Source organism: Aphelocoma coerulescens, unplaced genomic scaffold, assembly GCF_041296385.1.
Source record: "Aphelocoma coerulescens isolate FSJ_1873_10779 unplaced genomic scaffold, UR_Acoe_1.0 HiC_scaffold_77, whole genome shotgun sequence".
Taxonomy (NCBI): Eukaryota; Metazoa; Chordata; class Aves; order Passeriformes; family Corvidae; genus Aphelocoma; species Aphelocoma coerulescens.
The window spans coordinates 14302-83316 of NW_027184063.1; positions in this window are offsets into that span (position 1 = coordinate 14302).

Sequence of the window (69015 nt, forward strand, 5' to 3'; positions counted from 1 at the left end):
GTGCCGGAGTGGGATCCTAGCAGCACCTGTGGAAGCCGGGAGAGAGGAGCCCACCTGGAGCAGGTTCGTGCAGGATTAATCATCCCGTGGCTTCCCACCAGGGTCCTGTTGCTTCCAAAAGGCCCCACAGTGTCACTGTGGCCCCTCGGTTCCACCAGGTTCCATAGCGTCACTGTGGTGCCCAGGGTTCCGTCAGCTTCGCCAGCATCCCCACGGTCTGCAGAGCTCCCCGAGCTTCTGTGGTGTCACAGTGGAGGCAGGGTTGCATCAGGTTCCATAGCATCAGCACGGTCTCCAGGGCTCCCAGAGGTTCTGTGGTGTCACAGTGGAGGCAGGGTTGCATCAGGTTCCATAGCATCACCACAGTCTCCAGGGCTCCCTGAGCTTCTGTGGTGTCACAGTGGAGGCAGGGTTGCATCAGGTTCCATAGCATCAGCACGGTCTCCAGGGCTCCCAGAGGTTCTGTGGTGTCACAGAGGAGGCAGGGTTGCATCAGGTTCCATAGCATCAGCACGGTCTCCAGGGCTCCCCTGAGCTTCTGTGGTGGTGTCACAGAGGAGCCAGGCTTCCTTGTAGTTCCCCAGCATCACAAAGGCTCTCCTGGGAGCCACGGGTCACAAAGCACCGTGGGCTCTGTGCAGCCCCGCTGTGTCACAATGGCCGCTGGCTTCCACGAGCCCCCGCAGTGTCCCAGTGGGCCCCGTGGCTTTAGGAGTGGGTGGCTGGGAGTTGGTGCCAGCGGCTGGGGGAGCAGCAGCAGGGACTGTGTGTGGACAGTGCCATGGCCACTTGTGTGGCCACTGGTGTCTCTGTGCCAGGCACAGCCGTGGTGTGTAACACCGGCTCTGGGTCCTTTGGCTGTGCAGGTGGCAGTCACGGCCTGGAGCAGGGCTGCTCCCGGGGGACAGCCTGGGGCAGGAGGCTGCTGGAGATTCATTCCCCACACTCCTTGTCATGAGGTGCTCGGAGTGATTGGAAAGGCTGTTGGCAGCAGGCAGTTCTCTGGGTTCAAGCTGTGGAGCTGTCAGCGGGAATGCAAAGGCCAAGCTGGTGAGCCTTTTGTCCTGGTGCCTTTAGTGTGTGAGCAGTCCCTGGTGCCGTTGTCTTTGGATCCTGAGTGTGGGAGAGGCAAGGCTTAGGATGGTGCGTAGAGCTGAGAAGGAAAGTGCCGAGAGCAGCGTGTGTGCTGCTGCTTTGAGGGGTGCAGTTGAAGTTGTAGGCAGCAAGAGCTTTCTCAGCTGGCCCTTTTGTGAGCTCTGCTTTTGCCAGATGACTTCCATCTTACCCTCTTACCATCTTAGCCTCTCATTTTTGCATATCCCAAACCCCCTTCCAAACATCCAGCAGCTGCTTGTAAAGAAGAAGTCCTAGAACAAAAAGCCAGTGCTGCCTTTCATAGCCCCTTTGCTGTCTATGAAGTAGAGGAAAGAAGCTAGTGAGACGCACTTTCTTTCTCAACTCCATAGAGCGCATCCTTCTCTCAAGGTGGCAGAGTCCTTGGCGGAAGTGAAGCATCTGCAGCTGCAGTTCAGACTGAGAGATGTGCCAGGACAGGAAACATTTGCTGACCTTCCCTGTTCCCTGTGCAACATGATTCTCGCATCCCAGTCACTTTCACACACCTTCGGTACCCCTGAGTCCAAGCAGCTAAAGCTCACAGAGACAGAAGTGTCAGGAAGGAAAACATTCAAAAAGACCCCCTTCTCTTATCAGCATATAAATTGTGCACAACAGGCTGCGGCACCGAACCTTCCTTCTCAGATAGACATGCCATCACACTTTTCACTCTTGCAGCTCGGTTGAAAAGCTCCACCAGCTGCTCCTGCAATAGCAAAAGGTTCTAGAAGTGAAAGCCAGTTTGGGGCTGCACCTTCTCCTTGCCGCATGTAAGCCACACCAAACTCCCTGATGCACTCTGTCCTCCCCTTCTCAAAGGAGTAGACGGTGGCATCAGGACACACCTGTGTCCCAGCAGCTGGGTGCCCAGCCGGGAGCAGGAGCATGGCTGGGGCTGCTCCCAAAGTTGCCCCGCCCCAATGCCAGAGCCAGACATATGCTGAGGGGGGGCTGGATCAGGCTTTATTGTCCAGCTGCATGCCAGGAGTGAGCACAAAATCTACCTGCATTCTCTGAAGCATGCCATCCTGGAGCAGAGCCATTGCCAAAGGAAGCCGTGAGCCCGTGCCAAGCCAGTGCCGGAGTGGGATCCTAGCAGCACCTGTGGAAGCCGGGAGAGAGGAGCCCACCTGGAGCAGGTTCGTGCAGGATTAATCATCCCGTGGCTTCCCACCAGGGTCCTGTTGCTTCCAAAAGGCCCCACAGTGTCACTGTGGCCCCTCGGTTCCACCAGGTTCCATAGCGTCACTGTGGTGCCCAGGGTTCCGTCAGCTTCGCCAGCATCCCCACAGTCTCCAGGGCTCCCCGAGCTTCTGTGGTGTCACAGTGGAGGCAGGGTTGCATCAGGTTCCATAGCATCAGCACGGTCTCCAGGGCTCCCAGAGCTTCTGTGGTGTCACAGAGGAGGCAGGGTTGCATCAGGTTCCATAGCATCAGCACGGTCTCCAGGGCTCCCAGAGGTTCTGTGGTGTCACAGAGGAGGCAGGGTTGCATCAGGTTCCATAGCATCACCACGGTCTCCAGGGCTCCAAGAGCTTCTGTGGTGTCACAGAGGAGGCAGGGTTGCATCAGGTTCCATAGCATCACCACGGTCTCCAGGGCTCCCCTGAGCTTCTGTGGTGGTGTCACAGAGGAGCCAGGCTTCCTTGTAGTTCCCCAGCATCACAAAGGCTCTCCTGGGAGCCACGGGTCACAAAGCACCGTGGGCTCTGTGCAGCCCCGCTGTGTCACAATGGCCGTTGGCTTCCACGAGCCCCCGCAGTGTCCCAGTGGGCCCCGTGGCTTTAGGAGTGGGTGGCTGGGAGTTGGTGCCAGCGGCTGGGGGAGCAGCAGCAGGGACTGTGTGTGGACAGTCATGGCCACTTGTGTGGCCACTGGTGTCTCTGTGCCAGGCACAGCCGTGGTGTGTAACACCGGCTCCGGGTCCTTTGGCTGTGCAGGTGGCAGTCACGGCCTGGAGCAGGGCTGCTCCCGGGGGACAGCCTGGGGCAGGAGGCTGCTGGAGATTCATTCCCCACACTCCTTGTCATGAGGTGCTCAGAGTGATTGGAAAGGCTGTTGGCAGCAGGCAGTTCTCTGGGTTCAAGCTGTGGAGCTGTCAGCGGGAATGCAAAGGCCAAGCTGGTGAGCCTTTTGTCCTGGTGCCTTTAGTGTGTGAGCAGTCCCTGGTGCCGTTGTCTTTGGATCCTGAGTGTGGGAGAGGCAAGGCTTAGGATGGTGCGTAGAGCTGAGAAGGAAAGTGCCGAGAGCAGCGTGTGTGCTGCTGCTTTGAGGGGTGCAGTTGAAGTTGTAGGCAGCAAGAGCTTTCTCAGCTGGCCCTTTTGTGAGCTCTGCTTTTGCCAGATGACTTCCATCTTACCCTCTTACCATCTTAGCCTCTCATTTTTGCATATCCCAAACCCCCTTCCAAACATCCAGCAGCTGCTTGTAAAGAAGAAGTCCTAGAACAAAAAGCCAGTGCTGCCTTTCATAGCCCCTTTGCTGTCTATGAAGTAGAGGAAAGAAGCTAGTGAGACGCACTTTCTTTCTCAACTCCATAGAGCGCATCCTTCTCTCAAGGTGGCAGAGTCCTTGGCGGAAGTGAAGCATCTGCAGCTGCAGTTCAGACTGAGAGATGTGCCAGGACAGGAAACATTTGCTGACCTTCCCTGTTCCCTGTGCAACATGATTCTCGCATCCCAGTCACTTTCACATACCTTCGGTATCCCTGAGTCCAAGCAGCTAAAGCTCACAGAGACAGAAGTGTCAGGAAGGAAAACGTTGCAAAAGCACCCCCTTCTCTTATCAGCATATAAATTGTGCACAACAGGCTGCGGCACCGAACCTTCCTTCTCAGATAGACATGCCATCACACTTTTCACTCTTGCAGCTCGGTTGAAAAGCTCCAGCAGCTGCTCCCGCAATAGCAAAAGGTTCTAGAAGTGAAAGCCAGTTTGGGGCTGCACCTTCTCCTTGCCGCATGTAAGCCACACCAAACTCCCTGATGCACTCTGTCCTCCCCTTCTCAAAGGAGTAGACGGTGGCATCAGGACACACCTGTGTCCCAGCAGCTGGGTGCCCAGCCGGGAGCAGGAGCAGGGCTGGGGCTGCTCCCAAAGTTGCCCCGCCCCAATGCCAGAGCCGGACATATGCTGAGGGGGGGCTGGATCAGGCTTTATTGTCCAGCTGCATGCCAGGAGTGAGCACAAAATCTACCTGCATTCTCTGCAGCATGCCATCCTGGAGCAGAGCCATTGCCAAAGGAAGCCGTGAGCCCGTGCCAAGCCAGTGCCGGAGTGGGATCCTAGCAGCACCTGTGGAAGCCGGGAGAGAGGAGCCCACCTGGAGCAGGTTCGTGCAGGATTAATCATCCCGTGGCTTCCCACCAGGGTCCTGTTGCTTCCAAAAGGCCCCACAGTGTCACTGTGGCCCCTCGGTTCCACCAGGTTCCATAGCGTCACTGTGGTGCCCAGGGTTCCGTCAGCTTCGCCAGCATCCCCACGGTCTGCAGAGCTCCCCGAGCTTCTGTGGTGTCACAGTGGAGGCAGGGTTGCATCAGGTTCCATAGCATCAGCACGGTCTCCAGGGCTCCCAGAGGTTCTGTGGTGTCACAGTGGAGGCAGGGTTGCATCAGGTTCCATAGCATCACCACAGTCTCCAGGGCTCCCTGAGCTTCTGTGGTGTCACAGTGGAGGCAGGGTTGCATCAGGTTCCATAGCATCAGCACGGTCTCCAGGGCTCCCAGAGGTTCTGTGGTGTCACAGAGGAGGCAGGGTTGCATCAGGTTCCATAGCATCAGCACGGTCTCCAGGGCTCCCCTGAGCTTCTGTGGTGGTGTCACAGAGGAGCCAGGCTTCCTTGTAGTTCCCCAGCATCACAAAGGCTCTCCTGGGAGCCACGGGTCACAAAGCACCGTGGGCTCTGTGCAGCCCCGCTGTGTCACAATGGCCGCTGGCTTCCACGAGCCCCCGCAGTGTCCCAGTGGGCCCCGTGGCTTTAGGAGTGGGTGGCTGGGAGTTGGTGCCAGCGGCTGGGGGAGCAGCAGCAGGGACTGTGTGTGGACAGTGCCATGGCCACTTGTGTGGCCACTGGTGTCTCTGTGCCAGGCACAGCCGTGGTGTGTAACACCGGCTCTGGGTCCTTTGGCTGTGCAGGTGGCAGTCACGGCCTGGAGCAGGGCTGCTCCCGGGGGACAGCCTGGGGCAGGAGGCTGCTGGAGATTCATTCCCCACACTCCTTGTCATGAGGTGCTCGGAGTGATTGGAAAGGCTGTTGGCAGCAGGCAGTTCTCTGGGTTCAAGCTGTGGAGCTGTCAGCGGGAATGCAAAGGCCAAGCTGGTGAGCCTTTTGTCCTGGTGCCTTTAGTGTGTGAGCAGTCCCTGGTGCCGTTGTCTTTGGATCCTGAGTGTGGGAGAGGCAAGGCTTAGGATGGTGCGTAGAGCTGAGAAGGAAAGTGCCGAGAGCAGCGTGTGTGCTGCTGCTTTGAGGGGTGCAGTTGAAGTTGTAGGCAGCAAGAGCTTTCTCAGCTGGCCCTTTTGTGAGCTCTGCTTTTGCCAGATGACTTCCATCTTACCCTCTTACCATCTTAGCCTCTCATTTTTGCATATCCCAAACCCCCTTCCAAACATCCAGCAGCTGCTTGTAAAGAAGAAGTCCTAGAACAAAAAGCCAGTGCTGCCTTTCATAGCCCCTTTGCTGTCTATGAAGTAGAGGAAAGAAGCTAGTGAGACGCACTTTCTTTCTCAACTCCATAGAGCGCATCCTTCTCTCAAGGTGGCAGAGTCCTTGGCGGAAGTGAAGCATCTGCAGCTGCAGTTCAGACTGAGAGATGTGCCAGGACAGGAAACATTTGCTGACCTTCCCTGTTCCCTGTGCAACATGATTCTCGCATCCCAGTCACTTTCACACACCTTCGGTACCCCTGAGTCCAAGCAGCTAAAGCTCACAGAGACAGAAGTGTCAGGAAGGAAAACATTCAAAAAGACCCCCTTCTCTTATCAGCATATAAATTGTGCACAACAGGCTGCGGCACCGAACCTTCCTTCTCAGATAGACATGCCATCACACTTTTCACTCTTGCAGCTCGGTTGAAAAGCTCCACCAGCTGCTCCTGCAATAGCAAAAGGTTCTAGAAGTGAAAGCCAGTTTGGGGCTGCACCTTCTCCTTGCCGCATGTAAGCCACACCAAACTCCCTGATGCACTCTGTCCTCCCCTTCTCAAAGGAGTAGACGGTGGCATCAGGACACACCTGTGTCCCAGCAGCTGGGTGCCCAGCCGGGAGCAGGAGCATGGCTGGGGCTGCTCCCAAAGTTGCCCCGCCCCAATGCCAGAGCCAGACATATGCTGAGGGGGGGCTGGATCAGGCTTTATTGTCCAGCTGCATGCCAGGAGTGAGCACAAAATCTACCTGCATTCTCTGAAGCATGCCATCCTGGAGCAGAGCCATTGCCAAAGGAAGCCGTGAGCCCGTGCCAAGCCAGTGCCGGAGTGGGATCCTAGCAGCACCTGTGGAAGCCGGGAGAGAGGAGCCCACCTGGAGCAGGTTCGTGCAGGATTAATCATCCCGTGGCTTCCCACCAGGGTCCTGTTGCTTCCAAAAGGCCCCACAGTGTCACTGTGGCCCCTCGGTTCCACCAGGTTCCATAGCGTCACTGTGGTGCCCAGGGTTCCGTCAGCTTCGCCAGCATCCCCACAGTCTCCAGGGCTCCCCGAGCTTCTGTGGTGTCACAGTGGAGGCAGGGTTGCATCAGGTTCCATAGCATCAGCACGGTCTCCAGGGCTCCCAGAGGTTCTGTGGTGTCACAGAGGAGGCAGGGTTGCATCAGGTTCCATAGCATCAGCACGGTCTCCAGGGCTCCCAGAGGTTCTGTGGTGTCACAGAGGAGGCAGGGTTGCATCAGGTTCCATAGCATCACCACGGTCTCCAGGGCTCCAAGAGGTTCTGTGGTGTCACAGAGGAGGCAGGGTTGCATCAGGTTCCATAGCATCAGCACGGTCTCCAGGGCTCCCCTGAGCTTCTGTGGTGGTGTCACAGAGGAGCCAGGCTTCCTTGTAGTTCCCCAGCATCACAAAGGCTCTCCTGGGAGCCACGGGTCACAAAGCACCGTGGGCTCTGTGCAGCCCCGCTGTGTCACAATGGCCGTTGGCTTCCACGAGCCCCCGCAGTGTCCCAGTGGGCCCCGTGGCTTTAGGAGTGGGTGGCTGGGAGTTGGTGCCAGCGGCTGGGGGAGCAGCAGCAGGGACTGTGTGTGGACAGTCATGGCCACTTGTGTGGCCACTGGTGTCTCTGTGCCAGGCACAGCCGTGGTGTGTAACACCGGCTCCGGGTCCTTTGGCTGTGCAGGTGGCAGTCACGGCCTGGAGCAGGGCTGCTCCCGGGGGACAGCCTGGGGCAGGAGGCTGCTGGAGATTCATTCCCCACACTCCTTGTCATGAGGTGCTCAGAGTGATTGGAAAGGCTGTTGGCAGCAGGCAGTTCTCTGGGTTCAAGCTGTGGAGCTGTCAGCGGGAATGCAAAGGCCAAGCTGGTGAGCCTTTTGTCCTGGTGCCTTTAGTGTGTGAGCAGTCCCTGGTGCCGTTGTCTTTGGATCCTGAGTGTGGGAGAGGCAAGGCTTAGGATGGTGCGTAGAGCTGAGAAGGAAAGTGCCGAGAGCAGCGTGTGTGCTGCTGCTTTGAGGGGTGCAGTTGAAGTTGTAGGCAGCAAGAGCTTTCTCAGCTGGCCCTTTTGTGAGCTCTGCTTTTGCCAGATGACTTCCATCTTACCCTCTTACCATCTTAGCCTCTCATTTTTGCATATCCCAAACCCCCTTCCAAACATCCAGCAGCTGCTTGTAAAGAAGAAGTCCTAGAACAAAAAGCCAGTGCTGCCTTTCATAGCCCCTTTGCTGTCTATGAAGTAGAGGAAAGAAGCTAGTGAGACGCACTTTCTTTCTCAACTCCATAGAGCGCATCCTTCTCTCAAGGTGGCAGAGTCCTTGGCGGAAGTGAAGCATCTGCAGCTGCAGTTCAGACTGAGAGATGTGCCAGGACAGGAAACATTTGCTGACCTTCCCTGTTCCCTGTGCAACATGATTCTCGCATCCCAGTCACTTTCACATACCTTCGGTATCCCTGAGTCCAAGCAGCTAAAGCTCACAGAGACAGAAGTGTCAGGAAGGAAAACGTTGCAAAAGCACCCCCTTCTCTTATCAGCATATAAATTGTGCACAACAGGCTGCGGCACCGAACCTTCCTTCTCAGATAGACATGCCATCACACTTTTCACTCTTGCAGCTCGGTTGAAAAGCTCCAGCAGCTGCTCCCGCAATAGCAAAAGGTTCTAGAAGTGAAAGCCAGTTTGGGGCTGCACCTTCTCCTTGCCGCATGTAAGCCACACCAAACTCCCTGATGCACTCTGTCCTCCCCTTCTCAAAGGAGTAGACGGTGGCATCAGGACACACCTGTGTCCCAGCAGCTGGGTGCCCAGCCGGGAGCAGGAGCAGGGCTGGGGCTGCTCCCAAAGTTGCCCCGCCCCAATGCCAGAGCCGGACATATGCTGAGGGGGGGCTGGATCAGGCTTTATTGTCCAGCTGCATGCCAGGAGTGAGCACAAAATCTACCTGCATTCTCTGCAGCATGCCATCCTGGAGCAGAGCCATTGCCAAAGGAAGCCGTGAGCCCGTGCCAAGCCAGTGCCGGAGTGGGATCCTAGCAGCACCTGTGGAAGCCGGGAGAGAGGAGCCCACCTGGAGCAGGTTCGTGCAGGATTAATCATCCCGTGGCTTCCCACCAGGGTCCTGTTGCTTCCAAAAGGCCCCACAGTGTCACTGTGGCCCCTCGGTTCCACCAGGTTCCATAGCGTCACTGTGGTGCCCAGGGTTCCGTCAGCTTCGCCAGCATCCCCACGGTCTGCAGAGCTCCCCGAGCTTCTGTGGTGTCACAGTGGAGGCAGGGTTGCATCAGGTTCCATAGCATCAGCACGGTCTCCAGGGCTCCCAGAGGTTCTGTGGTGTCACAGTGGAGGCAGGGTTGCATCAGGTTCCATAGCATCACCACAGTCTCCAGGGCTCCCTGAGCTTCTGTGGTGTCACAGTGGAGGCAGGGTTGCATCAGGTTCCATAGCATCAGCACGGTCTCCAGGGCTCCCAGAGGTTCTGTGGTGTCACAGAGGAGGCAGGGTTGCATCAGGTTCCATAGCATCAGCACGGTCTCCAGGGCTCCCCTGAGCTTCTGTGGTGGTGTCACAGAGGAGCCAGGCTTCCTTGTAGTTCCCCAGCATCACAAAGGCTCTCCTGGGAGCCACGGGTCACAAAGCACCGTGGGCTCTGTGCAGCCCCGCTGTGTCACAATGGCCGCTGGCTTCCACGAGCCCCCGCAGTGTCCCAGTGGGCCCCGTGGCTTTAGGAGTGGGTGGCTGGGAGTTGGTGCCAGCGGCTGGGGGAGCAGCAGCAGGGACTGTGTGTGGACAGTGCCATGGCCACTTGTGTGGCCACTGGTGTCTCTGTGCCAGGCACAGCCGTGGTGTGTAACACCGGCTCTGGGTCCTTTGGCTGTGCAGGTGGCAGTCACGGCCTGGAGCAGGGCTGCTCCCGGGGGACAGCCTGGGGCAGGAGGCTGCTGGAGATTCATTCCCCACACTCCTTGTCATGAGGTGCTCGGAGTGATTGGAAAGGCTGTTGGCAGCAGGCAGTTCTCTGGGTTCAAGCTGTGGAGCTGTCAGCGGGAATGCAAAGGCCAAGCTGGTGAGCCTTTTGTCCTGGTGCCTTTAGTGTGTGAGCAGTCCCTGGTGCCGTTGTCTTTGGATCCTGAGTGTGGGAGAGGCAAGGCTTAGGATGGTGCGTAGAGCTGAGAAGGAAAGTGCCGAGAGCAGCGTGTGTGCTGCTGCTTTGAGGGGTGCAGTTGAAGTTGTAGGCAGCAAGAGCTTTCTCAGCTGGCCCTTTTGTGAGCTCTGCTTTTGCCAGATGACTTCCATCTTACCCTCTTACCATCTTAGCCTCTCATTTTTGCATATCCCAAACCCCCTTCCAAACATCCAGCAGCTGCTTGTAAAGAAGAAGTCCTAGAACAAAAAGCCAGTGCTGCCTTTCATAGCCCCTTTGCTGTCTATGAAGTAGAGGAAAGAAGCTAGTGAGACGCACTTTCTTTCTCAACTCCATAGAGCGCATCCTTCTCTCAAGGTGGCAGAGTCCTTGGCGGAAGTGAAGCATCTGCAGCTGCAGTTCAGACTGAGAGATGTGCCAGGACAGGAAACATTTGCTGACCTTCCCTGTTCCCTGTGCAACATGATTCTCGCATCCCAGTCACTTTCACATACCTTCGGTATCCCTGAGTCCAAGCAGCTAAAGCTCACAGAGACAGAAGTGTCAGGAAGGAAAACGTTGCAAAAGCACCCCCTTCTCTTATCAGCATATAAATTGTGCACAACAGGCTGCGGCACCGAACCTTCCTTCTCAGATAGACATGCCATCACACTTTTCACTCTTGCAGCTCGGTTGAAAAGCTCCAGCAGCTGCTCCCGCAATAGCAAAAGGTTCTAGAAGTGAAAGCCAGTTTGGGGCTGCACCTTCTCCTTGCCGCATGTAAGCCACACCAAACTCCCTGATGCACTCTGTCCTCCCCTTCTCAAAGGAGTAGACGGTGGCATCAGGACACACCTGTGTCCCAGCAGCTGGGTGCCCAGCCGGGAGCAGGAGCAGGGCTGGGGCTGCTCCCAAAGTTGCCCCGCCCCAATGCCAGAGCCGGACATATGCTGAGGGGGGGCTGGATCAGGCTTTATTGTCCAGCTGCATGCCAGGAGTGAGCACAAAATCTACCTGCATTCTCTGCAGCATGCCATCCTGGAGCAGAGCCATTGCCAAAGGAAGCCGTGAGCCCGTGCCAAGCCAGTGCCGGAGTGGGATCCTAGCAGCACCTGTGGAAGCCGGGAGAGAGGAGCCCACCTGGAGCAGGTTCGTGCAGGATTAATCATCCCGTGGCTTCCCACCAGGGTCCTGTTGCTTCCAAAAGGCCCCACAGTGTCACTGTGGCCCCTCGGTTCCACCAGGTTCCATAGCGTCACTGTGGTGCCCAGGGTTCCGTCAGCTTCGCCAGCATCCCCACGGTCTGCAGAGCTCCCCGAGCTTCTGTGGTGTCACAGTGGAGGCAGGGTTGCATCAGGTTCCATAGCATCAGCACGGTCTCCAGGGCTCCCAGAGGTTCTGTGGTGTCACAGTGGAGGCAGGGTTGCATCAGGTTCCATAGCATCACCACAGTCTCCAGGGCTCCCTGAGCTTCTGTGGTGTCACAGTGGAGGCAGGGTTGCATCAGGTTCCATAGCATCAGCACGGTCTCCAGGGCTCCCAGAGGTTCTGTGGTGTCACAGAGGAGGCAGGGTTGCATCAGGTTCCATAGCATCAGCACGGTCTCCAGGGCTCCCCTGAGCTTCTGTGGTGGTGTCACAGAGGAGCCAGGCTTCCTTGTAGTTCCCCAGCATCACAAAGGCTCTCCTGGGAGCCACGGGTCACAAAGCACCGTGGGCTCTGTGCAGCCCCGCTGTGTCACAATGGCCGCTGGCTTCCACGAGCCCCCGCAGTGTCCCAGTGGGCCCCGTGGCTTTAGGAGTGGGTGGCTGGGAGTTGGTGCCAGCGGCTGGGGGAGCAGCAGCAGGGACTGTGTGTGGACAGTGCCATGGCCACTTGTGTGGCCACTGGTGTCTCTGTGCCAGGCACAGCCGTGGTGTGTAACACCGGCTCTGGGTCCTTTGGCTGTGCAGGTGGCAGTCACGGCCTGGAGCAGGGCTGCTCCCGGGGGACAGCCTGGGGCAGGAGGCTGCTGGAGATTCATTCCCCACACTCCTTGTCATGAGGTGCTCGGAGTGATTGGAAAGGCTGTTGGCAGCAGGCAGTTCTCTGGGTTCAAGCTGTGGAGCTGTCAGCGGGAATGCAAAGGCCAAGCTGGTGAGCCTTTTGTCCTGGTGCCTTTAGTGTGTGAGCAGTCCCTGGTGCCGTTGTCTTTGGATCCTGAGTGTGGGAGAGGCAAGGCTTAGGATGGTGCGTAGAGCTGAGAAGGAAAGTGCCGAGAGCAGCGTGTGTGCTGCTGCTTTGAGGGGTGCAGTTGAAGTTGTAGGCAGCAAGAGCTTTCTCAGCTGGCCCTTTTGTGAGCTCTGCTTTTGCCAGATGACTTCCATCTTACCCTCTTACCATCTTAGCCTCTCATTTTTGCATATCCCAAACCCCCTTCCAAACATCCAGCAGCTGCTTGTAAAGAAGAAGTCCTAGAACAAAAAGCCAGTGCTGCCTTTCATAGCCCCTTTGCTGTCTATGAAGTAGAGGAAAGAAGCTAGTGAGACGCACTTTCTTTCTCAACTCCATAGAGCGCATCCTTCTCTCAAGGTGGCAGAGTCCTTGGCGGAAGTGAAGCATCTGCAGCTGCAGTTCAGACTGAGAGATGTGCCAGGACAGGAAACATTTGCTGACCTTCCCTGTTCCCTGTGCAACATGATTCTCGCATCCCAGTCACTTTCACATACCTTCGGTATCCCTGAGTCCAAGCAGCTAAAGCTCACAGAGACAGAAGTGTCAGGAAGGAAAACGTTCCAAAAGCACCCCCTTCTCTTATCAGCATATAAATTGTGCACAACAGGCTGCGGCACCGAACCTTCCTTCTCAGATAGACATGCCATCACACTTTTCACTCTTGCAGCTCGGTTGAAAAGCTCCAGCAGCTGCTCCCGCAATAGCAAAAGGTTCTAGAAGTGAAAGCCAGTTTGGGGCTGCACCTTCTCCTTGCCGCATGTAAGCCACACCAAACTCCCTGATGCACTCTGTCCTCCCCTTCTCAAAGGAGTAGACGGTGGCATCAGGACACACCTGTGTCCCAGCAGCTGGGTGCCCAGCCGGGAGCAGGAGCAGGGCTGGGGCTGCTCCCAAAGTTGCCCCGCCCCAATGCCAGAGCCGGACATATGCTGAGGGGGGGGCTGGATCAGGCTTTATTGTCCAGCTGCATGCCAGGAGTGAGCACAAAATCTACCTGCATTCTCTGCAGCATGCCATCCTGGAGCAGAGCCATTGCCAAAGGAAGCCGTGAGCCCGTGCCAAGCCAGTGCCGGAGTGGGATCCTAGCAGCACCTGTGGAAGCCGGGAGAGAGGAGCCCACCTGGAGCAGGTTCGTGCAGGATTAATCATCCCGTGGCTTCCCACCAGGGTCCTGTTGCTTCCAAAAGGCCCCACAGTGTCACTGTGGCCCCTCGGTTCCACCAGGTTCCATAGCGTCACTGTGGTGCCCAGGGTTCCGTCAGCTTCGCCAGCATCCCCACGGTCTGCAGAGCTCCCCGAGCTTCTGTGGTGTCACAGTGGAGGCAGGGTTGCATCAGGTTCCATAGCATCAGCACGGTCTCCAGGGCTCCCTGAGCTTCTGTGGTGTCACAGTGGAGGCAGGGTTGCATCAGGTTCCATAGCATCACCACAGTCTCCAGGGCTCCAAGAGCTTCTGTGGTGTCACAGAGGAGGCAGGGTTGCATCAGGTTCCATAGCATCAGCACGGTCTCCAGGGCTCCCAGAGGTTCTGTGGTGTCACAGAGGAGGCAGGGTTGCATCAGGTTCCATAGCATCAGCACGGTCTCCAGGGCTCCCCTGAGCTTCTGTGGTGGTGTCACAGAGGAGCCAGGCTTCCTTGTAGTTCCCCAGCATCACAAAGGCTCTCCTGGGAGCCACGGGTCACAAAGCACCGTGGGCTCTGTGCAGCCCCGCTGTGTCACAATGGCCGTTGGCTTCCACGAGCCCCCGCAGTGTCCCAGTGGGCCCCGTGGCTTTAGGAGTGGGTGGCTGGGAGTTGGTGCCAGCGGCTGGGGGAGCAGCAGCAGGGACTGTGTGTGGACAGTCATGGCCACTTGTGTGGCCACTGGTGTCTCTGTGCCAGGCACAGCCGTGGTGTGTAACACCGGCTCCGGGTCCTTTGGCTGTGCAGGTGGCAGTCACGGCCTGGAGCAGGGCTGCTCCCGGGGGACAGCCTGGGGCAGGAGGCTGCTGGAGATTCATTCCCCACACTCCTTGTCATGAGGTGCTCAGAGTGATTGGAAAGGCTGTTGGCAGCAGGCAGTTCTCTGGGTTCAAGCTGTGGAGCTGTCAGCGGGAATGCAAAGGCCAAGCTGGTGAGCCTTTTGTCCTGGTGCCTTTAGTGTGTGAGCAGTCCCTGGTGCCGTTGTCTTTGGATCCTGAGTGTGGGAGAGGCAAGGCTTAGGATGGTGCGTAGAGCTGAGAAGGAAAGTGCCGAGAGCAGCGTGTGTGCTGCTGCTTTGAGGGGTGCAGTTGAAGTTGTAGGCAGCAAGAGCTTTCTCAGCTGGCCCTTTTGTGAGCTCTGCTTTTGCCAGATGACTTCCATCTTACCCTCTTACCATCTTAGCCTCTCATTTTTGCATATCCCAAACCCCCTTCCAAACATCCAGCAGCTGCTTGTAAAGAAGAAGTCCTAGAACAAAAAGCCAGTGCTGCCTTTCATAGCCCCTTTGCTGTCTATGAAGTAGAGGAAAGAAGCTAGTGAGACGCACTTTCTTTCTCAACTCCATAGAGCGCATCCTTCTCTCAAGGTGGCAGAGTCCTTGGCGGAAGTGAAGCATCTGCAGCTGCAGTTCAGACTGAGAGATGTGCCAGGACAGGAAACATTTGCTGACCTTCCCTGTTCCCTGTGCAACATGATTCTCGCATCCCAGTCACTTTCACATACCTTCGGTATCCCTGAGTCCAAGCAGCTAAAGCTCACAGAGACAGAAGTGTCAGGAAGGAAAACGTTGCAAAAGCACCCCCTTCTCTTATCAGCATATAAATTGTGCACAACAGGCTGCGGCACCGAACCTTCCTTCTCAGATAGACATGCCATCACACTTTTCACTCTTGCAGCTCGGTTGAAAAGCTCCAGCAGCTGCTCCCGCAATAGCAAAAGGTTCTAGAAGTGAAAGCCAGTTTGGGGCTGCACCTTCTCCTTGCCGCATGTAAGCCACACCAAACTCCCTGATGCACTCTGTCCTCCCCTTCTCAAAGGAGTAGACGGTGGCATCAGGACACACCTGTGTCCCAGCAGCTGGGTGCCCAGCCGGGAGCAGGAGCAGGGCTGGGGCTGCTCCCAAAGTTGCCCCGCCCCAATGCCAGAGCCGGACATATGCTGAGGGGGGGCTGGATCAGGCTTTATTGTCCAGCTGCATGCCAGGAGTGAGCACAAAATCTACCTGCATTCTCTGCAGCATGCCATCCTGGAGCAGAGCCATTGCCAAAGGAAGCCGTGAGCCCGTGCCAAGCCAGTGCCGGAGTGGGATCCTAGCAGCACCTGTGGAAGCCGGGAGAGAGGAGCCCACCTGGAGCAGGTTCGTGCAGGATTAATCATCCCGTGGCTTCCCACCAGGGTCCTGTTGCTTCCAAAAGGCCCCACAGTGTCACTGTGGCCCCTCGGTTCCACCAGGTTCCATAGCGTCACTGTGGTGCCCAGGGTTCCGTCAGCTTCGCCAGCATCCCCACGGTCTGCAGAGCTCCCCGAGCTTCTGTGGTGTCACAGTGGAGGCAGGGTTGCATCAGGTTCCATAGCATCAGCACGGTCTCCAGGGCTCCCAGAGGTTCTGTGGTGTCACAGTGGAGGCAGGGTTGCATCAGGTTCCATAGCATCACCACAGTCTCCAGGGCTCCCTGAGCTTCTGTGGTGTCACAGTGGAGGCAGGGTTGCATCAGGTTCCATAGCATCAGCACGGTCTCCAGGGCTCCCAGAGGTTCTGTGGTGTCACAGAGGAGGCAGGGTTGCATCAGGTTCCATAGCATCAGCACGGTCTCCAGGGCTCCCCTGAGCTTCTGTGGTGGTGTCACAGAGGAGCCAGGCTTCCTTGTAGTTCCCCAGCATCACAAAGGCTCTCCTGGGAGCCACGGGTCACAAAGCACCGTGGGCTCTGTGCAGCCCCGCTGTGTCACAATGGCCGCTGGCTTCCACGAGCCCCCGCAGTGTCCCAGTGGGCCCCGTGGCTTTAGGAGTGGGTGGCTGGGAGTTGGTGCCAGCGGCTGGGGGAGCAGCAGCAGGGACTGTGTGTGGACAGTGCCATGGCCACTTGTGTGGCCACTGGTGTCTCTGTGCCAGGCACAGCCGTGGTGTGTAACACCGGCTCTGGGTCCTTTGGCTGTGCAGGTGGCAGTCACGGCCTGGAGCAGGGCTGCTCCCGGGGGACAGCCTGGGGCAGGAGGCTGCTGGAGATTCATTCCCCACACTCCTTGTCATGAGGTGCTCGGAGTGATTGGAAAGGCTGTTGGCAGCAGGCAGTTCTCTGGGTTCAAGCTGTGGAGCTGTCAGCGGGAATGCAAAGGCCAAGCTGGTGAGCCTTTTGTCCTGGTGCCTTTAGTGTGTGAGCAGTCCCTGGTGCCGTTGTCTTTGGATCCTGAGTGTGGGAGAGGCAAGGCTTAGGATGGTGCGTAGAGCTGAGAAGGAAAGTGCCGAGAGCAGCGTGTGTGCTGCTGCTTTGAGGGGTGCAGTTGAAGTTGTAGGCAGCAAGAGCTTTCTCAGCTGGCCCTTTTGTGAGCTCTGCTTTTGCCAGATGACTTCCATCTTACCCTCTTACCATCTTAGCCTCTCATTTTTGCATATCCCAAACCCCCTTCCAAACATCCAGCAGCTGCTTGTAAAGAAGAAGTCCTAGAACAAAAAGCCAGTGCTGCCTTTCATAGCCCCTTTGCTGTCTATGAAGTAGAGGAAAGAAGCTAGTGAGACGCACTTTCTTTCTCAACTCCATAGAGCGCATCCTTCTCTCAAGGTGGCAGAGTCCTTGGCGGAAGTGAAGCATCTGCAGCTGCAGTTCAGACTGAGAGATGTGCCAGGACAGGAAACATTTGCTGACCTTCCCTGTTCCCTGTGCAACATGATTCTCGCATCCCAGTCACTTTCACATACCTTCGGTATCCCTGAGTCCAAGCAGCTAAAGCTCACAGAGACAGAAGTGTCAGGAAGGAAAACGTTCCAAAAGCACCCCCTTCTCTTATCAGCATATAAATTGTGCACAACAGGCTGCGGCACCGAACCTTCCTTCTCAGATAGACATGCCATCACACTTTTCACTCTTGCAGCTCGGTTGAAAAGCTCCAGCAGCTGCTCCCGCAATAGCAAAAGGTTCTAGAAGTGAAAGCCAGTTTGGGGCTGCACCTTCTCCTTGCCGCATGTAAGCCACACCAAACTCCCTGATGCACTCTGTCCTCCCCTTCTCAAAGGAGTAGACGGTGGCATCAGGACACACCTGTGTCCCAGCAGCTGGGTGCCCAGCCGGGAGCAGGAGCAGGGCTGGGGCTGCTCCCAAAGTTGCCCCGCCCCAATGCCAGAGCCGGACATATGCTGAGGGGGGGCTGGATCAGGCTTTATTGTCCAGCTGCATGCCAGGAGTGAGCACAAAATCTACCTGCATTCTCTGCAGCATGCCATCCTGGAGCAGAGCCATTGCCAAAGGAAGCCGTGAGCCCGTGCCAAGCCAGTGCCGGAGTGGGATCCTAGCAGCACCTGTGGAAGCCGGGAGAGAGGAGCCCACCTGGAGCAGGTTCGTGCAGGATTAATCATCCCGTGGCTTCCCACCAGGGTCCTGTTGCTTCCAAAAGGCCCCACAGTGTCACTGTGGCCCCTCGGTTCCACCAGGTTCCATAGCGTCACTGTGGTGCCCAGGGTTCCGTCAGCTTCGCCAGCATCCCCACGGTCTGCAGAGCTCCCCGAGCTTCTGTGGTGTCACAGTGGAGGCAGGGTTGCATCAGGTTCCATAGCATCAGCACGGTCTCCAGGGCTCCCAGAGGTTCTGTGGTGTCACAGTGGAGGCAGGGTTGCATCAGGTTCCATAGCATCACCACAGTCTCCAGGGCTCCCTGAGCTTCTGTGGTGTCACAGTGGAGGCAGGGTTGCATCAGGTTCCATAGCATCAGCACGGTCTCCAGGGCTCCCAGAGGTTCTGTGGTGTCACAGAGGAGGCAGGGTTGCATCAGGTTCCATAGCATCAGCACGGTCTCCAGGGCTCCCCTGAGCTTCTGTGGTGGTGTCACAGAGGAGCCAGGCTTCCTTGTAGTTCCCCAGCATCACAAAGGCTCTCCTGGGAGCCACGGGTCACAAAGCACCGTGGGCTCTGTGCAGCCCCGCTGTGTCACAATGGCCGCTGGCTTCCACGAGCCCCCGCAGTGTCCCAGTGGGCCCCGTGGCTTTAGGAGTGGGTGGCTGGGAGTTGGTGCCAGCGGCTGGGGGAGCAGCAGCAGGGACTGTGTGTGGACAGTGCCATGGCCACTTGTGTGGCCACTGGTGTCTCTGTGCCAGGCACAGCCGTGGTGTGTAACACCGGCTCTGGGTCCTTTGGCTGTGCAGGTGGCAGTCACGGCCTGGAGCAGGGCTGCTCCCGGGGGACAGCCTGGGGCAGGAGGCTGCTGGAGATTCATTCCCCACACTCCTTGTCATGAGGTGCTCGGAGTGATTGGAAAGGCTGTTGGCAGCAGGCAGTTCTCTGGGTTCAAGCTGTGGAGCTGTCAGCGGGAATGCAAAGGCCAAGCTGGTGAGCCTTTTGTCCTGGTGCCTTTAGTGTGTGAGCAGTCCCTGGTGCCGTTGTCTTTGGATCCTGAGTGTGGGAGAGGCAAGGCTTAGGATGGTGCGTAGAGCTGAGAAGGAAAGTGCCGAGAGCAGCGTGTGTGCTGCTGCTTTGAGGGGTGCAGTTGAAGTTGTAGGCAGCAAGAGCTTTCTCAGCTGGCCCTTTTGTGAGCTCTGCTTTTGCCAGATGACTTCCATCTTACCCTCTTACCATCTTAGCCTCTCATTTTTGCATATCCCAAACCCCCTTCCAAACATCCAGCAGCTGCTTGTAAAGAAGAAGTCCTAGAACAAAAAGCCAGTGCTGCCTTTCATAGCCCCTTTGCTGTCTATGAAGTAGAGGAAAGAAGCTAGTGAGACGCACTTTCTTTCTCAACTCCATAGAGCGCATCCTTCTCTCAAGGTGGCAGAGTCCTTGGCGGAAGTGAAGCATCTGCAGCTGCAGTTCAGACTGAGAGATGTGCCAGGACAGGAAACATTTGCTGACCTTCCCTGTTCCCTGTGCAACATGATTCTCGCATCCCAGTCACTTTCACATACCTTCGGTATCCCTGAGTCCAAGCAGCTAAAGCTCACAGAGACAGAAGTGTCAGGAAGGAAAACGTTCCAAAAGCACCCCCTTCTCTTATCAGCATATAAATTGTGCACAACAGGCTGCGGCACCGAACCTTCCTTCTCAGATAGACATGCCATCACACTTTTCACTCTTGCAGCTCGGTTGAAAAGCTCCAGCAGCTGCTCCCGCAATAGCAAAAGGTTCTAGAAGTGAAAGCCAGTTTGGGGCTGCACCTTCTCCTTGCCGCATGTAAGCCACACCAAACTCCCTGATGCACTCTGTCCTCCCCTTCTCAAAGGAGTAGACGGTGGCATCAGGACACACCTGTGTCCCAGCAGCTGGGTGCCCAGCCGGGAGCAGGAGCAGGGCTGGGGCTGCTCCCAAAGTTGCCCCGCCCCAATGCCAGAGCCGGACATATGCTGAGGGGGGGGCTGGATCAGGCTTTATTGTCCAGCTGCATGCCAGGAGTGAGCACAAAATCTACCTGCATTCTCTGCAGCATGCCATCCTGGAGCAGAGCCATTGCCAAAGGAAGCCGTGAGCCCGTGCCAAGCCAGTGCCGGAGTGGGATCCTAGCAGCACCTGTGGAAGCCGGGAGAGAGGAGCCCACCTGGAGCAGGTTCGTGCAGGATTAATCATCCCGTGGCTTCCCACCAGGGTCCTGTTGCTTCCAAAAGGCCCCACAGTGTCACTGTGGCCCCTCGGTTCCACCAGGTTCCATAGCGTCACTGTGGTGCCCAGGGTTCCGTCAGCTTCGCCAGCATCCCCACGGTCTGCAGAGCTCCCCGAGCTTCTGTGGTGTCACAGTGGAGGCAGGGTTGCATCAGGTTCCATAGCATCAGCACGGTCTCCAGGGCTCCCTGAGCTTCTGTGGTGTCACAGTGGAGGCAGGGTTGCATCAGGTTCCATAGCATCACCACAGTCTCCAGGGCTCCAAGAGCTTCTGTGGTGTCACAGAGGAGGCAGGGTTGCATCAGGTTCCATAGCATCAGCACGGTCTCCAGGGCTCCCAGAGGTTCTGTGGTGTCACAGAGGAGGCAGGGTTGCATCAGGTTCCATAGCATCAGCACGGTCTCCAGGGCTCCCCTGAGCTTCTGTGGTGGTGTCACAGAGGAGCCAGGCTTCCTTGTAGTTCCCCAGCATCACAAAGGCTCTCCTGGGAGCCACGGGTCACAAAGCACCGTGGGCTCTGTGCAGCCCCGCTGTGTCACAATGGCCGCTGGCTTCCACGAGCCCCCGCAGTGTCCCAGTGGGCCCCGTGGCTTTAGGAGTGGGTGGCTGGGAGTTGGTGCCAGCGGCTGGGGGAGCAGCAGCAGGGACTGTGTGTGGACAGTGCCATGGCCACTTGTGTGGCCACTGGTGTCTCTGTGCCAGGCACAGCCGTGGTGTGTAACACCGGCTCTGGGTCCTTTGGCTGTGCAGGTGGCAGTCACGGCCTGGAGCAGGGCTGCTCCCGGGGGACAGCCTGGGGCAGGAGGCTGCTGGAGATTCATTCCCCACACTCCTTGTCATGAGGTGCTCAGAGTGATTGGAAAGGCTGTTGGCAGCAGGCAGTTCTCTGGGTTCAAGCTGTGGAGCTGTCAGCGGGAATGCAAAGGCCAAGCTGGTGAGCCTTTTGTCCTGGTGCCTTTAGTGTGTGAGCAGTCCCTGGTGCCGTTGTCTTTGGATCCTGAGTGTGGGAGAGGCAAGGCTTAGGATGGTGCGTAGAGCTGAGAAGGAAAGTGCCGAGAGCAGCGTGTGTGCTGCTGCTTTGAGGGGTGCAGTTGAAGTTGTAGGCAGCAAGAGCTTTCTCAGCTGGCCCTTTTGTGAGCTCTGCTTTTGCCAGATGACTTCCATCTTACCCTCTTACCATCTTAGCCTCTCATTTTTGCATATCCCAAACCCCCTTCCAAACATCCAGCAGCTGCTTGTAAAGAAGAAGTCCTAGAACAAAAAGCCAGTGCTGCCTTTCATAGCCCCTTTGCTGTCTATGAAGTAGAGGAAAGAAGCTAGTGAGACGCACTTTCTTTCTCAACTCCATAGAGCGCATCCTTCTCTCAAGGTGGCAGAGTCCTTGGCGGAAGTGAAGCATCTGCAGCTGCAGTTCAGACTGAGAGATGTGCCAGGACAGGAAACATTTGCTGACCTTCCCTGTTCCCTGTGCAACATGATTCTCGCATCCCAGTCACTTTCACATACCTTCGGTACCCCTGAGTCCAAGCAGCTAAAGCTCACAGAGACAGAAGTGTCAGGAAGGAAAACGTTGCAAAAGCACCCCCTTCTCTTATCAGCATATAAATTGTGCACAACAGGCTGCGGCACCGAACCTTCCTTCTCAGATAGACATGCCATCACACTTTTCACTCTTGCAGCTCGGTTGAAAAGCTCCAGCAGCTGCTCCCGCAATAGCAAAAGGTTCTAGAAGTGAAAGCCAGTTTGGGGCTGCACCTTCTCCTTGCCGCATGTAAGCCACACCAAACTCCCTGATGCACTCTGTCCTCCCCTTCTCAAAGGAGTAGACGGTGGCATCAGGACACACCTGTGTCCCAGCAGCTGGGTGCCCAGCCGGGAGCAGGAGCAGGGCTGGGGCTGCTCCCAAAGTTGCCCCGCCCCAATGCCAGAGCCGGACATATGCTGAGGGGGGGCTGGATCAGGCTTTATTGTCCAGCTGCATGCCAGGAGTGAGCACAAAATCTACCTGCATTCTCTGCAGCATGCCATCCTGGAGCAGAGCCATTGCCAAAGGAAGCCGTGAGCCCGTGCCAAGCCAGTGCCGGAGTGGGATCCTAGCAGCACCTGTGGAAGCCGGGAGAGAGGAGCCCACCTGGAGCAGGTTCGTGCAGGATTAATCATCCCGTGGCTTCCCACCAGGGTCCTGTTGCTTCCAAAAGGCCCCACAGTGTCACTGTGGCCCCTCGGTTCCACCAGGTTCCATAGCATCACTGTGGTGCCCAGGGTTCCGTCAGCTTCGCCAGCATCCCCACGGTCTGCAGAGCTCCCCGAGCTTCTGTGGTGTCACAGTGGAGGCAGGGTTGCATCAGGTTCCATAGCATCAGCACGGTCTCCAGGGCTCCCAGAGGTTCTGTGGTGTCACAGTGGAGGCAGGGTTGCATCAGGTTCCATAGCATCACCACAGTCTCCAGGGCTCCCTGAGCTTCTGTGGTGTCACAGTGGAGGCAGGGTTGCATCAGGTTCCATAGCATCAGCACGGTCTCCAGGGCTCCCAGAGGTTCTGTGGTGTCACAGAGGAGGCAGGGTTGCATCAGGTTCCATAGCATCACCACGGTCTCCAGGGCTCCAAGAGCTTCTGTGGTGTCACAGAGGAGGCAGGGTTGCATCAGGTTCAATAGCATCAGCACGGTCTCCAGGGCTCCCCTGAGCTTCTGTGGTGGTGTCACAGAGGAGCCAGGCTTCCTTGTAGTTCCCCAGCATCACAAAGGCTCTCCTGGGAGCCACGGGTCACAAAGCACCGTGGGCTCTGTGCAGCCCCGCTGTGTCACAATGGCCGCTGGCTTCCACGAGCCCCCGCAGTGTCCCAGTGGGCCCCGTGGCTTTAGGAGTGGGTGGCTGGGAGTTGGTGCCAGCGGCTGGGGGAGCAGCAGCAGGGACTGTGTGTGGACAGTGCCATGGCCACTTGTGTGGCCACTGGTGTCTCTGTGCCAGGCACAGCCGTGGTGTGTAACACCGGCTCTGGGTCCTTTGGCTGTGCAGGTGGCAGTCACGGCCTGGAGCAGGGCTGCTCCCGGGGGACAGCCTGGGGCAGGAGGCTGCTGGAGATTCATTCCCCACACTCCTTGTCATGAGGTGCTCGGAGTGATTGGAAAGGCTGTTGGCAGCAGGCAGTTCTCTGGGTTCAAGCTGTGGAGCTGTCAGCGGGAATGCAAAGGCCAAGCTGGTGAGCCTTTTGTCCTGGTGCCTTTAGTGTGTGAGCAGTCCCTGGTGCCGTTGTCTTTGGATCCTGAGTGTGGGAGAGGCAAGGCTTAGGATGGTGCGTAGAGCTGAGAAGGAAAGTGCCGAGAGCAGCGTGTGTGCTGCTGCTTTGAGGGGTGCAGTTGAAGTTGTAGGCAGCAAGAGCTTTCTCAGCTGGCCCTTTTGTGAGCTCTGCTTTTGCCAGATGACTTCCATCTTACCCTCTTACCATCTTAGCCTCTCATTTTTGCATATCCCAAACCCCCTTCCAAACATCCAGCAGCTGCTTGTAAAGAAGAAGTCCTAGAACAAAAAGCCAGTGCTGCCTTTCATAGCCCCTTTGCTGTCTATGAAGTAGAGGAAAGAAGCTAGTGAGACGCACTTTCTTTCTCAACTCCATAGAGCGCATCCTTCTCTCAAGGTGGCAGAGTCCTTGGCGGAAGTGAAGCATCTGCAGCTGCAGTTCAGACTGAGAGATGTGCCAGGACAGGAAACATTTGCTGACCTTCCCTGTTCCCTGTGCAACATGATTCTCGCATCCCAGTCACTTTCACACACCTTCGGTACCCCTGAGTCCAAGCAGCTAAAGCTCACAGAGACAGAAGTGTCAGGAAGGAAAACGTTGCAAAAGCACCCCCTTCTCTTATCAGCATATAAATTGTGCACAACAGGCTGCGGCACCGAACCTTCCTTCTCAGATAGACATGCCATCACACTTTTCACTCTTGCAGCTCGGTTGAAAAGCTCCAGCAGCTGCTCCCGCAATAGCAAAAGGTTCTAGAAGTGAAAGCCAGTTTGGGGCTGCACCTTCTCCTTGCCGCATGTAAGCCACACCAAACTCCCTGATGCACTCTGTCCTCCCCTTCTCAAAGGAGTAGACGGTGGCATCAGGACACACCTGTGTCCCAGCAGCTGGGTGCCCAGCCGGGAGCAGGAGCAGGGCTGGGGCTGCTCCCAAAGTTGCCCCGCCCCAATGCCAGAGCCGGACATATGCTGAGGGGGGGCTGGATCAGGCTTTATTGTCCAGCTGCATGCCAGGAGTGAGCACAAAATCTACCTGCATTCTCTGCAGCATGCCATCCTGGAGCAGAGCCATTGCCAAAGGAAGCCGTGAGCCCGTGCCAAGCCAGTGCCGGAGTGGGATCCTAGCAGCACCTGTGGAAGCCGGGAGAGAGGAGCCCACCTGGAGCAGGTTCGTGCAGGATTAATCATCCCGTGGCTTCCCACCAGGGTCCTGTTGCTTCCAAAAGGCCCCACAGTGTCACTGTGGCCCCTCGGTTCCACCAGGTTCCATAGCGTCACTGTGGTGCCCAGGGTTCCGTCAGCTTCGCCAGCATCCCCACGGTCTGCAGAGCTCCCCGAGCTTCTGTGGTGTCACAGTGGAGGCAGGGTTGCATCAGGTTCCATAGCATCAGCACGGTCTCCAGGGCTCCCAGAGGTTCTGTGGTGTCACAGTGGAGGCAGGGTTGCATCAGGTTCCATAGCATCACCACAGTCTCCAGGGCTCCCTGAGCTTCTGTGGTGTCACAGTGGAGGCAGGGTTGCATCAGGTTCCATAGCATCAGCACGGTCTCCAGGGCTCCCAGAGGTTCTGTGGTGTCACAGAGGAGGCAGGGTTGCATCAGGTTCCATAGCATCACCACGGTCTCCAGGGCTCCAAGAGCTTCTGTGGTGTCACAGAGGAGGCAGGGTTGCATCAGGTTCAATAGCATCAGCACGGTCTCCAGGGCTCCCCTGAGCTTCTGTGGTGGTGTCACAGAGGAGCCAGGCTTCCTTGTAGTTCCCCAGCATCACAAAGGCTCTCCTGGGAGCCACGGGTCACAAAGCACCGTGGGCTCTGTGCAGCCCCGCTGTGTCACAATGGCCGCTGGCTTCCACGAGCCCCCGCAGTGTCCCAGTGGGCCCCATGGCTTTAGGAGTGGGTGGCTGGGAGTTGGTGCCAGCGGCTGGGGGAGCAGCAGCAGGGACTGTGTGTGGACAGTGCCATGGCCACTTGTGTGGCCACTGGTGTCTCTGTGCCAGGCACAGCCGTGGTGTGTAACACCGGCTCTGGGTCCTTTGGCTGTGCAGGTGGCAGTCACGGCCTGGAGCAGGGCTGCTCCCGGGGGACAGCCTGGGGCAGGAGGCTGCTGGAGATTCATTCCCCACACTCCTTGTCATGAGGTGCTCAGAGTGATTGGAAAGGCTGTTGGCAGCAGGCAGTTCTCTGGGTTCAAGCTGTGGAGCTGTCAGCGGGAATGCAAAGGCCAAGCTGGTGAGCCTTTTGTCCTGGTGCCTTTAGTGTGTGAGCAGTCCCTGGTGCCGTTGTCTTTGGATCCTGAGTGTGGGAGAGGCAAGGCTTAGGATGGTGCGTAGAGCTGAGAAGGAAAGTGCCGAGAGCAGCGTGTGTGCTGCTGCTTTGAGGGGTGCAGTTGAAGTTGTAGGCAGCAAGAGCTTTCTCAGCTGGCCCTTTTGTGAGCTCTGCTTTTGCCAGATGACTTCCATCTTACCCTCTTACCATCTTAGCCTCTCATTTTTGCATATCCCAAACCCCCTTCCAAACATCCAGCAGCTGCTTGTAAAGAAGAAGTCCTAGAACAAAAAGCCAGTGCTGCCTTTCATAGCCCCTTTGCTGTCTATGAAGTAGAGGAAAGAAGCTAGTGAGACGCACTTTCTTTCTCAACTCCATAGAGCGCATCCTTCTCTCAAGGTGGCAGAGTCCTTGGCGGAAGTGAAGCATCTGCAGCTGCAGTTCAGACTGAGAGATGTGCCAGGACAGGAAACATTTGCTGACCTTCCCTGTTCCCTGTGCAACATGATTCTCGCATCCCAGTCACTTTCACACACCTTCGGTACCCCTGAGTCCAAGCAGCTAAAGCTCACAGAGACAGAAGTGTCAGGAAGGAAAACGTTGCAAAAGCACCCCCTTCTCTTATCAGCATATAAATTGTGCACAACAGGCTGCGGCACCGAACCTTCCTTCTCAGATAGACATGCCATCACACTTTTCACTCTTGCAGCTCGGTTGAAAAGCTCCAGCAGCTGCTCCCGCAATAGCAAAAGGTTCTAGAAGTGAAAGCCAGTTTGGGGCTGCACCTTCTCCTTGCCGCATGTAAGCCACACCAAACTCCCTGATGCACTCTGTCCTCCCCTTCTCAAAGGAGTAGACGGTGGCATCAGGACACACCTGTGTCCCAGCAGCTGGGTGCCCAGCCGGGAGCAGGAGCAGGGCTGGGGCTGCTCCCAAAGTTGCCCCGCCCCAATGCCAGAGCCGGACATATGCTGAGGGGGGGCTGGATCAGGCTTTATTGTCCAGCTGCATGCCAGGAGTGAGCACAAAATCTACCTGCATTCTCTGCAGCATGCCATCCTGGAGCAGAGCCATTGCCAAAGGAAGCCGTGAGCCCGTGCCAAGCCAGTGCCGGAGTGGGATCCTAGCAGCACCTGTGGAAGCCGGGAGAGAGGAGCCCACCTGGAGCAGGTTCGTGCAGGATTAATCATCCCGTGGCTTCCCACCAGGGTCCTGTTGCTTCCAAAAGGCCCCACAGTGTCACTGTGGCCCCTCGGTTCCACCAGGTTCCATAGCGTCACTGTGGTGCCCAGGGTTCCGTCAGCTTCGCCAGCATCCCCACGGTCTGCAGAGCTCCCCGAGCTTCTGTGGTGTCACAGTGGAGGCAGGGTTGCATCAGGTTCCATAGCATCAGCACGGTCTCCAGGGCTCCCAGAGGTTCTGTGGTGTCACAGTGGAGGCAGGGTTGCATCAGGTTCCATAGCATCACCACAGTCTCCAGGGCTCCCTGAGCTTCTGTGGTGTCACAGTGGAGGCAGGGTTGCATCAGGTTCCATAGCATCAGCACGGTCTCCAGGGCTCCCAGAGGTTCTGTGGTGTCACAGAGGAGGCAGGGTTGCATCAGGTTCCATAGCATCACCACGGTCTCCAGGGCTCCAAGAGCTTCTGTGGTGTCACAGAGGAGGCAGGGTTGCATCAGGTTCAATAGCATCAGCACGGTCTCCAGGGCTCCCCTGAGCTTCTGTGGTGGTGTCACAGAGGAGCCAGGCTTCCTTGTAGTTCCCCAGCATCACAAAGGCTCTCCTGGGAGCCACGGGTCACAAAGCACCGTGGGCTCTGTGCAGCCCCGCTGTGTCACAATGGCCGCTGGCTTCCACGAGCCCCCGCAGTGTCCCAGTGGGCCCCATGGCTTTAGGAGTGGGTGGCTGGGAGTTGGTGCCAGCGGCTGGGGGAGCAGCAGCAGGGACTGTGTGTGGACAGTGCCATGGCCACTTGTGTGGCCACTGGTGTCTCTGTGCCAGGCACAGCCGTGGTGTGTAACACCGGCTCTGGGTCCTTTGGCTGTGCAGGTGGCAGTCACGGCCTGGAGCAGGGCTGCTCCCGGGGGACAGCCTGGGGCAGGAGGCTGCTGGAGATTCATTCCCCACACTCCTTGTCATGAGGTGCTCAGAGTGATTGGAAAGGCTGTTGGCAGCAGGCAGTTCTCTGGGTTCAAGCTGTGGAGCTGTCAGCGGGAATGCAAAGGCCAAGCTGGTGAGCCTTTTGTCCTGGTGCCTTTAGTGTGTGAGCAGTCCCTGGTGCCGTTGTCTTTGGATCCTGAGTGTGGGAGAGGCAAGGCTTAGGATGGTGCGTAGAGCTGAGAAGGAAAGTGCCGAGAGCAGCGTGTGTGCTGCTGCTTTGAGGGGTGCAGTTGAAGTTGTAGGCAGCAAGAGCTTTCTCAGCTGGCCCTTTTGTGAGCTCTGCTTTTGCCAGATGACTTCCATCTTACCCTCTTACCATCTTAGCCTCTCATTTTTGCATATCCCAAACCCCCTTCCAAACATCCAGCAGCTGCTTGTAAAGAAGAAGTCCTAGAACAAAAAGCCAGTGCTGCCTTTCATAGCCCCTTTGCTGTCTATGAAGTAGAGGAAAGAAGCTAGTGAGACGCACTTTCTTTCTCAACTCCATAGAGCGCATCCTTCTCTCAAGGTGGCAGAGTCCTTGGCGGAAGTGAAGCATCTGCAGCTGCAGTTCAGACTGAGAGATGTGCCAGGACAGGAAACATTTGCTGACCTTCCCTGTTCCCTGTGCAACATGATTCTCGCATCCCAGTCACTTTCACACACCTTCGGTACCCCTGAGTCCAAGCAGCTAAAGCTCACAGAGACAGAAGTGTCAGGAAGGAAAACGTTGCAAAAGCACCCCCTTCTCTTATCAGCATATAAATTGTGCACAACAGGCTGCGGCACCGAACCTTCCTTCTCAGATAGACATGCCATCACACTTTTCACTCTTGCAGCTCGGTTGAAAAGCTCCAGCAGCTGCTCCCGCAATAGCAAAAGGTTCTAGAAGTGAAAGCCAGTTTGGGGCTGCACCTTCTCCTTGCCGCATGTAAGCCACACCAAACTCCCTGATGCACTCTGTCCTCCCCTTCTCAAAGGAGTAGACGGTGGCATCAGGACACACCTGTGTCCCAGCAGCTGGGTGCCCAGCCGGGAGCAGGAGCAGGGCTGGGGCTGCTCCCAAAGTTGCCCCGCCCCAATGCCAGAGCCGGACATATGCTGAGGGGGGGCTGGATCAGGCTTTATTGTCCAGCTGCATGCCAGGAGTGAGCACAAAATCTACCTGCATTCTCTGCAGCATGCCATCCTGGAGCAGAGCCATTGCCAAAGGAAGCCGTGAGCCCGTGCCAAGCCAGTGCCGGAGTGGGATCCTAGCAGCACCTGTGGAAGCCGGGAGAGAGGAGCCCACCTGGAGCAGGTTCGTGCAGGATTAATCATCCCGTGGCTTCCCACCAGGGTCCTGTTGCTTCCAAAAGGCCCCACAGTGTCACTGTGGCCCCTCGGTTCCACCAGGTTCCATAGCGTCACTGTGGTGCCCAGGGTTCCGTCAGCTTCGCCAGCATCCCCACGGTCTGCAGAGCTCCCCGAGCTTCTGTGGTGTCACAGTGGAGGCAGGGTTGCATCAGGTTCCATAGCATCAGCACGGTCTGCAGGGCTCCCAGAGGTTCTGTGGTGTCACAGTGGAGGCAGGGTTGCATCAGGTTCCATAGCATCACCACAGTCTCCAGGGCTCCCTGAGCTTCTGTGGTGTCACAGTGGAGGCAGGGTTGCATCAGGTTCCATAGCATCAGCACGGTCTCCAGGGCTCCCAGAGGTTCTGTGGTGTCACAGAGGAGGCAGGGTTGCATCAGGTTCCATAGCATCACCACGGTCTCCAGGGCTCCAAGAGCTTCTGTGGTGTCACAGAGGAGGCAGGGTTGCATCAGGTTCAATAGCATCAGCACGGTCTCCAGGGCTCCCCTGAGCTTCTGTGGTGGTGTCACAGAGGAGCCAGGCTTCCTTGTAGTTCCCCAGCATCACAAAGGCTCTCCTGGGAGCCACGGGTCACAAAGCACCGTGGGCTCTGTGCAGCCCCGCTGTGTCACAATGGCCGCTGGCTTCCACGAGCCCCCGCAGTGTCCCAGTGGGCCCCGTGGCTTTAGGAGTGGGTGGCTGGGAGTTGGTGCCAGCGGCTGGGGGAGCAGCAGCAGGGACTGTGTGTGGACAGTGCCATGGCCACTTGTGTGGCCACTGGTGTCTCTGTGCCAGGCACAGCCGTGGTGTGTAACACCGGCTCTGGGTCCTTTGGCTGTGCAGGTGGCAGTCACGGCCTGGAGCAGGGCTGCTCCCGGGGGACAGCCTGGGGCAGGAGGCTGCTGGAGATTCATTCCCCACACTCCTTGTCATGAGGTGCTCGGAGTGATTGGAAAGGCTGTTGGCAGCAGGCAGTTCTCTGGGTTCAAGCTGTGGAGCTGTCAGCGGGAATGCAAAGGCCAAGCTGGTGAGCCTTTTGTCCTGGTGCCTTTAGTGTGTGAGCAGTCCCTGGTGCCGTTGTCTTTGGATCCTGAGTGTGGGAGAGGCAAGGCTTAGGATGGTGCGTAGAGCTGAGAAGGAAAGTGCCGAGAGCAGCGTGTGTGCTGCTGCTTTGAGGGGTGCAGTTGAAGTTGTAGGCAGCAAGAGCTTTCTCAGCTGGCCCTTTTGTGAGCTCTGCTTTTGCCAGATGACTTCCATCTTACCCTCTTACCATCTTAGCCTCTCATTTTTGCATATCCCAAACCCCCTTCCAAACATCCAGCAGCTGCTTGTAAAGAAGAAGTCCTAGAACAAAAAGCCAGTGCTGCCTTTCATAGCCCCTTTGCTGTCTATGAAGTAGAGGAAAGAAGCTAGTGAGACGCACTTTCTTTCTCAACTCCATAGAGCGCATCCTTCTCTCAAGGTGGCAGAGTCCTTGGCGGAAGTGAAGCATCTGCAGCTGCAGTTCAGACTGAGAGATGTGCCAGGACAGGAAACATTTGCTGACCTTCCCTGTTCCCTGTGCAACATGATTCTCGCATCCCAGTCACTTTCACACACCTTCGGTACCCCTGAGTCCAAGCAGCTAAAGCTCACAGAGACAGAAGTGTCAGGAAGGAAAACGTTGCAAAAGCACCCCCTTCTCTTATCAGCATATAAATTGTGCACAACAGGCTGCGGCACCGAACCTTCCTTCTCAGATAGACATGCCATCACACTTTTCACTCTTGCAGCTCGGTTGAAAAGCTCCAGCAGCTGCTCCCGCAATAGCAAAAGGTTCTAGAAGTGAAAGCCAGTTTGGGGCTGCACCTTCTCCTTGCCGCATGTAAGCCACACCAAACTCCCTGATGCACTCTGTCCTCCCCTTCTCAAAGGAGTAGACGGTGGCATCAGGACACACCTGTGTCCCAGCAGCTGGGTGCCCAGCCGGGAGCAGGAGCAGGGCTGGGGCTGCTCCCAAAGTTGCCCCGCCCCAATGCCAGAGCCGGACATATGCTGAGGGGGGGCTGGATCAGGCTTTATTGTCCAGCTGCATGCCAGGAGTGAGCACAAAATCTACCTGCATTCTCTGCAGCATGCCATCCTGGAGCAGAGCCATTGCCAAAGGAAGCCGTGAGCCCGTGCCAAGCCAGTGCCGGAGTGGGATCCTAGCAGCACCTGTGGAAGCCGGGAGAGAGGAGCCCACCTGGAGCAGGTTCGTGCAGGATTAATCATCCCGTGGCTTCCCACCAGGGTCCTGTTGCTTCCAAAAGGCCCCACAGTGTCACTGTGGCCCCTCGGTTCCACCAGGTTCCATAGCGTCACTGTGGTGCCCAGGGTTCCGTCAGCTTCGCCAGCATCCCCACGGTCTGCAGAGCTCCCCGAGCTTCTGTGGTGTCACAGTGGAGGCAGGGTTGCATCAGGTTCCATAGCATCAGCACGGTCTCCAGGGCTCCCAGAGGTTCTGTGGTGTCACAGTGGAGGCAGGGTTGCATCAGGTTCCATAGCATCACCACAGTCTCCAGGGCTCCCTGAGCTTCTGTGGTGTCACAGTGGAGGCAGGGTTGCATCAGGTTCCATAGCATCAGCACGGTCTCCAGGGCTCCCAGAGGTTCTGTGGTGTCACAGAGGAGGCAGGGTTGCATCAGGTTCCATAGCATCACCACGGTCTCCAGGGCTCCAAGAGCTTCTGTGGTGTCACAGAGGAGGCAGGGTTGCATCAGGTTCCATAGCATCAGCACGGTCTCCAGGGCTCCCCTGAGCTTCTGTGGTGGTGTCACAGAGGAGCCAGGCTTCCTTGTAGTTCCCCAGCATCACAAAGGCTCTCCTGGGAGCCACGGGTCACAAAGCACCGTGGGCTCTGTGCAGCCCCGCTGTGTCACAATGGCCGCTGGCTTCCACGAGCCCCCGCAGTGTCCCAGTGGGCCCCGTGGCTTTAGGAGTGGGTGGCTGGGAGTTGGTGCCAGCGGCTGGGGGAGCAGCAGCAGGGACTGTGTGTGGACAGTGCCATGGCCACTTGTGTGGCCACTGGTGTCTCTGTGCCAGGCACAGCCGTGGTGTGTAACACCGGCTCTGGGTCCTTTGGCTGTGCAGGTGGCAGTCACGGCCTGGAGCAGGGCTGCTCCCGGGGGACAGCCTGGGGCAGGAGGCTGCTGGAGATTCATTCCCCACACTCCTTGTCATGAGGTGCTCGGAGTGATTGGAAAGGCTGTTGGCAGCAGGCAGTTCTCTGGGTTCAAGCTGTGGAGCTGTCAGCGGGAATGCAAAGGCCAAGCTGGTGAGCCTTTTGTCCTGGTGCCTTTAGTGTGTGAGCAGTCCCTGGTGCCGTTGTCTTTGGATCCTGAGTGTGGGAGAGGCAAGGCTTAGGATGGTGCGTAGAGCTGAGAAGGAAAGTGCCGAGAGCAGCGTGTGTGCTGCTGCTTTGAGGGGTGCAGTTGAAGTTGTAGGCAGCAAGAGCTTTCTCAGCTGGCCCTTTTGTGAGCTCTGCTTTTGCCAGATGACTTCCATCTTACCCTCTTACCATCTTAGCCTCTCATTTTTGCATATCCCAAACCCCCTTCCAAACATCCAGCAGCTGCTTGTAAAGAAGAAGTCCTAGAACAAAAAGCCAGTGCTGCCTTTCATAGCCCCTTTGCTGTCTATGAAGTAGAGGAAAGAAGCTAGTGAGACGCACTTTCTTTCTCAACTCCATAGAGCGCATCCTTCTCTCAAGGTGGCAGAGTCCTTGGCGGAAGTGAAGCATCTGCAGCTGCAGTTCAGACTGAGAGATGTGCCAGGACAGGAAACATTTGCTGACCTTCCCTGTTCCCTGTGCAACATGATTCTCGCATCCCAGTCACTTTCACACACCTTCGGTACCCCTGAGTCCAAGCAGCTAAAGCTCACAGAGACAGAAGTGTCAGGAAGGAAAACGTTGCAAAAGCACCCCCTTCTCTTATCAGCGTATAAATTGTGCACAACAGGCTGCGGCACCGAACCTTCCTTCTCAGATAGACATGCCATCACACTTTTCACTCTTGCAGCTCGGTTGAAAAGCTCCAGCAGCTGCTCCCGCAATAGCAAAAGGTTCTAGAAGTGAAAGCCAGTTTGGGGCTGCACCTTCTCCTTGCCGCATGTAAGCCACACCAAACTCCCTGATGCACTCTGTCCTCCCCTTCTCAAAGGAGTAGACGGTGGCATCAGGACACACCTGTGTCCCAGCAGCTGGGTGCCCAGCCGGGAGCAGGAGCAGGGCTGGGGCTGCTCCCAAAGTTGCCCCGCCCCAATGCCAGAGCCGGACATATGCTGAGGGGGGGCTGGATCAGGCTTTATTGTCCAGCTGCATGCCAGGAGTGAGCACAAAATCTACCTGCATTCTCTGCAGCATGCCATCCTGGAGCAGAGCCATTGCCAAAGGAAGCCGTGAGCCCGTGCCAAGCCAGTGCCGGAGTGGGATCCTAGCAGCACCTGTGGAAGCCGGGAGAGAGGAGCCCACCTGGAGCAGGTTCGTGCAGGATTAATCATCCCGTGGCTTCCCACCAGGGTCCTGTTGCTTCCAAAAGGCCCCACAGTGTCACTGTGGCCCCTCGGTTCCACCAGGTTCCATAGCGTCACTGTGGTGCCCAGGGTTCCGTCAGCTTCGCCAGCATCCCCACGGTCTGCAGAGCTCCCCGAGCTTCTGTGGTGTCACAGTGGAGGCAGGGTTGCATCAGGTTCCATAGCATCAGCACGGTCTCCAGGGCTCCCAGAGGTTCTGTGGTGTCACAGTGGAGGCAGGGTTGCATCAGGTTCCATAGCATCACCACAGTCTCCAGGGCTCCCTGAGCTTCTGTGGTGTCACAGTGGAGGCAGGGTTGCATCAGGTTCCATAGCATCAGCACGGTCTCCAGGGCTCCCAGAGGTTCTGTGGTGTCACAGAGGAGGCAGGGTTGCATCAGGTTCCATAGCATCACCACGGTCTCCAGGGCTCCAAGAGCTTCTGTGGTGTCACAGAGGAGGCAGGGTTGCATCAGGTTCAATAGCATCAGCACGGTCTCCAGGGCTCCCCTGAGCTTCTGTGGTGGTGTCACAGAGGAGCCAGGCTTCCTTGTAGTTCCCCAGCATCACAAAGGCTCTCCTGGGAGCCACGGGTCACAAAGCACCGTGGGCTCTGTGCAGCCCCGCTGTGTCACAATGGCCGCTGGCTTCCACGAGCCCCCGCAGTGTCCCAGTGGGCCCCGTGGCTTTAGGAGTGGGTGGCTGGGAGTTGGTGCCAGCGGCTGGGGGAGCAGCAGCAGGGACTGTGTGTGGACAGTGCCATGGCCACTTGTGTGGCCACTGGTGTCTCTGTGCCAGGCACAGCCGTGGTGTGTAACACCGGCTCTGGGTCCTTTGGCTGTGCAGGTGGCAGTCACGGCCTGGAGCAGGGCTGCTCCCGGGGGACAGCCTGGGGCAGGAGGCTGCTGGAGATTCATTCCCCACACTCCTTGTCATGAGGTGCTCGGAGTGATTGGAAAGGCTGTTGGCAGCAGGCAGTTCTCTGGGTTCAAGCTGTGGAGCTGTCAGCGGGAATGCAAAGGCCAAGCTGGTGAGCCTTTTGTCCTGGTGCCTTTAGTGTGTGAGCAGTCCCTGGTGCCGTTGTCTTTGGATCCTGAGTGTGGGAGAGGCAAGGCTTAGGATGGTGCGTAGAGCTGAGAAGGAAAGTGCCGAGAGCAGCGTGTGTGCTGCTGCTTTGAGGGGTGCAGTTGAAGTTGTAGGCAGCAAGAGCTTTCTCAGCTGGCCCTTTTGTGAGCTCTGCTTTTGCCAGATGACTTCCATCTTACCCTCTTACCATCTTAGCCTCTCATTTTTGCATATCCCAAACCCCCTTCCAAACATCCAGCAGCTGCTTGTAAAGAAGAAGTCCTAGAACAAAAAGCCAGTGCTGCCTTTCATAGCCCCTTTGCTGTCTATGAAGTAGAGGAAAGAAGCTAGTGAGACGCACTTTCTTTCTCAACTCCATAGAGCGCATCCTTCTCTCAAGGTGGCAGAGTCCTTGGCGGAAGTGAAGCATCTGCAGCTGCAGTTCAGACTGAGAGATGTGCCAGGACAGGAAACATTTGCTGACCTTCCCTGTTCCCTGTGCAACATGATTCTCGCATCCCAGTCACTTTCACACACCTTCGGTACCCCTGAGTCCAAGCAGCTAAAGCTCACAGAGACAGAAGTGTCAGGAAGGAAAACGTTCCAAAAGCACCCCCTTCTCTTATCAGCATATAAATTGTGCACAACAGGCTGCGGCACCGAACCTTCCTTCTCAGATAGACATGCCATCACACTTTTCACTCTTGCAGCTCGGTTGAAAAGCTCCAGCAGCTGCTCCCGCAATAGCAAAAGGTTCTAGAAGTGAAAGCCAGTTTGGGGCTGCACCTTCTCCTTGCCGCATGTAAGCCACACCAAACTCCCTGATGCACTCTGTCCTCCCCTTCTCAAAGGAGTAGACGGTGGCATCAGGACACACCTGTGTCCCAGCAGCTGGGTGCCCAGCCGGGAGCAGGAGCAGGGCTGGGGCTGCTCCCAAAGTTGCCCCGCCCCAATGCCAGAGCCGGACATATGCTGAGGGGGGGCTGGATCAGGCTTTATTGTCCAGCTGCATGCCAGGAGTGAGCACAAAATCTACCTGCATTCTCTGCAGCATGCCATCCTGGAGCAGAGCCATTGCCAAAGGAAGCCGTGAGCCCGTGCCAAGCCAGTGCCGGAGTGGGATCCTAGCAGCACCTGTGGAAGCCGGGAGAGAGGAGCCCACCTGGAGCAGGTTCGTGCAGGATTAATCATCCCGTGGCTTCCCACCAGGGTCCTGTTGCTTCCAAAAGGCCCCACAGTGTCACTGTGGCCCCTCGGTTCCACCAGGTTCCATAGCGTCACTGTGGTGCCCAGGGTTCCGTCAGCTTCGCCAGCATCCCCACGGTCTGCAGAGCTCCCCGAGCTTCTGTGGTGTCACAGTGGAGGCAGGGTTGCATCAGGTTCCATAGCATCAGCACGGTCTCCAGGGCTCCCAGAGGTTCTGTGGTGTCACAGTGGAGGCAGGGTTGCATCAGGTTCCATAGCATCACCACAGTCTCCAGGGCTCCCTGAGCTTCTGTGGTGTCACAGTGGAGGCAGGGTTGCATCAGGTTCCATAGCATCAGCACGGTCTCCAGGGCTCCAAGAGCTTCTGTGGTGTCACAGAGGAGGCAGGGTTGCATCAGGTTCCATAGCATCACCACGGTCTCCAGGGCTCCAAGAGCTTCTGTGGTGTCACAGAGGAGGCAGGGTTGCATCAGGTTCCATAGCATCAGCACGGTCTCCAGGGCTCCCCTGAGCTTCTGTGGTGGTGTCACAGAGGAGGCAGGCTTCCTTGTAGTTCCCCAGCATCACAAAGGCTCTCCTGGGAGCCACGGGTCACAAAGCACCGTGGGCTCTGTGCAGCCCCGCTGTGTCACAATGGCCGCTGGCTTCCACGAGCCCCCGCAGTGTCCCAGTGGGCCCCGTGGCTTTAGGAGTGGGTGGCTGGGAGTTGGTGCCAGCGGCTGGGGGAGCAGCAGCAGGGACTGTGTGTGGACAGTGCCATGGCCACTTGTGTGGCCACTGGTGTCTCTGTGCCAGGCACAGCCGTGGTGTGTAACACCGGCTCTGGGTCCTTTGGCTGTGCAGGTGGCAGTCACGGCCTGGAGCAGGGCTGCTCCCGGGGGACAGCCTGGGGCAGGAGGCTGCTGGAGATTCATTCCCCACACTCCTTGTCATGAGGTGCTCGGAGTGATTGGAAAGGCTGTTGGCAGCAGGCAGTTCTCTGGGTTCAAGCTGTGGAGCTGTCAGCGGGAATGCAAAGGCCAAGCTGGTGAGCCTTTTGTCCTGGTGCCTTTAGTGTGTGAGCAGTCCCTGGTGCCGTTGTCTTTGGATCCTGAGTGTGGGAGAGGCAAGGCTTAGGATGGTGCGTAGAGCTGAGAAGGAAAGTGCCGAGAGCAGCGTGTGTGCTGCTGCTTTGAGGGGTGCAGTTGAAGTTGTAGGCAGCAAGAGCTTTCTCAGCTGGCCCTTTTGTGAGCTCTGCTTTTGCCAGATGACTTCCATCTTACCCTCTTACCATCTTAGCCTCTCATTTTTGCATATCCCAAACCCCCTTCCAAACATCCAGCAGCTGCTTGTAAAGAAGAAGTCCTAGAACAAAAAGCCAGTGCTGCCTTTCATAGCCCCTTTGCTGTCTATGAAGTAGAGGAAAGAAGCTAGTGAGACGCACTTTCTTTCTCAACTCCATAGAGCGCATCCTTCTCTCAAGGTGGCAGAGTCCTTGGCGGAAGTGAAGCATCTGCAGCTGCAGTTCAGACTGAGAGATGTGCCAGGACAGGAAACATTTGCTGACCTTCCCTGTTCCCTGTGCAACATGATTCTCGCATCCCAGTCACTTTCACACACCTTCGGTACCCCTGAGTCCAAGCAGCTAAAGCTCACAGAGACAGAAGTGTCAGGAAGGAAAACGTTGCAAAAGCACCCCCTTCTCTTATCAGCATATAAATTGTGCACAACAGGCTGCGGCACCGAACCTTCCTTCTCAGATAGACATGCCATCACACTTTTCACTCTTGCAGCTCGGTTGAAAAGCTCCAGCAGCTGCTCCCGCAATAGCAAAAGGTTCTAGAAGTGAAAGCCAGTTTGGGGCTGCACCTTCTCCTTGCCGCATGTAAGCCACACCAAACTCCCTGATGCACTCTGTCCTCCCCTTCTCAAAGGAGTAGACGGTGGCATCAGGACACACCTGTGTCCCAGCAGCTGGGTGCCCAGCCGGGAGCAGGAGCAGGGCTGGGGCTGCTCCCAAAGTTGCCCCGCCCCAATGCCAGAGCCGGACATATGCTGAGGGGGGGCTGGATCAGGCTTTATTGTCCAGCTGCATGCCAGGAGTGAGCACAAAATCTACCTGCATTCTCTGCAGCATGCCATCCTGGAGCAGAGCCATTGCCAAAGGAAGCCGTGAGCCCGTGCCAAGCCAGTGCCGGAGTGGGATCCTAGCAGCACCTGTGGAAGCCGGGAGAGAGGAGCCCACCTGGAGCAGGTTCGTGCAGGATTAATCATCCCGTGGCTTCCCACCAGGGTCCTGTTGCTTCCAAAAGGCCCCACAGTGTCACTGTGGCCCCTCGGTTCCACCAGGTTCCATAGCGTCACTGTGGTGCCCAGGGTTCCGTCAGCTTCGCCAGCATCCCCACGGTCTGCAGAGCTCCCCGAGCTTCTGTGGTGTCACAGTGGAGGCAGGGTTGCATCAGGTTCCATAGCATCAGCACGGTCTCCAGGGCTCCCAGAGGTTCTGTGGTGTCACAGTGGAGGCAGGGTTGCATCAGGTTCCATAGCATCACCACAGTCTCCAGGGCTCCCTGAGCTTCTGTGGTGTCACAGTGGAGGCAGGGTTGCATCAGGTTCCATAGCATCAGCACGGTCTCCAGGGCTCCCAGAGGTTCTGTGGTGTCACAGAGGAGGCAGGGTTGCATCAGGTTCCATAGCATCACCACGGTCTCCAGGGCTCCAAGAGCTTCTGTGGTGTCACAGAGGAGGCAGGGTTGCATCAGGTTCAATAGCATCAGCACGGTCTCCAGGGCTCCCCTGAGCTTCTGTGGTGGTGTCACAGAGGAGCCAGGCTTCCTTGTAGTTCCCCAGCATCACAAAGGCTCTCCTGGGAGCCACGGGTCACAAAGCACCGTGGGCTCTGTGCAGCCCCGCTGTGTCACAATGGCCGCTGGCTTCCACGAGCCCCCGCAGTGTCCCAGTGGGCCCCGTGGCTTTAGGAGTGGGTGGCTGGGAGTTGGTGCCAGCGGCTGGGGGAGCAGCAGCAGGGACTGTGTGTGGACAGTGCCATGGCCACTTGTGTGGCCACTGGTGTCTCTGTGCCAGGCACAGCCGTGGTGTGTAACACCGGCTCTGGGTCCTTTGGCTGTGCAGGTGGCAGTCACGGCCTGGAGCAGGGCTGCTCCCGGGGGACAGCCTGGGGCAGGAGGCTGCTGGAGATTCATTCCCCACACTCCTTGTCATGAGGTGCTCAGAGTGATTGGAAAGGCTGTTGGCAGCAGGCAGTTCTCTGGGTTCAAGCTGTGGAGCTGTCAGCGGGAATGCAAAGGCCAAGCTGGTGAGCCTTTTGTCCTGGTGCCTTTAGTGTGTGAGCAGTCCCTGGTGCCGTTGTCTTTGGATCCTGAGTGTGGGAGAGGCAAGGCTTAGGATGGTGCGTAGAGCTGAGAAGGAAAGTGCCGAGAGCAGCGTGTGTGCTGCTGCTTTGAGGGGTGCAGTTGAAGTTGTAGGCAGCAAGAGCTTTCTCAGCTGGCCCTTTTGTGAGCTCTGCTTTTGCCAGATGACTTCCATCTTACCCTCTTACCATCTTAGCCTCTCATTTTTGCATATCCCAAACCCCCTTCCAAACATCCAGCAGCTGCTTGTAAAGAAGAAGTCCTAGAACAAAAAGCCAGTGCTGCCTTTCATAGCCCCTTTGCTGTCTATGAAGTAGAGGAAAGAAGCTAGTGAGACGCACTTTCTTTCTCAACTCCATAGAGCGCATCCTTCTCTCAAGGTGGCAGAGTCCTTGGCGGAAGTGAAGCATCTGCAGCTGCAGTTCAGACTGAGAGATGTGCCAGGACAGGAAACATTTGCTGACCTTCCCTGTTCCCTGTGCAACATGATTCTCGCATCCCAGTCACTTTCACACACCTTCGGTACCCCTGAGTCCAAGCAGCTAAAGCTCACAGAGACAGAAGTGTCAGGAAGGAAAACGTTGCAAAAGCACCCCCTTCTCTTATCAGCATATAAATTGTGCACAACAGGCTGCGGCACCGAACCTTCCTTCTCAGATAGACATGCCATCACACTTTTCACTCTTGCAGCTCGGTTGAAAAGCTCCAGCAGCTGCTCCCGCAATAGCAAAAGGTTCTAGAAGTGAAAGCCAGTTTGGGGCTGCACCTTCTCCTTGCCGCATGTAAGCCACACCAAACTCCCTGATGCACTCTGTCCTCCCCTTCTCAAAGGAGTAGACGGTGGCATCAGGACACACCTGTGTCCCAGCAGCTGGGTGCCCAGCCGGGAGCAGGAGCAGGGCTGGGGCTGCTCCCAAAGTTGCCCCGCCCCAATGCCAGAGCCGGACATATGCTGAGGGGGGGCTGGATCAGGCTTTATTGTCCAGCTGCATGCCAGGAGTGAGCACAAAATCTACCTGCATTCTCTGCAGCATGCCATCCTGGAGCAGAGCCATTGCCAAAGGAAGCCGTGAGCCCGTGCCAAGCCAGTGCCGGAGTGGGATCCTAGCAGCACCTGTGGAAGCCGGGAGAGAGGAGCCCACCTGGAGCAGGTTCGTGCAGGATTAATCATCCCGTGGCTTCCCACCAGGGTCCTGTTGCTTCCAAAAGGCCCCACAGTGTCACTGTGGCCCCTCGGTTCCACCAGGTTCCATAGCGTCACTGTGGTGCCCAGGGTTCCGTCAGCTTCGCCAGCATCCCCACGGTCTCCAGGGCTCCCCGAGCTTCTGTGGTGTCACAGTGGAGGCAGGGTTGCATCAGGTTCCATAGCATCAGCACGGTCTCCAGGGCTCCCAGAGGTTCTGTGGTGTCACAGTGGAGGCAGGGTTGCATCAGGTTCCATAGCATCACCACAGTCTCCAGGGCTCCCTGAGCTTCTGTGGTGTCACAGTGGAGGCAGGGTTGCATCAGGTTCCATAGCATCAGCACGGTCTCCAGGGCTCCCTGAGCTTCTGTGGTGTCACAGAGGAGGCAGGGTTGCATCAGGTTCCATAGCATCACCACGGTCTCCAGGGCTCCAAGAGCTTCTGTGGTGTCACAGAGGAGGCAGGGTTGCATCAGGTTCAATAGCATCAGCACGGTCTCCAGGGCTCCCCTGAGCTTCTGTGGTGGTGTCACAGAGGAGCCAGGCTTCCTTGTAGTTCCCCAGCATCACAAAGGCTCTCCTGGGAGCCACGGGTCACAAAGCACCGTGGGCTCTGTGCAGCCCCGCTGTGTCACAATGGCTGCTGGCTTCCACGAGCCCCCGCAGTGTCCCAGTGGGCCCCGTGGCTTTAGGAGTGGGTGGCTGGGAGTTGGTGCCAGCGGCTGGGGGAGCAGCAGCAGGGACTGTGTGTGGACAGTGCCATGGCCACTTGTGTGGCCACTGGTGTCTCTGTGCCAGGCACAGCCGTGGTGTGTAACACCGGCTCTGGGTCCTTTGGCTGTGCAGGTGGCAGTCACGGCCTGGAGCAGGGCTGCTCCCGGGGGACAGCCTGGGGCAGGAGGCTGCTGGAGATTCATTCCCCACACTCCTTGTCATGAGGTGCTCGGAGTGATTGGAAAGGCTGTTGGCAGCAGGCAGTTCTCTGGGTTCAAGCTGTGGAGCTGTCAGCGGGAATGCAAAGGCCAAGCTGGTGAGCCTTTTGTCCTGGTGCCTTTAGTGTGTGAGCAGTCCCTGGTGCCGTTGTCTTTGGATCCTGAGTGTGGGAGAGGCAAGGCTTAGGATGGTGCGTAGAGCTGAGAAGGAAAGTGCCGAGAGCAGCGTGTGTGCTGCTGCTTTGAGGGGTGCAGTTGAAGTTGTAGGCAGCAAGAGCTTTCTCAGCTGGCCCTTTTGTGAGCTCTGCTTTTGCCAGATGACTTCCATCTTACCCTCTTACCATCTTAGCCTCTCATTTTTGCATATCCCAAACCCCCTTCCAAACATCCAGCAGCTGCTTGTAAAGAAGAAGTCCTAGAACAAAAAGCCAGTGCTGCCTTTCATAGCCCCTTTGCTGTCTATGAAGTAGAGGAAAGAAGCTAGTGAGACGCACTTTCTTTCTCAACTCCATAGAGCGCATCCTTCTCTCAAGGTGGCAGAGTCCTTGGCGGAAGTGAAGCATCTGCAGCTGCAGTTCAGACTGAGAGATGTGCCAGGACAGGAAACATTTGCTGACCTTCCCTGTTCCCTGTGCAACATGATTCTCGCATCCCAGTCACTTTCACACACCTTCGGTACCCCTGAGTCCAAGCAGCTAAAGCTCACAGAGACAGAAGTGTCAGGAAGGAAAACGTTGCAAAAGCACCCCCTTCTCTTATCAGCATATAAATTGTGCACAACAGGCTGCGGCACCGAACCTTCCTTCTCAGATAGACATGCCATCACACTTTTCACTCTTGCAGCTCGGTTGAAAAGCTCCAGCAGCTGCTCCCGCAATAGCAAAAGGTTCTAGAAGTGAAAGCCAGTTTGGGGCTGCACCTTCTCCTTGCCGCATGTAAGCCACACCAAACTCCCTGATGCACTCTGTCCTCCCCTTCTCAAAGGAGTAGACGGTGGCATCAGGACACACCTGTGTCCCAGCAGCTGGGTGCCCAGCCGGGAGCAGGAGCAGGGCTGGGGCTGCTCCCAAAGTTGCCCCGCCCCAATGCCAGAGCCGGACATATGCTGAGGGGGGGCTGGATCAGGCTTTATTGTCCAGCTGCATGCCAGGAGTGAGCACAAAATCTACCTGCATTCTCTGCAGCATGCCATCCTGGAGCAGAGCCATTGCCAAAGGAAGCCGTGAGCCCGTGCCAAGCCAGTGCCGGAGTGGGATCCTAGCAGCACCTGTGGAAGCCGGGAGAGAGGAGCCCACCTGGAGCAGGTTCGTGCAGGATTAATCATCCCGTGGCTTCCCACCAGGGTCCTGTTGCTTCCAAAAGGCCCCACAGTGTCACTGTGGCCCCTCGGTTCCACCAGGTTCCATAGCGTCACTGTGGTGCCCAGGGTTCCGTCAGCTTCGCCAGCATCCCCACGGTCTGCAGAGCTCCCCGAGCTTCTGTGGTGTCACAGTGGAGGCAGGGTTGCATCAGGTTCCATAGCATCAGCACGGTCTCCAGGGCTCCCAGAGGTTCTGTGGTGTCACAGTGGAGGCAGGGTTGCATCAGGTTCCATAGCATCACCACAGTCTCCAGGGCTCCCTGAGCTTCTGTGGTGTCACAGTGGAGGCAGGGTTGCATCAGGTTCCATAGCATCAGCACGGTCTCCAGGGCTCCCAGAGGTTCTGTGGTGTCACAGAGGAGGCAGGGTTGCATCAGGTTCCATAGCATCACCACGGTCTCCAGGGCTCCAAGAGCTTCTGTGGTGTCACAGAGGAGGCAGGGTTGCATCAGGTTCCATAGCATCAGCACGGTCTCCAGGGCTCCCCTGAGCTTCTGTGGTGGTGTCACAGAGGAGCCAGGCTTCCTTGTAGTTCCCCAGCATCACAAAGGCTCTCCTGGGAGCCACGGGTCACAAAGCACCGTGGGCTCTGTGCAGCCCCGCTGTGTCACAATGGCCGCTGGCTTCCACGAGCCCCCGCAGTGTCCCAGTGGGCCCCGTGGCTTTAGGAGTGGGTGGCTGGGAGTTGGTGCCAGCGGCTGGGGGAGCAGCAGCAGGGACTGTGTGTGGACAGTGCCATGGCCACTTGTGTGGCCACTGGTGTCTCTGTGCCAGGCACAGCCGTGGTGTGTAACACCGGCTCTGGGTCCTTTGGCTGTGCAGGTGGCAGTCACGGCCTGGAGCAGGGCTGCTCCCGGGGGACAGCCTGGGGCAGGAGGCTGCTGGAGATTCATTCCCCACACTCCTTGTCATGAGGTGCTCGGAGTGATTGGAAAGGCTGTTGGCAGCAGGCAGTTCTCTGGGTTCAAGCTGTGGAGCTGTCAGCGGGAATGCAAAGGCCAAGCTGGTGAGCCTTTTGTCCTGGTGCCTTTAGTGTGTGAGCAGTCCCTGGTGCCGTTGTCTTTGGATCCTGAGTGTGGGAGAGGCAAGGCTTAGGATGGTGCGTAGAGCTGAGAAGGAAAGTGCCGAGAGCAGCGTGTGTGCTGCTGCTTTGAGGGGTGCAGTTGAAGTTGTAGGCAGCAAGAGCTTTCTCAGCTGGCCCTTTTGTGAGCTCTGCTTTTGCCAGATGACTTCCATCTTACCCTCTTACCATCTTAGCCTCTCATTTTTGCATATCCCAAACCCCCTTCCAAACATCCAGCAGCTGCTTGTAAAGAAGAAGTCCTAGAACAAAAAGCCAGTGCTGCCTTTCATAGCCCCTTTGCTGTCTATGAAGTAGAGGAAAGAAGCTAGTGAGACGCACTTTCTTTCTCAACTCCATAGAGCGCATCCTTCTCTCAAGGTGGCAGAGTCCTTGGCGGAAGTGAAGCATCTGCAGCTGCAGTTCAGACTGAGAGATGTGCCAGGACAGGAAACATTTGCTGACCTTCCCTGTTCCCTGTGCAACATGATTCTCGCATCCCAGTCACTTTCACACACCTTCGGTACCCCTGAGTCCAAGCAGCTAAAGCTCACAGAGACAGAAGTGTCAGGAAGGAAAACGTTGCAAAAGCACCCCCTTCTCTTATCAGCATATAAATTGTGCACAACAGGCTGCGGCACCGAACCTTCCTTCTCAGATAGACATGCCATCACACTTTTCACTCTTGCAGCTCGGTTGAAAAGCTCCAGCAGCTGCTCCCGCAATAGCAAAAGGTTCTAGAAGTGAAAGCCAGTTTGGGGCTGCACCTTCTCCTTGCCGCATGTAAGCCACACCAAACTCCCTGATGCACTCTGTCCTCCCCTTCTCAAAGGAGTAGACGGTGGCATCAGGACACACCTGTGTCCCAGCAGCTGGGTGCCCAGCCGGGAGCAGGAGCAGGGCTGGGGCTGCTCCCAAAGTTGCCCCGCCCCAATGCCAGAGCCGGACATATGCTGAGGGGGGGCTGGATCAGGCTTTATTGTCCAGCTGCATGCCAGGAGTGAGCACAAAATCTACCTGCATTCTCTGCAGCATGCCATCCTGGAGCAGAGCCATTGCCAAAGGAAGCCGTGAGCCCGTGCCAAGCCAGTGCCGGAGTGGGATCCTAGCAGCACCTGTGGAAGCCGGGAGAGAGGAGCCCACCTGGAGCAGGTTCGTGCAGGATTAATCATCCCGTGGCTTCCCACCAGGGTCCTGTTGCTTCCAAAAGGCCCCACAGTGTCACTGTGGCCCCTCGGTTCCACCAGGTTCCATAGCGTCACTGTGGTGCCCAGGGTTCCGTCAGCTTCGCCAGCATCCCCACGGTCTGCAGAGCTCCCCGAGCTTCTGTGGTGTCACAGTGGAGGCAGGGTTGCATCAGGTTCCATAGCATCAGCACGGTCTCCAGGGCTCCCAGAGGTTCTGTGGTGTCACAGTGGAGGCAGGGTTGCATCAGGTTCCATAGCATCACCACAGTCTCCAGGGCTCCCTGAGCTTCTGTGGTGTCACAGTGGAGGCAGGGTTGCATCAGGTTCCATAGCATCAGCACGGTCTCCAGGGCTCCCAGAGGTTCTGTGGTGTCACAGAGGAGGCAGGGTTGCATCAGGTTCCATAGCATCAGCACGGTCTCCAGGGCTCCCCTGAGCTTCTGTGGTGGTGTCACAGAGGAGCCAGGCTTCCTTGTAGTTCCCCAGCATCACAAAGGCTCTCCTGGGAGCCACGGGTCACAAAGCACCGTGGGCTCTGTGCAGCCCCGCTGTGTCACAATGGCCGCTGGCTTCCACGAGCCCCCGCAGTGTCCCAGTGGGCCCCGTGGCTTTAGGAGTGGGTGGCTGGGAGTTGGTGCCAGCGGCTGGGGGAGCAGCAGCAGGGACTGTGTGTGGACAGTGCCATGGCCACTTGTGTGGCCACTGGTGTCTCTGTGCCAGGCACAGCCGTGGTGTGTAACACCGGCTCTGGGTCCTTTGGCTGTGCAGGTGGCAGTCACGGCCTGGAGCAGGGCTGCTCCCGGGGGACAGCCTGGGGCAGGAGGCTGCTGGAGATTCATTCCCCACACTCCTTGTCATGAGGTGCTCAGAGTGATTGGAAAGGCTGTTGGCAGCAGGCAGTTCTCTGGGTTCAAGCTGTGGAGCTGTCAGCGGGAATGCAAAGGCCAAGCTGGTGAGCCTTTTGTCCTGGTGCCTTTAGTGTGTGAGCAGTCCCTGGTGCCGTTGTCTTTGGATCCTGAGTGTGGGAGAGGCAAGGCTTAGGATGGTGCGTAGAGCTGAGAAGGAAAGTGCCGAGAGCAGCGTGTGTGCTGCTGCTTTGAGGGGTGCAGTTGAAGTTGTAGGCAGCAAGAGCTTTCTCAGCTGGCCCTTTTGTGAGCTCTGCTTTTGCCAGATGACTTCCATCTTACCCTCTTACCATCTTAGCCTCTCATTTTTGCATATCCCAAACCCCCTTCCAAACATCCAGCAGCTGCTTGTAAAGAAGAAGTCCTAGAACAAAAAGCCAGTGCTGCCTTTCATAGCCCCTTTGCTGTCTATGAAGTAGAGGAAAGAAGCTAGTGAGACGCACTTTCTTTCTCAACTCCATAGAGCGCATCCTTCTCTCAAGGTGGCAGAGTCCTTGGCGGAAGTGAAGCATCTGCAGCTGCAGTTCAGACTGAGAGATGTGCCAGGACAGGAAACATTTGCTGACCTTCCCTGTTCCCTGTGCAACATGATTCTCGCATCCCAGTCACTTTCACACACCTTCGGTACCCCTGAGTCCAAGCAGCTAAAGCTCACAGAGACAGAAGTGTCAGGAAGGAAAACGTTCCAAAAGCACCCCCTTCTCTTATCAGCATATAAATTGTGCACAACAGGCTGCGGCACCGAACCTTCCTTCTCAGATAGACATGCCATCACACTTTTCACTCTTGCAGCTCGGTTGAAAAGCTCCAGCAGCTGCTCCCGCAATAGCAAAAGGTTCTAGAAGTGAAAGCCAGTTTGGGGCTGCACCTTCTCCTTGCCGCATGTAAGCCACACCAAACTCCCTGATGCACTCTGTCCTCCCCTTCTCAAAGGAGTAGACGGTGGCATCAGGACACACCTGTGTCCCAGCAGCTGGGTGCCCAGCCGGGAGCAGGAGCAGGGCTGGGGCTGCTCCCAAAGTTGCCCCGCCCCAATGCCAGAGCCGGACATATGCTGAGGGGGGGCTGGATCAGGCTTTATTGTCCAGCTGCATGCCAGGAGTGAGCACAAAATCTACCTGCATTCTCTGCAGCATGCCATCCTGGAGCAGAGCCATTGCCAAAGGAAGCCGTGAGCCCGTGCCAAGCCAGTGCCGGAGTGGGATCCTAGCAGCACCTGTGGAAGCCGGGAGAGAGGAGCCCACCTGGAGCAGGTTCGTGCAGGATTAATCATCCCGTGGCTTCCCACCAGGGTCCTGTTGCTTCCAAAAGGCCCCACAGTGTCACTGTGGCCCCTCGGTTCCACCAGGTTCCATAGCGTCACTGTGGTGCCCAGGGTTCCGTCAGCTTCGCCAGCATCCCCACGGTCTGCAGAGCTCCCCGAGCTTCTGTGGTGTCACAGTGGAGGCAGGGTTGCATCAGGTTCCATAGCATCAGCACGGTCTCCAGGGCTCCCAGAGGTTCTGTGGTGTCACAGTGGAGGCAGGGTTGCATCAGGTTCCATAGCATCACCACAGTCTCCAGGGCTCCCTGAGCTTCTGTGGTGTCACAGTGGAGGCAGGGTTGCATCAGGTTCCATAGCATCAGCACGGTCTCCAGGGCTCCCAGAGGTTCTGTGGTGTCACAGAGGAGGCAGGGTTGCATCAGGTTCCATAGCATCACCACGGTCTCCAGGGCTCCAAGAGCTTCTGTGGTGTCACAGAGGAGGCAGGGTTGCATCAGGTTCCATAGCATCAGCACGGTCTCCAGGGCTCCCCTGAGCTTCTGTGGTGGTGTCACAGAGGAGCCAGGCTTCCTTGTAGTTCCCCAGCATCACAAAGGCTCTCCTGGGAGCCACGGGTCACAAAGCACCGTGGGCTCTGTGCAGCCCCGCTGTGTCACAATGGCCGCTGGCTTCCACGAGCCCCCGCAGTGTCCCAGTGGGCCCCGTGGCTTTAGGAGTGGGTGGCTGGGAGTTGGTGCCAGCGGCTGGGGGAGCAGCAGCAGGGACTGTGTGTGGACAGTGCCATGGCCACTTGTGTGGCCACTGGTGTCTCTGTGCCAGGCACAGCCGTGGTGTGTAACACCGGCTCTGGGTCCTTTGGCTGTGCAGGTGGCAGTCAGGGCCTGGAGCAGGGCTGCTCCCGGGGGACAGCCTGGGGCAGGAGGCTGCTGGAGATTCATTCCCCACACTCCTTGTCATGAGGTGCTCGGAGTGATTGGAAAGGCTGTTGGCAGCAGGCAGTTCTCTGGGTTCAAGCTGTGGAGCTGTCAGCGGGAATGCAAAGGCCAAGCTGGTGAGCCTTTTGTCCTGGTGCCTTTAGTGTGTGAGCAGTCCCTGGTGCCGTTGTCTTTGGATCCTGAGTGTGGGAGAGGCAAGGCTTAGGATGGTGCGTAGAGCTGAGAAGGAAAGTGCCAAGAGCAGCGTGTGTGCTGCTGCTTTGAGGGGTGCAGTTGAAGTTGTAGGCAGCAAGAGCTTTCTCAGCTGGCCCTTTTGTGAGCTCTGCTTTTGCCAGATGACTTCCATCTTACCCTCTTACCATCTTAGCCTCTCATTTTTGCATATCCCAAACCCCCTTCCAAACATCCAGCAGCTGCTTGTAAAGAAGAAGTCCTAGAACAAAAAGCCAGTGCTGCCTTTCATAGCCCCTTTGCTGTCTATGAAGTAGAGGAAAGAAGCTAGTGAGACGCACTTTCTTTCTCAACTCCATAGAGCGCATCCTTCTCTCAAGGTGGCAGAGTCCTTGGCGGAAGTGAAGCATCTGCAGCTGCAGTTCAGACTGAGAGATGTGCCAGGACAGGAAACATTTGCTGACCTTCCCTGTTCCCTGTGCAACATGATTCTCGCATCCCAGTCACTTTCACACACCTTCGGTACCCCTGAGTCCAAGCAGCTAAAGCTCACAGAGACAGAAGTGTCAGGAAGGAAAACGTTGCAAAAGCACCCCCTTCTCTTATCAGCATATAAATTGTGCACAACAGGCTGCGGCACCGAACCTTCCTTCTCAGATAGACATGCCATCACACTTTTCACTCTTGCAGCTCGGTTGAAAAGCTCCAGCAGCTGCTCCCGCAATAGCAAAAGGTTCTAGAAGTGAAAGCCAGTTTGGGGCTGCACCTTCTCCTTGCCGCATGTAAGCCACACCAAACTCCCTGATGCACTCTGTCCTCCCCTTCTCAAAGGAGTAGACGGTGGCATCAGGACACACCTGTGTCCCAGCAGCTGGGTGCCCAGCCGGGAGCAGGAGCAGGGCTGGGGCTGCTCCCAAAGTTGCCCCGCCCCAATGCCAGAGCCGGACATATGCTGAGGGGGGGCTGGATCAGGCTTTATTGTCCAGCTGCATGCCAGGAGTGAGCACAAAATCTACCTGCATTCTCTGCAGCATGCCATCCTGGAGCAGAGCCATTGCCAAAGGAAGCCGTGAGCCCGTGCCAAGCCAGTGCCGGAGTGGGATCCTAGCAGCACCTGTGGAAGCCGGGAGAGAGGAGCCCACCTGGAGCAGGTTCGTGCAGGATTAATCATCCCGTGGCTTCCCACCAGGGTCCTGTTGCTTCCAAAAGGCCCCACAGTGTCACTGTGGCCCCTCGGTTCCACCAGGTTCCATAGCGTCACTGTGGTGCCCAGGGTTCCGTCAGCTTCGCCAGCATCCCCACGGTCTGCAGAGCTCCCCGAGCTTCTGTGGTGTCACAGTGGAGGCAGGGTTGCATCAGGTTCCATAGCATCAGCACGGTCTCCAGGGCTCCCAGAGGTTCTGTGGTGTCACAGTGGAGGCAGGGTTGCATCAGGTTCCATAGCATCACCACAGTCTCCAGGGCTCCCTGAGCTTCTGTGGTGTCACAGTGGAGGCAGGGTTGCATCAGGTTCCATAGCATCAGCACGGTCTCCAGGGCTCCCAGAGGTTCTGTGGTGTCACAGAGGAGGCAGGGTTGCATCAGGTTCCATAGCATCACCACGGTCTCCAGGGCTCCAAGAGCTTCTGTGGTGTCACAGAGGAGGCAGGGTTGCATCAGGTTCCATAGCATCAGCACGGTCTCCAGGGCTCCCCTGAGCTTCTGTGGTGGTGTCACAGAGGAGCCAGGCTTCCTTGTAGTTCCCCAGCATCACAAAGGCTCTCCTGGGAGCCACGGGTCACAAAGCACCGTGGGCTCTGTGCAGCCCCGCTGTGTCACAATGGCCGCTGGCTTCCACGAGCCCCCGCAGTGTCCCAGTGGGCCCCGTGGCTTTAGGAGTGGGTGGCTGGGAGTTGGTGCCAGCGGCTGGGGGAGCAGCAGCAGGGACTGTGTGTGGACAGTGCCATGGCCACTTGTGTGGCCACTGGTGTCTCTGTGCCAGGCACAGCCGTGGTGTGTAACACCGGCTCTGGGTCCTTTGGCTGTGCAGGTGGCAGTCAGGGCCTGGAGCAGGGCTGCTCCCGGGGGACAGCCTGGGGCAGGAGGCTGCTGGAGATTCATTCCCCACACTCCTTGTCATGAGGTGCTCGGAGTGATTGGAAAGGCTGTTGGCAGCAGGCAGTTCTCTGGGTTCAAGCTGTGGAGCTGTCAGCGGGAATGCAAAGGCCAAGCTGGTGAGCCTTTTGTCCTGGTGCCTTTAGTGTGTGAGCAGTCCCTGGTGCCGTTGTCTTTGGATCCTGAGTGTGGGAGAGGCAAGGCTTAGGATGGTGCGTAGAGCTGAGAAGGAAAGTGCCAAGAGCAGCGTGTGTGCTGCTGCTTTGAGGGGTGCAGTTGAAGTTGTAGGCAGCAAGAGCTTTCTCAGCTGGCCCTTTTGTGAGCTCTGCTTTTGCCAGATGACTTCCATCTTACCCTCTTACCATCTTAGCCTCTCATTTTTGCATATCCCAAACCCCCTTCCAAACATCCAGCAGCTGCTTGTAAAGAAGAAGTCCTAGAACAAAAAGCCAGTGCTGCCTTTCATAGCCCCTTTGCTGTCTATGAAGTAGAGGAAAGAAGCTAGTGAGACGCACTTTCTTTCTCAACTCCATAGAGCGCATCCTTCTCTCAAGGTGGCAGAGTCCTTGGCGGAAGTGAAGCATCTGCAGCTGCAGTTCAGACTGAGAGATGTGCCAGGACAGGAAACATTTGCTGACCTTCCCTGTTCCCTGTGCAACATGATTCTCGCATCCCAGTCACTTTCACACACCTTCGGTACCCCTGAGTCCAAGCAGCTAAAGCTCACAGAGACAGAAGTGTCAGGAAGGAAAACGTTGCAAAAGCACCCCCTTCTCTTATCAGCATATAAATTGTGCACAACAGGCTGCGGCACCGAACCTTCCTTCTCAGATAGACATGCCATCACACTTTTCACTCTTGCAGCTCGGTTGAAAAGCTCCAGCAGCTGCTCCCGCAATAGCAAAAGGTTCTAGAAGTGAAAGCCAGTTTGGGGCTGCACCTTCTCCTTGCCGCATGTAAGCCACACCAAACTCCCTGATGCACTCTGTCCTCCCCTTCTCAAAGGAGTAGACGGTGGCATCAGGACACACCTGTGTCCCAGCAGCTGGGTGCCCAGCCGGGAGCAGGAGCAGGGCTGGGGCTGCTCCCAAAGTTGCCCCGCCCCAATGCCAGAGCCGGACATATGCTGAGGGGGGGCTGGATCAGGCTTTATTGTCCAGCTGCATGCCAGGAGTGAGCACAAAATCTACCTGCATTCTCTGCAGCATGCCATCCTGGAGCAGAGCCATTGCCAAAGGAAGCCGTGAGCCCGTGCCAAGCCAGTGCCGGAGTGGGATCCTAGCAGCACCTGTGGAAGCCGGGAGAGAGGAGCCCACCTGGAGCAGGTTCGTGCAGGATTAATCATCCCGTGGCTTCCCACCAGGGTCCTGTTGCTTCCAAAAGGCCCCACAGTGTCACTGTGGCCCCTCGGTTCCACCAGGTTCCATAGCGTCACTGTGGTGCCCAGGGTTCCGTCAGCTTCGCCAGCATCCCCACGGTCTGCAGAGCTCCCCGAGCTTCTGTGGTGTCACAGTGGAGGCAGGGTTGCATCAGGTTCCATAGCATCAGCACGGTCTCCAGGGCTCCCAGAGGTTCTGTGGTGTCACAGTGGAGGCAGGGTTGCATCAGGTTCCATAGCATCACCACAGTCTCCAGGGCTCCCTGAGCTTCTGTGGTGTCACAGTGGAGGCAGGGTTGCATCAGGTTCCATAGCATCAGCACGGTCTCCAGGGCTCCCAGAGGTTCTGTGGTGTCACAGAGGAGGCAGGGTTGCATCAGGTTCCATAGCATCACCACGGTCTCCAGGGCTCCAAGAGCTTCTGTGGTGTCACAGAGGAGGCAGGGTTGCATCAGGTTCCATAGCATCAGCACGGTCTCCAGGGCTCCCCTGAGCTTCTGTGGTGGTGTCACAGAGGAGCCAGGCTTCCTTGTAGTTCCCCAGCATCACAAAGGCTCTCCTGGGAGCCACGGGTCACAAAGCACCGTGGGCTCTGTGCAGCCCCGCTGTGTCACAATGGCCGCTGGCTTCCACGAGCCCCCGCAGTGTCCCAGTGGGCCCCGTGGCTTTAGGAGTGGGTGGCTGGGAGTTGGTGCCAGCGGCTGGGGGAGCAGCAGCAGGGACTGTGTGTGGACAGTGCCATGGCCACTTGTGTGGCCACTGGTGTCTCTGTGCCAGGCACAGCCGTGGTGTGTAACACCGGCTCTGGGTCCTTTGGCTGTGCAGGTGGCAGTCACGGCCTGGAGCAGGGCTGCTCCCGGGGGACAGCCTGGGGCAGGAGGCTGCTGGAGATTCATTCCCCACACTCCTTGTCATGAGGTGCTCGGAGTGATTGGAAAGGCTGTTGGCAGCAGGCAGTTCTCTGGGTTCAAGCTGTGGAGCTGTCAGCGGGAATGCAAAGGCCAAGCTGGTGAGCCTTTTGTCCTGGTGCCTTTAGTGTGTGAGCAGTCCCTGGTGCCGTTGTCTTTGGATCCTGAGTGTGGGAGAGGCAAGGCTTAGGATGGTGCGTAGAGCTGAGAAGGAAAGTGCCGAGAGCAGCGTGTGTGCTGCTGCTTTGAGGGGTGCAGTTGAAGTTGTAGGCAGCAAGAGCTTTCTCAGCTGGCCCTTTTGTGAGCTCTGCTTTTGCCAGATGACTTCCATCTTACCCTCTTACCATCTTAGCCTCTCATTTTTGCATATCCCAAACCCCCTTCCAAACATCCAGCAGCTGCTTGTAAAGAAGAAGTCCTAGAACAAAAAGCCAGTGCTGCCTTTCATAGCCCCTTTGCTGTCTATGAAGTAGAGGAAAGAAGCTAGTGAGACGCACTTTCTTTCTCAACTCCATAGAGCGCATCCTTCTCTCAAGGTGGCAGAGTCCTTGGCGGAAGTGAAGCATCTGCAGCTGCAGTTCAGACTGAGAGATGTGCCAGGACAGGAAACATTTGCTGACCTTCCCTGTTCCCTGTGCAACATGATTCTCGCATCCCAGTCACTTTCACACACCTTCGGTACCCCTGAGTCCAAGCAGCTAAAGCTCACAGAGACAGAAGTGTCAGGAAGGAAAACGTTGCAAAAGCACCCCCTTCTCTTATCAGCATATAAATTGTGCACAACAGGCTGCGGCACCGAACCTTCCTTCTCAGATAGACATGCCATCACACTTTTCACTCTTGCAGCTCGGTTGAAAAGCTCCAGCAGCTGCTCCCGCAATAGCAAAAGGTTCTAGAAGTGAAAGCCAGTTTGGGGCTGCACCTTCTCCTTGCCGCATGTAAGCCACACCAAACTCCCTGATGCACTCTGTCCTCCCCTTCTCAAAGGAGTAGACGGTGGCATCAGGACACACCTGTGTCCCAGCAGCTGGGTGCCCAGCCGGGAGCAGGAGCAGGGCTGGGGCTGCTCCCAAAGTTGCCCCGCCCCAATGCCAGAGCCGGACATATGCTGAGGGGGGGCTGGATCAGGCTTTATTGTCCAGCTGCATGCCAGGAGTGAGCACAAAATCTACCTGCATTCTCTGCAGCATGCCATCCTGGAGCAGAGCCATTGCCAAAGGAAGCCGTGAGCCCATGCCAAGCCAGTGCCGGAGTGGGATCCTAGCAGCACCTGTGGAAGCCGGGAGAGAGGAGCCCACCTGGAGCAGGTTCGTGCAGGATTAATCATCCCGTGGCTTCCCACCAGGGTCCTGTTGCTTCCAAAAGGCCCCACAGTGTCACTGTGGCCCCTCGGTTCCACCAGGTTCCATAGCGTCACTGTGGTGCCCAGGGTTCCGTCAGCTTCGCCAGCATCCCCACGGTCTGCAGAGCTCCCCGAGCTTCTGTGGTGTCACAGTGGAGGCAGGGTTGCATCAGGTTCCATAGCATCAGCACGGTCTCCAGGGCTCCCAGAGGTTCTGTGGTGTCACAGTGGAGGCAGGGTTGCATCAGGTTCCATAGCATCACCACAGTCTCCAGGGCTCCCTGAGCTTCTGTGGTGTCACAGTGGAGGCAGGGTTGCATCAGGTTCCATAGCATCAGCACGGTCTCCAGGGCTCCCAGAGGTTCTGTGGTGTCACAGAGGAGGCAGGGTTGCATCAGGTTCCATAGCATCACCACGGTCTCCAGGGCTCCAAGAGGTTCTGTGGTGTCACAGAGGAGGCAGGGTTGCATCAGGTTCCATAGCATCAGCACGGTCTCCAGGGCTCCCCTGAGCTTCTGTGGTGGTGTCACAGAGGAGCCAGGCTTCCTTGTAGTTCCCCAGCATCACAAAGGCTCTCCTGGGAGCCACGGGTCACAAAGCACCGTGGGCTCTGTGCAGCCCCGCTGTGTCACAATGGCCGCTGGCTTCCACGAGCCCCCGCAGTGTCCCAGTGGGCCCCGTGGCTTTAGGAGTGGGTGGCTGGGAGTTGGTGCCAGCGGCTGGGGGAGCAGCAGCAGGGACTGTGTGTGGACAGTGCCATGGCCACTTGTGTGGCCACTGGTGTCTCTGTGCCAGGCACAGCCGTGGTGTGTAACACCGGCTCTGGGTCCTTTGGCTGTGCAGGTGGCAGTCACGGCCTGGAGCAGGGCTGCTCCCGGGGGACAGCCTGGGGCAGGAGGCTGCTGGAGATTCATTCCCCACACTCCTTGTCATGAGGTGCTCAGAGTGATTGGAAAGGCTGTTGGCAGCAGGCAGTTCTCTGGGTTCAAGCTGTGGAGCTGTCAGCGGGAATGCAAAGGCCAAGCTGGTGAGCCTTTTGTCCTGGTGCCTTTAGTGTGTGAGCAGTCCCTGGTGCCGTTGTCTTTGGATCCTGAGTGTGGGAGAGGCAAGGCTTAGGATGGTGCGTAGAGCTGAGAAGGAAAGTGCCGAGAGCAGCGTGTGTGCTGCTGCTTTGAGGGGTGCAGTTGAAGTTGTAGGCAGCAAGAGCTTTCTCAGCTGGCCCTTTTGTGAGCTCTGCTTTTGCCAGATGACTTCCATCTTACCCTCTTACCATCTTAGCCTCTCATTTTTGCATATCCCAAACCCCCTTCCAAACATCCAGCAGCTGCTTGTAAAGAAGAAGTCCTAGAACAAAAAGCCAGTGCTGCCTTTCATAGCCCCTTTGCTGTCTATGAAGTAGAGGAAAGAAGCTAGTGAGACGCACTTTCTTTCTCAACTCCATAGAGCGCATCCTTCTCTCAAGGTGGCAGAGTCCTTGGCGGAAGTGAAGCATCTGCAGCTGCAGTTCAGACTGAGAGATGTGCCAGGACAGGAAACATTTGCTGACCTTCCCTGTTCCCTGTGCAACATGATTCTCGCATCCCAGTCACTTTCACACACCTTCGGTACCCCTGAGTCCAAGCAGCTAAAGCTCACAGAGACAGAAGTGTCAGGAAGGAAAACGTTGCAAAAGCACCCCCTTCTCTTATCAGCATATAAATTGTGCACAACAGGCTGCGGCACCGAACCTTCCTTCTCAGATAGACATGCCATCACACTTTTCACTCTTGCAGCTCGGTTGAAAAGCTCCAGCAGCTGCTCCCGCAATAGCAAAAGGTTCTAGAAGTGAAAGCCAGTTTGGGGCTGCACCTTCTCCTTGCCGCATGTAAGCCACACCAAACTCCCTGATGCACTCTGTCCTCCCCTTCTCAAAGGAGTAGACGGTGGCATCAGGACACACCTGTGTCCCAGCAGCTGGGTGCCCAGCCGGGAGCAGGAGCAGGGCTGGGGCTGCTCCCAAAGTTGCCCCGCCCCAATGCCAGAGCCGGACATATGCTGAGGGGGGGCTGGATCAGGCTTTATTGTCCAGCTGCATGCCAGGAGTGAGCACAAAATCTACCTGCATTCTCTGCAGCATGCCATCCTGGAGCAGAGCCATTGCCAAAGGAAGCCGTGAGCCCGTGCCAAGCCAGTGCCGGAGTGGGATCCTAGCAGCACCTGTGGAAGCCGGGAGAGAGGAGCCCACCTGGAGCAGGTTCGTGCAGGATTAATCATCCCGTGGCTTCCCACCAGGGTCCTGTTGCTTCCAAAAGGCCCCACAGTGTCACTGTGGCCCCTCGGTTCCACCAGGTTCCATAGCGTCACTGTGGTGCCCAGGGTTCCGTCAGCTTCGCCAGCATCCCCACGGTCTGCAGAGCTCCCCGAGCTTCTGTGGTGTCACAGTGGAGGCAGGGTTGCATCAGGTTCCATAGCATCAGCACGGTCTCCAGGGCTCCCAGAGGTTCTGTGGTGTCACAGTGGAGGCAGGGTTGCATCAGGTTCCATAGCATCACCACAGTCTCCAGGGCTCCCTGAGCTTCTGTGGTGTCACAGTGGAGGCAGGGTTGCATCAGGTTCCATAGCATCAGCACGGTCTCCAGGGCTCCCAGAGGTTCTGTGGTGTCACAGAGGAGGCAGGGTTGCATCAGGTTCCATAGCATCACCACGGTCTCCAGGGCTCCAAGAGCTTCTGTGGTGTCACAGAGGAGGCAGGGTTGCATCAGGTTCCATAGCATCAGCACGGTCTCCAGGGCTCCCCTGAGCTTCTGTGGTGGTGTCACAGAGGAGCCAGGCTTCCTTGTAGTTCCCCAGCATCACAAAGGCTCTCCTGGGAGCCACGGGTCACAAAGCACCGTGGGCTCTGTGCAGCCCCGCTGTGTCACAATGGCCGCTGGCTTCCACGAGCCCCCGCAGTGTCCCAGTGGGCCCCGTGGCTTTAGGAGTGGGTGGCTGGGAGTTGGTGCCAGCGGCTGGGGGAGCAGCAGCAGGGACTGTGTGTGGACAGTGCCATGGCCACTTGTGTGGCCACTGGTGTCTCTGTGCCAGGCACAGCCGTGGTGTGTAACACCGGCTCTGGGTCCTTTGGCTGTGCAGGTGGCAGTCACGGCCTGGAGCAGGGCTGCTCCCGGGGGACAGCCTGGGGCAGGAGGCTGCTGGAGATTCATTCCCCACACTCCTTGTCATGAGGTGCTCGGAGTGATTGGAAAGGCTGTTGGCAGCAGGCAGTTCTCTGGGTTCAAGCTGTGGAGCTGTCAGCGGGAATGCAAAGGCCAAGCTGGTGAGCCTTTTGTCCTGGTGCCTTTAGTGTGTGAGCAGTCCCTGGTGCCGTTGTCTTTGGATCCTGAGTGTGGGAGAGGCAAGGCTTAGGATGGTGCGTAGAGCTGAGAAGGAAAGTGCCGAGAGCAGCGTGTGTGCTGCTGCTTTGAGGGGTGCAGTTGAAGTTGTAGGCAGCAAGAGCTTTCTCAGCTGGCCCTTTTGTGAGCTCTGCTTTTGCCAGATGACTTCCATCTTACCCTCTTACCATCTTAGCCTCTCATTTTTGCATATCCCAAACCCCCTTCCAAACATCCAGCAGCTGCTTGTAAAGAAGAAGTCCTAGAACAAAAAGCCAGTGCTGCCTTTCATAGCCCCTTTGCTGTCTATGAAGTAGAGGAAAGAAGCTAGTGAGACGCACTTTCTTTCTCAACTCCATAGAGCGCATCCTTCTCTCAAGGTGGCAGAGTCCTTGGCGGAAGTGAAGCATCTGCAGCTGCAGTTCAGACTGAGAGATGTGCCAGGACAGGAAACATTTGCTGACCTTCCCTGTTCCCTGTGCAACATGATTCTCGCATCCCAGTCACTTTCACATACCTTCGGTATCCCTGAGTCCAAGCAGCTAAAGCTCACAGAGACAGAAGTGTCAGGAAGGAAAACGTTCCAAAAGCACCCCCTTCTCTTATCAGCATATAAATTGTGCACAACAGGCTGCGGCACCGAACCTTCCTTCTCAGATAGACATGCCATCACACTTTTCACTCTTGCAGCTCGGTTGAAAAGCTCCAGCAGCTGCTCCCGCAATAGCAAAAGGTTCTAGAAGTGAAAGCCAGTTTGGGGCTGCACCTTCTCCTTGCCGCATGTAAGCCACACCAAACTCCCTGATGCACTCTGTCCTCCCCTTCTCAAAGGAGTAGACGGTGGCATCAGGACACACCTGTGTCCCAGCAGCTGGGTGCCCAGCCGGGAGCAGGAGCAGGGCTGGGGCTGCTCCCAAAGTTGCCCCGCCCCAATGCCAGAGCCGGACATATGCTGAGGGGGGGCTGGATCAGGCTTTATTGTCCAGCTGCATGCCAGGAGTGAGCACAAAATCTACCTGCATTCTCTGCAGCATGCCATCCTGGAGCAGAGCCATTGCCAAAGGAAGCCGTGAGCCCGTGCCAAGCCAGTGCCGGAGTGGGATCCTAGCAGCACCTGTGGAAGCCGGGAGAGAGGAGCCCACCTGGAGCAGGTTCGTGCAGGATTAATCATCCCGTGGCTTCCCACCAGGGTCCTGTTGCTTCCAAAAGGCCCCACAGTGTCACTGTGGCCCCTCGGTTCCACCAGGTTCCAGAGCGTCACTGTGGTGCCCAGGGTTCCGTCAGCTTCGCCAGCATCCCCACGGTCTGCAGAGCTCCCCGAGCTTCTGTGGTGTCACAGTGGAGGCAGGGTTGCATCAGGTTCCATAGCATCAGCACGGTCTCCAGGGCTCCCAGAGGTTCTGTGGTGTCACAGTGGAGGCAGGGTTGCATCAGGTTCCATAGCATCACCACAGTCTCCAGGGCTCCCTGAGCTTCTGTGGTGTCACAGTGGAGGCAGGGTTGCATCAGGTTCCATAGCATCAGCACGGTCTCCAGGGCTCCCAGAGGTTCTGTGGTGTCACAGAGGAGGCAGGGTTGCATCAGGTTCCATAGCATCACCACGGTCTCCAGGGCTCCAAGAGCTTCTGTGGTGTCACAGAGGAGGCAGGGTTGCATCAGGTTCCATAGCATCAGCACGGTCTCCAGGGCTCCCCTGAGCTTCTGTGGTGGTGTCACAGAGGAGCCAGGCTTCCTTGTAGTTCCCCAGCATCACAAAGGCTCTCCTGGGAGCCACGGGTCACAAAGCACCGTGGGCTCTGTGCAGCCCCGCTGTGTCACAATGGCCGCTGGCTTCCACGAGCCCCCGCAGTGTCCCAGTGGGCCCCGTGGCTTTAGGAGTGGGTGGCTGGGAGTTGGTGCCAGCGGCTGGGGGAGCAGCAGCAGGGACTGTGTGTGGACAGTGCCATGGCCACTTGTGTGGCCACTGGTGTCTCTGTGCCAGGCACAGCCGTGGTGTGTAACACCGGCTCTGGGTCCTTTGGCTGTGCAGGTGGCAGTCACGGCCTGGAGCAGGGCTGCTCCCGGGGGACAGCCTGGGGCAGGAGGCTGCTGGAGATTCATTCCCCACACTCCTTGTCATGAGGTGCTCAGAGTGATTGGAAAGGCTGTTGGCAGCAGGCAGTTCTCTGGGTTCAAGCTGTGGAGCTGTCAGCGGGAATGCAAAGGCCAAGCTGGTGAGCCTTTTGTCCTGGTGCCTTTAGTGTGTGAGCAGTCCCTGGTGCCGTTGTCTTTGGATCCTGAGTGTGGGAGAGGCAAGGCTTAGGATGGTGCGTAGAGCTGAGAAGGAAAGTGCCGAGAGCAGCGTGTGTGCTGCTGCTTTGAGGGGTGCAGTTGAAGTTGTAGGCAGCAAGAGCTTTCTCAGCTGGCCCTTTTGTGAGCTCTGCTTTTGCCAGATGACTTCCATCTTACCCTCTTACCATCTTAGCCTCTCATTTTTGCATATCCCAAACCCCCTTCCAAACATCCAGCAGCTGCTTGTAAAGAAGAAGTCCTAGAACAAAAAGCCAGTGCTGCCTTTCATAGCCCCTTTGCTGTCTATGAAGTAGAGGAAAGAAGCTAGTGAGACGCACTTTCTTTCTCAACTCCATAGAGCGCATCCTTCTCTCAAGGTGGCAGAGTCCTTGGCGGAAGTGAAGCATCTGCAGCTGCAGTTCAGACTGAGAGATGTGCCAGGACAGGAAACATTTGCTGACCTTCCCTGTTCCCTGTGCAACATGATTCTCGCATCCCAGTCACTTTCACACACCTTCGGTATCCCTGAGTCCAAGCAGCTAAAGCTCACAGAGACAGAAGTGTCAGGAAGGAAAACGTTGCAAAAGCACCCCCTTCTCTTATCAGCATATAAATTGTGCACAACAGGCTGCGGCACCGAACCTTCCTTCTCAGATAGACATGCCATCACACTTTTCACTCTTGCAGCTCGGTTGAAAAGCTCCAGCAGCTGCTCCCGCAATAGCAAAAGGTTCTAGAAGTGAAAGCCAGTTTGGGGCTGCACCTTCTCCTTGCCGCATGTAAGCCACACCAAACTCCCTGATGCACTCTGTCCTCCCCTTCTCAAAGGAGTAGACGGTGGCATCAGGACACACCTGTGTCCCAGCAGCTGGGTGCCCAGCCGGGAGCAGGAGCAGGGCTGGGGCTGCTCCCAAAGTTGCCCCGCCCCAATGCCAGAGCCGGACATATGCTGAGGGGGGGCTGGATCAGGCTTTATTGTCCAGCTGCATGCCAGGAGTGAGCACAAAATCTACCTGCATTCTCTGCAGCATGCCATCCTGGAGCAGAGCCATTGCCAAAGGAAGCCGTGAGCCCGTGCCAAGCCAGTGCCGGAGTGGGATCCTAGCAGCACCTGTGGAAGCCGGGAGAGAGGAGCCCACCTGGAGCAGGTTCGTGCAGGATTAATCATCCCGTGGCTTCCCACCAGGGTCCTGTTGCTTCCAAAAGGCCCCACAGTGTCACTGTGGCCCCTCGGTTCCACCAGGTTCCAGAGCGTCACTGTGGTGCCCAGGGTTCCGTCAGCTTCGCCAGCATCCCCACGGTCTGCAGAGCTCCCCGAGCTTCTGTGGTGTCACAGTGGAGGCAGGGTTGCATCAGGTTCCATAGCATCAGCACGGTCTCCAGGGCTCCCAGAGGTTCTGTGGTGTCACAGTGGAGGCAGGGTTGCATCAGGTTCCATAGCATCACCACAGTCTCCAGGGCTCCCTGAGCTTCTGTGGTGTCACAGTGGAGGCAGGGTTGCATCAGGTTCCATAGCATCAGCACGGTCTCCAGGGCTCCCAGAGGTTCTGTGGTGTCACAGAGGAGGCAGGGTTGCATCAGGTTCCATAGCATCACCACGGTCTCCAGGGCTCCAAGAGCTTCTGTGGTGTCACAGAGGAGGCAGGGTTGCATCAGGTTCCATAGCATCAGCACGGTCTCCAGGGCTCCCCTGAGCTTCTGTGGTGGTGTCACAGAGGAGCCAGGCTTCCTTGTAGTTCCCCAGCATCACAAAGGCTCTCCTGGGAGCCACGGGTCACAAAGCACCGTGGGCTCTGTGCAGCCCCGCTGTGTCACAATGGCCGCTGGCTTCCACGAGCCCCCGCAGTGTCCCAGTGGGCCCCGTGGCTTTAGGAGTGGGTGGCTGGGAGTTGGTGCCAGCGGCTGGGGGAGCAGCAGCAGGGACTGTGTGTGGACAGTGCCATGGCCACTTGTGTGGCCACTGGTGTCTCTGTGCCAGGCACAGCCGTGGTGTGTAACACCGGCTCTGGGTCCTTTGGCTGTGCAGGTGGCAGTCACGGCCTGGAGCAGGGCTGCTCCCGGGGGACAGCCTGGGGCAGGAGGCTTCTGGAGATTCATTCCCCACACTCCTTGTCATGAGGTGCTCAGAGTGATTGGAAAGGCTGTTGGCAGCAGGCAGTTCTCTGGGTTCAAGCTGTGGAGCTGTCAGCGGGAATGCAAAGGCCAAGCTGGTGAGCCTTTTGTCCTGGTGCCTTTAGTGTGTGAGCAGTCCCTGGTGCCGTTGTCTTTGGATCCTGAGTGTGGGAGAGGCAAGGCTTAGGATGGTGCGTAGAGCTGAGAAGGAAAGTGCCGAGAGCAGCGTGTGTGCTGCTGCTTTGAGGGGTGCAGTTGAAGTTGTAGGCAGCAAGAGCTTTCTCAGCTGGCCCTTTTGTGAGCTCTGCTTTTGCCAGATGACTTCCATCTTACCCTCTTACCATCTTAGCCTCTCATTTTTGCATATCCCAAACCCCCTTCCAAACATCCAGCAGCTGCTTGTAAAGAAGAAGTCCTAGAACAAAAAGCCAGTGCTGCCTTTCATAGCCCCTTTGCTGTCTATGAAGTAGAGGAAAGAAGCTAGTGAGACGCACTTTCTTTCTCAACTCCATAGAGCGCATCCTTCTCTCAAGGTGGCAGAGTCCTTGGCGGAAGTGAAGCATCTGCAGCTGCAGTTCAGACTGAGAGATGTGCCAGGACAGGAAACATTTGCTGACCTTCCCTGTTCCCTGTGCAACATGATTCTCGCATCCCAGTCACTTTCACACACCTTCGGTACCCCTGAGTCCAAGCAGCTAAAGCTCACAGAGACAGAAGTGTCAGGAAGGAAAACGTTCCAAAAGCACCCCCTTCTCTTATCAGCATATAAATTGTGCACAACAGGCTGCGGCACCGAACCTTCCTTCTCAGATAGACATGCCATCACACTTTTCACTCTTGCAGCTCGGTTGAAAAGCTCCAGCAGCTGCTCCCGCAATAGCAAAAGGTTCTAGAAGTGAAAGCCAGTTTGGGGCTGCACCTTCTCCTTGCCGCATGTAAGCCACACCAAACTCCCTGATGCACTCTGTCCTCCCCTTCTCAAAGGAGTAGACGGTGGCATCAGGACACACCTGTGTCCCAGCAGCTGGGTGCCCAGCCGGGAGCAGGAGCAGGGCTGGGGCTGCTCCCAAAGTTGCCCCGCCCCAATGCCAGAGCCGGACATATGCTGAGGGGGGGCTGGATCAGGCTTTATTGTCCAGCTGCATGCCAGGAGTGAGCACAAAATCTACCTGCATTCTCTGCAGCATGCCATCCTGGAGCAGAGCCATTGCCAAAGGAAGCCGTGAGCCCGTGCCAAGCCAGTGCCGGAGTGGGATCCTAGCAGCACCTGTGGAAGCCGGGAGAGAGGAGCCCACCTGGAGCAGGTTCGTGCAGGATTAATCATCCCGTGGCTTCCCACCAGGGTCCTGTTGCTTCCAAAAGGCCCCACAGTGTCACTGTGGCCCCTCGGTTCCACCAGGTTCCATAGCGTCACTGTGGTGCCCAGGGTTCCGTCAGCTTCGCCAGCATCCCCACGGTCTGCAGAGCTCCCCGAGCTTCTGTGGTCTCACAGTGGAGGCAGGGTTGCATCAGGTTCCATAGCATCAGCACGGTCTCCAGGGCTCCCAGAGGTTCTGTGGTGTCACAGTGGAGGCAGGGTTGCATCAGGTTCCATAGCATCACCACAGTCTCCAGGGCTCCCTGAGCTTCTGTGGTGTCACAGTGGAGGCAGGGTTGCATCAGGTTCCATAGCATCAGCACGGTCTCCAGGGCTCCCAGAGGTTCTGTGGTGTCACAGAGGAGGCAGGGTTGCATCAGGTTCCATAGCATCACCACGGTCTCCAGGGCTCCAAGAGCTTCTGTGGTGTCACAGAGGAGGCAGGGTTGCATCAGGTTCCATAGCATCAGCACGGTCTCCAGGGCTCCCCTGAGCTTCTGTGGTGGTGTCACAGAGGAGCCAGGCTTCCTTGTAGTTCCCCAGCATCACAAAGGCTCTCCTGGGAGCCACGGGTCACAAAGCACCGTGGGCTCTGTGCAGCCCCGCTGTGTCACAATGGCCGCTGGCTTCCACGAGCCCCCGCAGTGTCCCAGTGGGCCCCGTGGCTTTAGGAGTGGGTGGCTGGGAGTTGGTGCCAGCGGCTGGGGGAGCAGCAGCAGGGACTGTGTGTGGACAGTGCCATGGCCACTTGTGTGGCCACTGGTGTCTCTGTGCCAGGCACAGCCGTGGTGTGTAACACCGGCTCTGGGTCCTTTGGCTGTGCAGGTGGCAGTCACGGCCTGGAGCAGGGCTGCTCCCGGGGGACAGCCTGGGGCAGGAGGCTGCTGGAGATTCATTCCCCACACTCCTTGTCATGAGGTGCTCGGAGTGATTGGAAAGGCTGTTGGCAGCAGGCAGTTCTCTGGGTTCAAGCTGTGGAGCTGTCAGCGGGAATGCAAAGGCCAAGCTGGTGAGCCTTTTGTCCTGGTGCCTTTAGTGTGTGAGCAGTCCCTGGTGCCGTTGTCTTTGGATCCTGAGTGTGGGAGAGGCAAGGCTTAGGATGGTGCGTAGAGCTGAGAAGGAAAGTGCCGAGAGCAGCGTGTGTGCTGCTGCTTTGAGGGGTGCAGTTGAAGTTGTAGGCAGCAAGAGCTTTCTCAGCTGGCCCTTTTGTGAGCTCTGCTTTTGCCAGATGACTTCCATCTTACCCTCTTACCATCTTAGCCTCTCATTTTTGCATATCCCAAACCCCCTTCCAAACATCCAGCAGCTGCTTGTAAAGAAGAAGTCCTAGAACAAAAAGCCAGTGCTGCCTTTCATAGCCCCTTTGCTGTCTATGAAGTAGAGGAAAGAAGCTAGTGAGACGCACTTTCTTTCTCAACTCCATAGAGCGCATCCTTCTCTCAAGGTGGCAGAGTCCTTGGCGGAAGTGAAGCATCTGCAGCTGCAGTTCAGACTGAGAGATGTGCCAGGACAGGAAACATTTGCTGACCTTCCCTGTTCCCTGTGCAACATGATTCTCGCATCCCAGTCACTTTCACACACCTTCGGTACCCCTGAGTCCAAGCAGCTAAAGCTCACAGAGACAGAAGTGTCAGGAAGGAAAACGTTGCAAAAGCACCCCCTTCTCTTATCAGCATATAAATTGTGCACAACAGGCTGCGGCACCGAACCTTCCTTCTCAGATAGACATGCCATCACACTTTTCACTCTTGCAGCTCGGTTGAAAAGCTCCAGCAGCTGCTCCCGCAATAGCAAAAGGTTCTAGAAGTGAAAGCCAGTTTGGGGCTGCACCTTCTCCTTGCCGCATGTAAGCCACACCAAACTCCCTGATGCACTCTGTCCTCCCCTTCTCAAAGGAGTAGACGGTGGCATCAGGACACACCTGTGTCCCAGCAGCTGGGTGCCCAGCCGGGAGCAGGAGCAGGGCTGGGGCTGCTCCCAAAGTTGCCCCGCCCCAATGCCAGAGCCGGACATATGCTGAGGGGGGGCTGGATCAGGCTTTATTGTCCAGCTGCATGCCAGGAGTGAGCACAAAATCTACCTGCATTCTCTGCAGCATGCCATCCTGGAGCAGAGCCATTGCCAAAGGAAGCCGTGAGCCCGTGCCAAGCCAGTGCCGGAGTGGGATCCTAGCAGCACCTGTGGAAGCCGGGAGAGAGGAGCCCACCTGGAGCAGGTTCGTGCAGGATTAATCATCCCGTGGCTTCCCACCAGGGTCCTGTTGCTTCCAAAAGGCCCCACAGTGTCACTGTGGCCCCTCGGTTCCACCAGGTTCCATAGCGTCACTGTGGTGCCCAGGGTTCCGTCAGCTTCGCCAGCATCCCCACGGTCTGCAGAGCTCCCCGAGCTTCTGTGGTGTCACAGTGGAGGCAGGGTTGCATCAGGTTCCATAGCATCAGCACGGTCTCCAGGGCTCCCAGAGGTTCTGTGGTGTCACAGTGGAGGCAGGGTTGCATCAGGTTCCATAGCATCACCACAGTCTCCAGGGCTCCCTGAGCTTCTGTGGTGTCACAGTGGAGGCAGGGTTGCATCAGGTTCCATAGCATCAGCACGGTCTCCAGGGCTCCCAGAGGTTCTGTGGTGTCACAGAGGAGGCAGGGTTGCATCAGGTTCCATAGCATCAGCACGGTCTCCAGGGCTCCCCTGAGCTTCTGTGGTGGTGTCACAGAGGAGCCAGGCTTCCTTGTAGTTCCCCAGCATCACAAAGGCTCTCCTGGGAGCCACGGGTCACAAAGCACCGTGGGCTCTGTGCAGCCCCGCTGTGTCACAATGGCCGCTGGCTTCCACGAGCCCCCGCAGTGTCCCAGTGGGCCCCGTGGCTTTAGGAGTGGGTGGCTGGGAGTTGGTGCCAGCGGCTGGGGGAGCAGCAGCAGGGACTGTGTGTGGACAGTGCCATGGCCACTTGTGTGGCCACTGGTGTCTCTGTGCCAGGCACAGCCGTGGTGTGTAACACCGGCTCTGGGTCCTTTGGCTGTGCAGGTGGCAGTCACGGCCTGGAGCAGGGCTGCTCCCGGGGGACAGCCTGGGGCAGGAGGCTGCTGGAGATTCATTCCCCACACTCCTTGTCATGAGGTGCTCAGAGTGATTGGAAAGGCTGTTGGCAGCAGGCAGTTCTCTGGGTTCAAGCTGTGGAGCTGTCAGCGGGAATGCAAAGGCCAAGCTGGTGAGCCTTTTGTCCTGGTGCCTTTAGTGTGTGAGCAGTCCCTGGTGCCGTTGTCTTTGGATCCTGAGTGTGGGAGAGGCAAGGCTTAGGATGGTGCGTAGAGCTGAGAAGGAAAGTGCCGAGAGCAGCGTGTGTGCTGCTGCTTTGAGGGGTGCAGTTGAAGTTGTAGGCAGCAAGAGCTTTCTCAGCTGGCCCTTTTGTGAGCTCTGCTTTTGCCAGATGACTTCCATCTTACCCTCTTACCATCTTAGCCTCTCATTTTTGCATATCCCAAACCCCCTTCCAAACATCCAGCAGCTGCTTGTAAAGAAGAAGTCCTAGAACAAAAAGCCAGTGCTGCCTTTCATAGCCCCTTTGCTGTCTATGAAGTAGAGGAAAGAAGCTAGTGAGACGCACTTTCTTTCTCAACTCCATAGAGCGCATCCTTCTCTCAAGGTGGCAGAGTCCTTGGCGGAAGTGAAGCATCTGCAGCTGCAGTTCAGACTGAGAGATGTGCCAGGACAGGAAACATTTGCTGACCTTCCCTGTTCCCTGTGCAACATGATTCTCGCATCCCAGTCACTTTCACACACCTTCGGTACCCCTGAGTCCAAGCAGCTAAAGCTCACAGAGACAGAAGTGTCAGGAAGGAAAACGTTGCAAAAGCACCCCCTTCTCTTATCAGCATATAAATTGTGCACAACAGGCTGCGGCACCGAACCTTCCTTCTCAGATAGACATGCCATCACACTTTTCACTCTTGCAGCTCGGTTGAAAAGCTCCAGCAGCTGCTCCCGCAATAGCAAAAGGTTCTAGAAGTGAAAGCCAGTTTGGGGCTGCACCTTCTCCTTGCCGCATGTAAGCCACACCAAACTCCCTGATGCACTCTGTCCTCCCCTTCTCAAAGGAGTAGACGGTGGCATCAGGACACACCTGTGTCCCAGCAGCTGGGTGCCCAGCCGGGAGCAGGAGCAGGGCTGGGGCTGCTCCCAAAGTTGCCCCGCCCCAATGCCAGAGCCGGACATATGCTGAGGGGGGGCTGGATCAGGCTTTATTGTCCAGCTGCATGCCAGGAGTGAGCACAAAATCTACCTGCATTCTCTGCAGCATGCCATCCTGGAGCAGAGCCATTGCCAAAGGAAGCCGTGAGCCCGTGCCAAGCCAGTGCCGGAGTGGGATCCTAGCAGCACCTGTGGAAGCCGGGAGAGAGGAGCCCACCTGGAGCAGGTTCGTGCAGGATTAATCATCCCGTGGCTTCCCACCAGGGTCCTGTTGCTTCCAAAAGGCCCCACAGTGTCACTGTGGCCCCTCGGTTCCACCAGGTTCCATAGCGTCACTGTGGTGCCCAGGGTTCCGTCAGCTTCGCCAGCATCCCCACGGTCTGCAGAGCTCCCCGAGCTTCTGTGGTGTCACAGTGGAGGCAGGGTTGCATCAGGTTCCATAGCATCAGCACGGTCTCCAGGGCTCCCAGAGGTTCTGTGGTGTCACAGTGGAGGCAGGGTTGCATCAGGTTCCATAGCATCACCACAGTCTCCAGGGCTCCCTGAGCTTCTGTGGTGTCACAGTGGAGGCAGGGTTGCATCAGGTTCCATAGCATCAGCACGGTCTCCAGGGCTCCCAGAGGTTCTGTGGTGTCACAGAGGAGGCAGGGTTGCATCAGGTTCCATAGCATCACCACGGTCTCCAGGGCTCCAAGAGCTTCTGTGGTGTCACAGAGGAGGCAGGGTTGCATCAGGTTCCATAGCATCAGCACGGTCTCCAGGGCTCCCCTGAGCTTCTGTGGTGGTGTCACAGAGGAGCCAGGCTTCCTTGTAGTTCCCCAGCATCACAAAGGCTCTCCTGGGAGCCACGGGTCACAAAGCACCGTGGGCTCTGTGCAGCCCCGCTGTGTCACAATGGCCGCTGGCTTCCACGAGCCCCCGCAGTGTCCCAGTGGGCCCCGTGGCTTTAGGAGTGGGTGGCTGGGAGTTGGTGCCAGCGGCTGGGGGAGCAGCAGCAGGGACTGTGTGTGGACAGTGCCATGGCCACTTGTGTGGCCACTGGTGTCTCTGTGCCAGGCACAGCCGTGGTGTGTAACACCGGCTCTGGGTCCTTTGGCTGTGCAGGTGGCAGTCAGGGCCTGGAGCAGGGCTGCTCCCGGGGGACAGCCTGGGGCAGGAGGCTGCTGGAGATTCATTCCCCACACTCCTTGTCATGAGGTGCTCGGAGTGATTGGAAAGGCTGTTGGCAGCAGGCAGTTCTCTGGGTTCAAGCTGTGGAGCTGTCAGCGGGAATGCAAAGGCCAAGCTGGTGAGCCTTTTGTCCTGGTGCCTTTAGTGTGTGAGCAGTCCCTGGTGCCGTTGTCTTTGGATCCTGAGTGTGGGAGAGGCAAGGCTTAGGATGGTGCGTAGAGCTGAGAAGGAAAGTGCCGAGAGCAGCGTGTGTGCTGCTGCTTTGAGGGGTGCAGTTGAAGTTGTAGGCAGCAAGAGCTTTCTCAGCTGGCCCTTTTGTGAGCTCTGCTTTTGCCAGATGACTTCCATCTTACCCTCTTACCATCTTAGCCTCTCATTTTTGCATATCCCAAACCCCCTTCCAAACATCCAGCAGCTGCTTGTAAAGAAGAAGTCCTAGAACAAAAAGCCAGTGCTGCCTTTCATAGCCCCTTTGCTGTCTATGAAGTAGAGGAAAGAAGCTAGTGAGACGCACTTTCTTTCTCAACTCCATAGAGCGCATCCTTCTCTCAAGGTGGCAGAGTCCTTGGCGGAAGTGAAGCATCTGCAGCTGCAGTTCAGACTGAGAGATGTGCCAGGACAGGAAACATTTGCTGACCTTCCCTGTTCCCTGTGCAACATGATTCTCGCATCCCAGTCACTTTCACACACCTTCGGTACCCCTGAGTCCAAGCAGCTAAAGCTCACAGAGACAGAAGTGTCAGGAAGGAAAACGTTCCAAAAGCACCCCCTTCTCTTATCAGCATATAAATTGTGCACAACAGGCTGCGGCACCGAACCTTCCTTCTCAGATAGACATGCCATCACACTTTTCACTCTTGCAGCTCGGTTGAAA